At 31.8% G+C, this 63536-nt stretch overlaps 4 protein-coding genes across 4 annotated transcripts; 2 read left to right on the top strand and 2 right to left on the bottom strand.

Annotated features, from left to right (window-relative positions):
* Positions 1-7666: 7666 nt before the first annotated feature.
* On the bottom strand, positions 7667-16498 carry LOC124355048. The gene is made up of 7 exons (XM_046805958.1): positions 16409-16498; positions 15792-15815; positions 13891-14087; positions 12874-13015; positions 11529-11690; positions 8504-8676; positions 7667-7853 (listed from the first exon to the last, which is right to left on the bottom strand). The coding sequence occupies exons 1-7, from the start codon at positions 16455-16457 to the stop codon at positions 7716-7718; spliced, it is 885 nt and encodes a 294-aa protein (XP_046661914.1). The 5' UTR covers positions 16458-16498; the 3' UTR covers positions 7667-7715.
* A 10306-nt stretch (positions 16499-26804) lies between these two features.
* Positions 26805-29077, bottom strand: LOC124355046. Its single transcript, XM_046805956.1, has one exon. The coding sequence runs from the start codon at positions 28988-28990 to the stop codon at positions 27089-27091; it is 1902 nt and encodes a 633-aa protein (XP_046661912.1). The 5' UTR covers positions 28991-29077; the 3' UTR covers positions 26805-27088.
* A 1433-nt stretch (positions 29078-30510) lies between these two features.
* Positions 30511-37627, top strand: LOC124355047. Its single transcript, XM_046805957.1, has 4 exons — positions 30511-30870; positions 33390-33482; positions 35633-35674; positions 37368-37627. Exons 1-4 carry the CDS (start codon positions 30798-30800, stop codon positions 37610-37612), a joined length of 453 nt encoding a protein of 150 aa, XP_046661913.1. The 5' UTR covers positions 30511-30797; the 3' UTR covers positions 37613-37627.
* Positions 37628-41970: 4343 nt separating this feature from the next.
* Positions 41971-61330, top strand: LOC124355045 (probable leucine--tRNA ligase, mitochondrial). Its single transcript, XM_046805955.1, has 8 exons — positions 41971-42627; positions 46389-46555; positions 50556-50729; positions 51463-51645; positions 53546-53778; positions 55077-55304; positions 59794-59892; positions 61117-61330. The coding sequence occupies exons 1-8, from the start codon at positions 42023-42025 to the stop codon at positions 61282-61284; spliced, it is 1857 nt and encodes a 618-aa protein (XP_046661911.1). The 5' UTR covers positions 41971-42022; the 3' UTR covers positions 61285-61330.
* Positions 61331-63536: the final 2206 nt, after the last annotated feature.

The raw sequence follows: 63536 nt of genomic DNA, 5'->3' as shown, positions 1-63536 counted from the left end.
CAGATCGCAGTTGTATGTCGAAGTTGAAAAATCATTCATATGAGATTACTCTCTGCTTTTTAGCGCTTCTGATTGGTTGTTTTCATCAGCTGTTATTACAATAGTAACTAGTATCGGATTTTATGGTATAATTTGCATGTCATATGAGCTGATCGAAATGGAAAACTTAAGATCGTCTGAACTTGATGGATATTTATTAGATATTTTTACAATAGTTCATAAACAATATATTGTATTTAATTATTTTGTTTTTAAGAATATAGATGGAGATATTTTTATAAACCGGAATCCAGTTCAACGTAGATATGAAGTGAGTATACAATAGCGAGCAATATGACGTGGCGCACCATTACTGTTTGTGCGGTCGCTGACCGTAAATTAACCCATTGCGGATCAACGACGTGAGGGTGACGCGGAGCGAGGCGTGGACCAAAAGCACAATGACGTGACCCTCACGTGGATGATGTGGTACGGATGACTTGGTACGGATGACTCATTTGTTTTGAACGCTTATCGCTGTTATAAGCCTCGGAGATATTTATAGTCTGTTTTCCTGGACTGGCTACCTATCTTATCTCTGGTACTCGTCCACAAATACTCCCCTCGTTATCGGTCAATAACGTTATTATTTGCGACAAATAGTTTGTCTAAGGTGTACAGTCGTGGCGTTCGATTTTCCTTTGCCTCGTGTGCGTGTACGTAAATAAAATGGGTGACAATTTACGATCATCTGAATTAGATAGACTATTATTAGAAATTGGAAGTGATGAAAGTGATATCGATAGTGTTATTGAGGATGGAGACGGTTCTATCACGCGTATTTGTCCACGTTTTCATAATTACGCGGATACTAATGTTGACAGTGACGAGCGGGCTATCACACTAAAATCCACTACTAAAACAAAAGACAGTCTCAATACAGTGTAAATATTTTGTAAATATTAGATTAGTTGTTTCTTGAAGTGACAGTATTATTACAACATTTTTTTATTGTGTAAAACATTGATCCGTCCTACATCAAGCAGCTACAACACGCAAAAAACGTTAGTAAAAATGTTACGTACCTGTATTTTTACATTTTTTTTAGTATAATATACTTTGTTTAATATGATCTGTATAATGTTTATATAACATAAATAACAACATAAACAAACAAAACATGTATAATTAGCGAGCGCGCTAAGCAGGCAGGTAGGCGTGCAACCACTGCGGGTGCTGCGTTTTAATACGGATTAATTCGTACTCTAAGGCCCGCGCGCGCCGTTTTCACGATCCGCAATGGGTTAATTCGTGCCCGCTGGTGCCCGCGAGCCAAAACAATATGATCCGCAATGGTTTAATCATTCTCTTCAATATGTAATTTTTTCTTAACTTTCAAATCATTTTGCTTTCAGACTATGCTATCAATCCATCACTGTCTATTTTCTTTTATCTTTTTAATGCTCCTTGAGTATTGATGTTGAAGGTAAACCCTTGCAATGGTTAAATCCATCTCTTTAATGCACCAAGGGTATGTAATACACACAGTCCTGGTTTTAAATTTAAAGTCAAGGAAAGCCTTTTACAAGTTTTTACTATTATGGTTTCCCTGTAATTCTTGTTTTGTAGATAAATTGTAGAATACTCTCATATACAAATAAAAACTTGTTAAAAAATGTTATGTTTTGAAAAATGTTTGAACAGTTAATCTATATAGATGGCTTAAGATGATTGTTAGAGTTTATGTGTAGTAAATTATTATAAAATAACAATAAAAGTATCACAAAACAAAAGTGCCATGTTCTAATTTAATTTAATCAAAACAAATAAAACCTGTACCACCCAAATTGAAATTTCAAATCAATATTATAAAATTCTAAAATTGATAGCAAACATAATTTTGTTTCTTTTTCAAATAAATTTTTTAAAGGATGCTGTACATCTATTTTACTGGTGTTAAATCAGTCATATTGTAAAATAACAAATTAAACATAAGCCTAAGTAAATAATAGTGATTACGAAACTGTGTTATATTACAGCATTATTTACTAGAATTCTGTATTCTTGCTACAAAAACTTTGTTCGAAATAAAATAAATAACTGTAGAATGGCCATACATAGCTATGTTATGCACAACTTCCTTTTATAGAATAACTGAAAATGACCAATACCACTGGTTCTCTGTAAATAATAAAAAAAAAGATCATCACATCATCGTTTTGAAGCCATATTTAAAACTAAAAATAAATCAGGTACTGAATATAACCTAGAATTGTACTTTAAGACCTTGAACACTGGTCTTTGTTTAAGTGCCAGTGAAAAGATATGCTGCATTAAATGTATAGTCTCAAGATGGCAAGGGTGGTATATCCATGACTCTAAATGTCATAAATAGTGATCCTATGGACTGAAAACGTTAAGTACGTACTATGTGATGGAAAATGTACCAGTTTGTTCTAGGTAAGTAACTGATATGTGCATTAATTTTATTAATCAGCTCAAGGAAACCTATTGACCAATAAGAACTAACAATGCTCTTATTGTCTTGAAACGCTACTATTGCTGTGAATCATATTCATACAAGATATACAATCATTTATCAGTTTAAACCTTTATCTGTTAGACGACTAGTGACTAGTTGCTAAAATGTCTCTCCAATGTTGTACGACTAGTGACTAGACTTTGTAGTCATCTATTTAATCAAACTTTTGCTATTGAAGATAAAACTTAAGAAGGCCAAATATTATACCAAATTGATCAGGATGTTTCTCAGATTAATTTGATATATAGTTTATTGAACAATAACACGTAACAAGTAGTATGCATCGAAATTGTAAAGTTGCATTACAATGTTGGTTTGTCGTGCCTGGAAGCACACTCCGAATGCAAAAAGAGGACTTTTTTTCCTATACTTTTGCCGTGGGAAATTTTGTTTAGGAATGAGTTTGGTCACATCACTGCGTTCAGAATTTCTTTCTCAACAAGACCACATCTGCTTCAAACATCTGTTCGTTACTAGAAGTTGTGAAGAAAGTCTTTCGACACAAACATTGTTTGCGACATTTCTGTAATGTTAAAAGACGACTAGTTTTACTGGTCGGCTACTATTTTGTTGCTTCTTGTAATATTATTAGAGTTGTTTTAGTATCAAACAACATTAAACTTTTCCTTGTGAAATTTGCCATCTAGTGGTATAGATATCTTCAAGGAATAAGTTAATTGTAAGAATTTATATTGTGATCAAACTTTATAATTTCGAGAGGACTATAGCTTCCATATTGATGCATCGCCATTACTCATTGTGTATTCTAATTTTTTATTTGTGAATTCTAAGCTTTTACATATAAACTACTAGCTGTTATGTACACAACAATCTTAGAACCAAAGTCCTTATATTACTTAGTAAAAGCAATTAAGATGTAATATGATGGGAGTCCTATAAAAATTTTAAAACGTAAGTAGGCATACATCAGGTAGATATTATTTAAGTTTGTTGTAAATAGTATCAGAGTTTAACTTCATTATTATATCATGTTTGGCATGTGTAGGAGCATTTCTGATTCTAATTAATTATATATATAACGTCACAGCTGAATCTGCCTTGTCATCCCGATTAATAAAACAAATCTCAGATCACACAGGTCTTGGAAACTTACTTCGGTCAAAAAGCGTTTATTTCCAGTCCTTGTCATATATTTCAGGTCTAAGATATTTCCAGTACTATAGTAGAGTTTGCCTTGTTGTTCTAATGAAGAAAATTTATATATATATATATTTACATAGGACCGAGATGCCTACTTCGGTTAAATAGTGTCTACTTAAGCCCATTTAAATTCACTTACCTACTATGTCACAGTTAACACATTCAGCGCCAGGGCATATGACACAATTCATTTAGCACGGGCCATTAGGTTTTTCCATATATTAACAGTCAGGGCCATGTGTATCAAAAATGATACACGCCCCATGTTACCAAGTGGGCCCGCGTGTATCATTTCTGATACATACGTCAGTTTCTAGTTTGAGCCATATATATCAAAACTGAGCTCTTCTACAATGCTTTTAACACTATAGACTGAATCTCATGGCCCAGGCCTACCACAGAACCCGGCCAGTTCCGGCCCAGGACGTCAGATTACTTTTTAGATCACAGGTTTCTAATGAAGTACATACACTCTATTTCTAAACATGTTTTATTATACAAATGTCTATATACGACTGGTAAAATATAAAATGAATATAAAATGGGTACCTATAAAATAAAAGATCATTAGTTGAGCTGCTAAAATAAAAACTGTAAGTTTTCGTGAATAGTGTTTGTTGTTGAAACACGTACGGCACATGTAGGGATTTCCTTTGCAAGTGTCACATACCGTGTAAACTTGTTTCTGTTCCAAAAAATGTCAATTTATATTCATGCTCCCTTGCAGTCCTCTTCCTTTTCTTCTCTTTATTTTTTCCCTTTCCTTCTGTTTGAGACTCTTGATAATTTTCTTCTTCGTCATCTTCATCAAAATCATCATCGCCATTATTATCTTCATCTTTTTCACAATAATTCTCTTCCTCTTTATTTTCTTCCTCCCTAGTGTCACCCGTTTTGTCTATTTCATCTTTGTCTTGTTCAGTTTCGTTCTCAGTAACTTTCCTGTTATTATTTTTTTTTTTGTGGTCAACTTTATGTTTCTTCATACTTCTTGCTTGAATTTTTCTTTTTTTTCAGTTGCCCATTTTACAGCTTTCTTTCTTTTTCGGTAGTTTTTTCTTTTTTAGTAGTTTTTCATATTCACTATCTTCACTAGTCACGTCATCTCTGGCTGTAATTGAAGGTCCTGCTACATTGTCTTGATCACCTTGTCTTTCAAATCGTTTTTCAAATAGTCCACTGAATCGTGGTTTTCGAGTGTCACTATAATCACTGTCCACACTTGGATGATATTCCGGATCACGATCAGAGTCAAATACTTCGCTTTCCCCACTCAAATCAACATCACTATCGTCTTCATTTGGCTCTCGTAAAAATCTGTCAAATTTTTCTTGGAGTCAAATTGTCACCTTTGCATACATCATCATCTTTTTTTGTAGAATTATTTTCCTCCATTTTCTAACAGTAATAAATCAGCATGTCAACCAGAAAAACAGGGCTATTTGTAAAATTCAAGTATAATAATACAAAAATTATCAAGTGTATATCAATACAAAACATCATGGCCCCTACCAACAAAATTTAGTTGATTGTCACAGTCTGGGCCACGTGTATCATTTTTGCACAGACATGAAAAATTAATATACTGCCAATACTGTTCGTCTGATTTCAAAAAGAATTATAGTACTGTGTTTCTAAAAGCACTCTTGATCTTAAATCGCATTTGGCCCCTGACGGTAAAAATGAAAATTTTAACTCGGCCCCTGCCTAAACAACTTTGTGTATCATAAATGATACACATGGCCCACAACGTTACTGCTGGTGTGTATCATTTATGATACACACGGCGCTGAATGTGTTAAGCTTGCCATATTGCCTGGATCAAATTTTATATACGTTCGAATATCTAGTTCTCGGAAATCTACTTTGGTCAAAATAGTATTGACATAGTTGATTTTACCTTGTCCTGATGAAGAAAATACACACATAAGTAGGACTGAAAAGCCTATTACGACCTAGGGGAGAGTCCTACCTACTTACTATGTACTTTCGGTATAAGAGGGAAATTCTTATTAAGGTTTTGCAACTTTTCAAAATAATCGTTAAAGTTTTGCGTTACACTTGTTTTATGGACTGTAGCCAGGGAAAGAATGAATCGTTGAGGCATGTTAGTATTCATTTCTCTGTTTTTCTATTAGCCATTGTTAAAATGTAATATCATAATGTCAAGGAAGACCACCAGTTTAAAGAAACTTATGAGAAAACATTCATAACTTTGTTAATTAAGGTTAGTTTTACAACAGTATTTAATGCATTAGATGATTTTAATTCGTCACTGGCGCAATCTGGAGTAAAATTTATATATTAATGTTTTATTTACTATCTGCATTACACTACCGATCAAGCACTGTATACTTATTATTGATAAAATTCAAATGTAAACAGATGTTTCAGAAAGTTTGTCGAACTATAGCTGTCAAAATACGTTTCGTTCTTATCATAACATTCGAGTGTAAACAAACTAATTTTTTAATTTGAATTCGACTTTATTTGGTGAAATGAATGTGTTATGGGTGGTAAAAAGCACTTTAAATGTTAATTCAGACCACAAGCTATACCTGTTCCAAATTTCAGCACAATCCGTATAGCAGTTTCAGTGTGATTCGAGGACAAACCTCCAAATATCCAAACATTCAAACTTTCGCATTTATGATATTGGTGTGATACTGTGAACAATGGTTTATTTGTGATTAATTTATTTTACAATAATTTAGTGACATTCAGAGGTCTACAGTATAGTTAAATTGTGATACTAAAATAGTTATACTTGGGGCTACACCTAAATTATAAATACTTTTTATTTATTGAACACTATGAGTGACCTAGTAAATAAGTTAGGTGAACGTAGACAATTATTATTAAACAATAAGTCTTTATTATAATAAATTGACTTCGTTTTAAGCATTCTCTGGCGGCATATTGTGTTTCTTACAACTTATTTTTTTTTACACTTCTAAGGATTTGCAACAAACCTTTTTAGATACATAATTATAAAAGACAAAAAATGTATTTTTATTTTCAGAACATTTATTCTTTGAAATGTAAAAAAGGTCTCAAAATATAATAAGCATATAATACAGAAAATATCTAAAAATGTTAGAATGTGAATATGTCATGTTTGGTAAAACAGATCATTTTACTATTTACCAAAAATAATTTACAAATTTTGGGGAATGTGGCATTTTTTGATGTTTTCCATTAAAACACATTAAAAAAAATTTTTTTGTATTTTGAAAAATAATAAAAAAAAATTCTTTCTATTTGTTATAAGGCTTTACTTTTGGATTTTGTTTTTTTCACTTGTAATAAAAAACAAAAACCTAAATTGCAGTAAAAAAATGAATTCAACTACATATACTGTAAATGTTCCTCGTTTCGTACCGAAAAATAAAATATATAATAGTGTATATTTTAATTAACACGTTAACTGCCATGCCGACCCGATTGGCAGTTTATATATATATCCATCCATTTAGGTGAAATTCCACACAAAAATTAAAAAAAAAATATTTAAAGCCAAACTTAATGGTAAAAATACTAAATGCACAAACAATTTTTTGGTAAATATTGCAAATTATAGTTTAAAACAAAATCTCACTTCGACCATATAATTTCATTCACTATAATATTGTAATCCGAGGTTTTAATGAACTATGAAAAAATCTATTGCACAAAAAACTTTTTGGTAAACATTGCAAATTAAATGATCTCACATCGGATCATTTAAATTCATTCACTATAATTGTAATCTGAGGTTTTGTTTTGAACGCTCCAGGCACTCAACCATATGTCCATTATAGTGGTCATTCACGTGCAGAGGATTAACTACAAGTGGACAATATCTAATGCTAGAAACACTCAATTCTCATTTTTCTCATTTGCTTAAAAATTGAAAGTAAAAAAATTGATCACAATTACATACACAAATAGATTCTTAACTTTCGGTCAGTGTATGGAAATTTCATAATAAGTTTTTAAAACTGCTTAGTAATAAATAATTTATTTAACAGAACAGTTGAGACAAACTTAACAACTAGCAGTGAGTAGAACGCCACTCTTCTGGTGGACAGCTTATCTTCGGAGCGTTCTTTACCAGGAAAACGTGCATCATTGTCAGACCATAATTTCTGATGTACTCCTGTATACACTCGGGCGCATTGGGGATAATGCTCTGCAAAATATGATTTTATTGGTAACTTCTAATTACAATTACAAATTTCAAAGATTCTGATTAAAGTAGCCAAGATTTGTAGTATGCTCAGTGAATCGAATATTACACAATGATAATCTTCAAACGTCAGCAGGTGATTTTGAATTCCACAAGTGGATGACCAGTAATATAAGCATGGATCAAGCAGTTACTCAAAAAGTGTCATTATTTGGTAAGAAAAGCTAGTCAGCGGTCTGCAGTGCACCTGATGCTCTGCTTTTAACATGGGCTAAGGTTTAAAACTATGTTAGAAATAGGCATTCCTCTTATATTCATAAATGTTTCAATATAGAAACTTAGACTTTACTATCTCAATCAATACTAATTAATTGTAAAATATATGATTATTATGCAATCAATACTAATGGTTTATAATTATTATATTCAATTTAGAGCTTCTAATGGGAAATTCTGTACTGAATAGTAAAAAATAAACAATCAGTAGGTACTAACAAATAATTTTATTCTATTGGTAGAGTATTAACAAAAAAAGAAATATTTTATTAGTAAAACGTTTTTAAGCTAGTGCCTAAATCTTGGCATACTGTGAGTTGTATTTAGTTTTAAGATGGGTACCTACTTTAGTAATGAAACTTAAATGACTAACTCACCCTTGTTGCTTCAAGTGGGAAGTCCTCATAGTAGCTTTGGGTTTTTTGGTTTCTGGTGAAAGATCCAAATCCAGCCAGCCCAACACCTACAAGTCTTCCTTCATTGTACAAAACAAAGAATGGTTTTCTCCGCTTGCACTCAGGGTTGTTCAATTCGTAGAAGTAGTGTTTTCCTATAGATTAAAATTACAACACATCAGTGATAGAACTATGCTAAATATTATTTTAATGTTTCAGTAAACCAACGAAGTTTTAGTTGTTAAGTTCTTTTGCTACTTGAACAAGAAAAAAAATACAACAGCGAATTGATAAAATTACTTGATTAACAATTTGAACAAACAGATAGGCTTTCTTAGAGAATTTATCAAATTTTATAATTTATATAATTATAATATTATTTTATTTTAATAATATAATAACTAAAACTTAATTTTTTCAATAAACGTTGAATCACAAAAAGTACTTGCTCTGCCGGGACATAACTAAAACTTAGATATGCATTATTAATATTTATGTTGAAAATATATTACTAGGTAACGACAGCAAAAGTTGTTATTGTACTTGTATTAGTTTAAAGTTTATATAAGATGCTGAATAGATTTTATATTAACGCAAACCGCTTGTAACTATTCAGGCAGCAAAAATTTTGTCTTAGTTATGTTATATCTTAATAAATAAATATGGTATTTTTTCTCGAGCTTTTGGTTTATTTTCTTATAACTTTTATAACATGTTAACAATTTCGCATTTAACCTTCATTATTGAGTTAGAACCACATTAATCAAATGAAGTTATACATTTATAAGGTTTTAACTTGGTTGATGAATTTTGAATTAAGAGCAAACGAAAAAGGTCATATCTTTGTATTGGTTTTAATGCAATCAAAGGCCTTATTGTTTGAAAGAAATTTGTTTATGTATAATTTAATTCATTTTTGGCTGATTATAATTTCTGCCACAGGTTTGGTCTGAAAAAGTTCTGCCTGTTTGTCCTTGTATTAGGGGATAACAGCTGCAAATGGTATGATGTGCAAATTAAAATTTTGCACAAACTTATCTCTTAAGGAAATAAAATACTTACCGTTTTAGGGAACTGCAACTTAATGTAAACATTTATTTATAGCAAAAAGTGTCATTTTAAAGCACTCTGTTTTTGGTATATGCACCTGTTACAGTTTTCCTTTGTCATCATATTTTTGTTGCTGTCAAATATATTTTTCTATATTTTGGCTGGTTTTGCAAATGTGGTCATAGGTTAAATTTTGGTTATGCATCAATATAATAAATGTTACTCTTAAGGCTACTTGACCACTTGCAAATAAATTTACCTGTTACATAAAATATAATATGTTATCATTTCAGGATGATCCAGTACACTTAACTTATTTAGTAGAATACATAAATTATAATTTCAAAAGGAAAAACACTGTTACAAGCATTTTTTTTAACTTTAGCAAAGCTTTTGACATTAGATAATTTAATAATGTTCAATACAAAATCTCTTGGACTGACAAACACGGTTTTAAAGTAGTATTAAAGCACCGTGATTGGACTAAAACACATGGTTGAGATTAAGCAATATGTAAATAGAATATTACAAGTAACAGTAAGGAAGTTGAACTAGCAAAGGGGGGTTTCACAAGGCAATGTCCTTAGTCCTATTTTATTCTTGCTTTTACTAAAGATTTACCTTTAGTCTTTGTGATATCTCTTACCAAGTATGTGGATAACATTGTACTCTTATCTAGCAGTGAGAGTTCTGAGTCATTTGAAATCAATAGATTTATCTCAGTGTCCTTGGCTGAGAAGTTTTAAATTTTACTTAATGTTTTAACACCTCAAAGATGAAGAAATGTAACTTTTGGTAAGAGCGAAAATGATGTAACAGGATACCAAAATCTTGTAACGATTGAAGGTACTAAGTACCTGGTTCTAATATTGGATGACTGCTATCATGGCATTGTTACATAGATGCGTTTAGAAATCTTTGCTTTAAAGAGAATAAAACAGTATGCACTATGACAGTTACAAGAGCCGCCTACAATTCTGTGTTTGAATCACAAGAAATAATGTTTTGGAGAATAATCTTGAACGTAGCTTGATTCTTCAAAAGCAAGCTATGAGTAAAACAACTGTCTCGAGGTTGAGCTGGATAGAAGCATTGAAGACATTGTCAAGGTAACTGAGTGCCCTTGATTGTAACTTAATGAGGTATGGAGGCATTCATGACCCCAAGGTAAGACTTTAGCCTGGAGGTACATAGAACCACAGTATTTACCAAGAAGCCATTGTATATTGGAGAACAACTATTGAACTTTCTTCTATTGAATCATTCTATCTAGGATGGGACTATTTGATCTTTATCATTCAAACAAAGGAGGAAACAAAATTACCTATAAAAAAGGCTGACAAAGGAAGTTATTCTGAGGACCATATACTCCAATGAAGAATTGGAAAATTTCATCCAAGAACAACCTTAAACATTTGTTTGTCAATGTTTATAATTTTTTAACTTATAATTTAATTTTTTGATCTGTATGTATTGATAAATCTATCAAATTCATGACTTAATAAGAATAATTTATTTACACAATAGAACTCCATGGTTTTCTGTGCAAGTCAAAACAGTATCAAAAGTAATTATACAAAAGCAAGAGAACAACTGTTTACAATAGAGCATGCAATTTAAGGGTAAAACACAATAAATATTTGTAACAATTTTAAGTTATTCCTACTACAAAACAATTTGTCCAATCAAGATATGGGTATCACGAGAGCCTCGTGGAGACTAGAAAACCTTCCCGATCAAGTAAGTCTTTAAATAGTTTTTGAAACTGTTTACATTTGTTTGAATTTTGATTACATTTGGAAGTAAATTGTACAGTTTAGGACCAAAATAAAAAAATTGTTTTTGAAAAGGGTGAGTCTGACACTGACTGAAATTTTTTTTAATGATGTTGAATAAAGATTTATTATTCTGGATACTGTAGTGCTAGAGATGAATATAATTATTGTTCATTACTTACCCATTCCTGGAAAACAGTTTGCTTCTACAAAGTGTTCAGACTGAACACACTCCTCCCTGCTCAGCTGCACCCATTCCCCTTCAGGCTTGAAATATAGGGCCTCTGCTACACTGTCTTTGCTCTTATCCAGCTGACCACTGCGGCCTCCTGCAGCTAGCTGGTCTGCAGAACAGAGTATTGTAACATTAGCAGCTCTTGAAGCTGAGATTTAAAACATCAAGAGAAATGAGTGTGGGTGGTTAGTAGACAAAATGAATGACTTTAATTAGAAAAAGTCAAAAGTAAATGAAGATACTAATTAATAAAATAATATTGCTGTTAATATCAGACAGTGAGAAACGTGAATTTGGAGTACAGTTATTACCTAATTTAGTATCTATTAAATCTGAATCAGATTACTCAATGCATTAAAGTATCTTTACTCTCTATATGGGCACATTATATGCCATCTCTCTCTTTTTAGTTAACCGAAAGGTATTTAAAATGTAACTAGCCACTTTTCCTCTTTGTGTTTTACTTCATTGGTGATACATAGGTAAATTAGAACTCTATTTTGCTCTCTTTTCATTAAAAAGTAAAAGAAAATAGCTTCATGCTATTTGCTTTTCCAGATGAAATTTCCAGATTTTTTTCCCTGACATCTCATGTTTTTCTCATCCAAAATTTGAAATCTGTCAGGTAACTACCTAACTTTGCAGTCTTTTTAACCAATAAAATTTACAGAAGTGTTTACAACATGGAACTGCCTCAGTTCTCTTTCATCCAAATCATCATATGTTCAGTTCAAAGTTAATGTTGTGTTTTTCTGAACAAATAAGATTTTCATGCAAAAATACAATATGTTTTTAATGATTGAAATAACTTTTCAACTAATATCTTGAAGGCAACAGGTTTTTTTACTTTCTGACTTAAAACTGTGTGCGTTTATTATATTTTTGTGTCGTAAAAAATCAAGGCAGTGGAACAGGAAAGAGAAGGAATCGTTCACATAATTCAGAGCCCTATCAGTTACCACCAGAGCTGTGAGACTAATAGACAAAAAATACACTATCTAAATGAGAAAACTCATTGTCGATAATAAGTAAAATAAATTCTTATAAGGCCTCCTGTGTGTAAACATGCTGATTCTTGACATCTGAATGGTTCCCAGAGAGTACAATTTTTGTAACCTATTTATTACGTTACCAAATTTATTAACTTTTTGTATTAAGAGTAGGATTATCTAATTTTAAAAGCAATTTTTAAGTGAAAAACAGCATAACATAATATTAATATTTTGTAAAATAAATTTAAATTTTTAACATAGTGTTTATATTAATCATAGTAAAATAAGGAATAGACTTACTGGGAGATGCAAACAGGACTGTTGTGTACCACAGATCCTTGCCTAAGTAATTTCCCTTTTCATAAATTGAATTGTTCTCGTAATCAAACTCAAAAGGTATTCCTTCCTCCTTGGCTTTGGTATCTACGTCTTCTTTCAGGAACTGGAAAAAATAATTGAAACAAACAACTTTTACTGTTTTCCTATTACGCTTTCCTATAGATTTTTAAATTACCTATATTAAGCCCATATAAGCAAAAATATTAAAAAAATAAATGAAAATTGTTTGTTTTTAATCTTTCAAAAAGTTTTAGTTTTTTGGGGTAGTAATAAAGAGATATAGTGCAAAATGTTTAATCAATGTTTGCAATGCTATTAAAAATAAATTATTCAATTACAATAAATTAAGTTCCTTGTATCAGCTTTATTGATTGGGTTATTTTTGTCAGTATTTATTTACAATCTTCATTATTCTAATTTGAAGTTTCCACAAGGTTTTAAACATATTATTTAAATTATGGTTTTATGGACATTAAAGTTGTTTGTAGTTACAAGACTCCTTGTAAAATACGAGGACCAATTTGGTTTAAGGGGTATTACTAGTTTGTTAACTACTGTATACGTTCTCAATTAAGTTTATATTATACTATTCTTGGGGAAAATTTATTTTTCAAGTTTTTGATAGTGGCAATATCTAACTCTACTTTTTAAGCGAAATTATCATCCATTACAGTTTTAAATTTTATGGGTGTGATTACTGTAGGGAAAATGCTTAAAGTAATTTTTCTATAGCAGTTAAAGAAAAATTAAGTTATTGAAAATATTATTAAGATAGAGAGTTTAGTGAAATCAGTTTGATAAGACTTTTTAGGTGATGAAGGGTTTAGTTTATTACTATCTTTCCTCCATAACAACATAGCTTAGTTTATCCCATAATTTCTTTTGTATTTTGTAAGAATAGAATGTTTGAAATGCATTCACAATTAATTTAAACGTATTAGCATGAAAAATAAGAACACTAGTTGTACTTTTACTTACAGACATTCTAATTCCAGCGATATTGCCTTTCTTATCAAACAGTAGTACGACTCTTGGGTCATCGGGCTGTGAGTAGATGTCAACATTCAGCTTCGTGTCTTCGGCTATTTTCCCCCACCTTCCCTTAGAGGTTGCTTCAGTCACTGTCCAGGGCATGTCGTAGTAGCCCATCTTACTGCCTGGCCTTGCATACGTCACTGTTAAAACATAACCGCTGATGATGAAACAACACATGCTTTGATGGGAATAATATATGTTACGATGTTTTATTTATCCAAACTTTGATTTTAAGTTGTTATATTTATAACAATCTAAGAGTGGGTAGACTAGAGATAAGGCTAACTAACAGAGAGGTTGCGTGTTCAATTGCTGAGAAAGTAAATATAAATTTGCAAATGGGTTTTACACTGTTTTCCTTTGAAAATGATTGGTGTAATTTATTAAAATGTCACAGGTGTAGAAAGAACCCCTCTAAAAAAGCAATAGGTACTGCTTTCAATATGTTATACAGGGTTTGTAAGAACCACAATCCCCTTTATACATCCCACAGTTGTTCGTATACAGACCAAATTGGGTTCTGCATTACTAAAAACCTAGAAACTTCCATTTAGGTACCAATTGTGTGTATGGTGTAGCTATCCATAGCAGACTGTTTTGGAAAAAAATTTATATTTAAACAAAAGGACTTTTGTTCTCTAAAACATGCACTAGAAGTTCTTAAATGGATTCATAAACACCCTGTGTCAAGCTTTTTGAGAATGTGTAATTTAGTGGAATACTGAATGTTTTCCATTATTTTGTTGCAAGATCTAAACTGTAATATTCAGTCTTCGAAAAAATAAAACTAACATACTAAACAAATTTTTTTATTCTTTCATCGAAATTGTCAGAACAAAATTTGTTACAAACACAAATAAAATGTTCATTGTTCTATTGTGGAAAATATGAAATAGTAGTAAAAGAGGTAGTTAAAAGCAAGGTCAGGGTAATTAATTCTTATCACATGTGCTTCAAGCCTCACTGAAATGTTTCAAAACAATGTTATATGAGTACATTACCTGCATATGCATAACTGTTTATGTACCATCAGTGAATGTTTACCTACTTAAGACACATCCCATGGCAACTCTGTGGAAAATCTATGTAAACAATTCAAGATGGATATAATTTAAAGATCTTGATGATAAAAGAGTAATAAATAAAAGATGATCTGACAAAAGTTCTAGCCATCACAATTTTTGAATTTGATACTAAACAAACCATATTATATTTAGTACAAAGGAAAGTAATAATAGATACCAAAATTTGTCCAGGATACTGAAAATAAAAAATATTATGTCTTTAATTTATTAGACAAATAAGACACATGTCTTACATAAATATTTTACAGATTTGTAAAAGAAAAAGTAATCAATTAGAAATAACCTTTCCAGGAAAGCCCACTTCATTCTTACCTCATAAAGATAATTTTATTTATACTCTTAAAGTTGCATAACACATTTTGTAAACAGAATGTAAAAATAATTTGGCTTATTTACATACACAACATACAAGTAATTTTAATGCATAACATTTTTGTCAGATTAGCTTAATTTCAGTTTTAAATATCTTTAATCTTGTCTTATCAACACCTTTAATATAATACCAACTCAATGAATGCTTAAGAATTTCCACTTACTGACTGATTACTCTAAAATAACAAATATAAATAAATTTAATTTAATATTCACACAATCTTATAACATAGTAACACATTTCAAATAACTTTTTGATCTGTATTTTAAAATTTGATGTAATAATTACTGAATGTGTAATTTTCAAGGAAGTGGTCATCATGTTTTATATGTTAGGCAATAGCCAAGCATAGACATTCTGTTGTTTTTATTATTGTTTTTGCTCACCTTGAAATGAATCCCATTCTGCACCTGAAAATATATAGTTTATTAATATTTATTACATATAATGTAGATAAAAGCTTACTCTTAAATTATATTTCATTTCATTACTATTTTGATCCAAGTAGAGTGATTTAATATGTATATTTAAAGGCCAAAAGCACGGAAACTGAATTGACTAACGGTATAGTACAAGTACATGAGCTACAACAAAAACTGGTAGTTGGTAGTTAAAATTAAATGAAATTAAAAATGTATATTTAAATGTACATACTTATACATTAATTTGTACTTTTATTTTTATTATAAAAACTTAAAAAATGAGTAATATATGAAACAAATAATTTAAAGATCAATATAGGTGAGAAATTTTAGATTTTGCATGTATTCATTTAAACATTTTTAGCTTAGAAGTGGTTTATGTTTTGTTTGTTCTAAAATAGTAAATAAAAGAATATAAACACTAATTTTTATATAATTTTTTCTTTGAGACTAATATATTACTTACATATAACTTTTGAACAGAATATAAACAAATTGCTTTTTAGCAATAAATTAATATGGTTTATGCATTGTCCTATAATAACAAATAATGATAAAATGTTAGTAAATGAAAAACTAACCTGCACACAAAGATGCAAGTGCGCACACAACAATAAGTAGACACTTCATGTCTACAGAAGGAAAGCGTAGTGAAGAATGAGGAAAGTTTCAGAATCAGAGCTCTTATATCCTAAGGCATAGAGAGCGACTTGACCTTGACAACAGCAGGTCTTAAGATAATATCTCTGTTGGAAACTGGAAAGTTGATTAGGTCAGTGTACTCTTTCCTTGTTTGTTTCCTTGTGAACTGTTGATATGTCTAACAACTAGTTCACTGTTGCAGTGGCGCATGCAGAAATCTTCTCTGGAGGGTGTCTGGTACACCGTTGAGTCGGGGGTATGGAAACACCCCCAGATCAGTAGGGGAGCCTCCAGGAAATTTTTAATATATTTTTTTATATTAGGCCCTAAAATGGTTATTTTATAGTACCATTGAACTAATAAAAAAGGAGGGCAAAGTGGAGGGTCAGAGTGTATAAAGTTTGCAGTAGTCACTTTACTACCAATCACCGAAACTTTACTTATACCGAAAGTACCCGGTACAGGTTACTTTTACAATACAGATAGTTTACATGTTTACCATTCCTGGCAGAAAGTACTTGGACTCGTTTAGCAGTAACAGTAACGGGAACATTTTAGGAGTACTCTGTAACGTATGATTTTAAATCAGCAATCAGCATGAGTGCGTTTTGCACTTGGTTACTGAAAGTACCGAGTACAGGGAGAAGGCACAAGAAATAGTAACAACTAACCTCAATTTCATAGTTGCTCCATGACATTAAAATATTTGGCGTTTTGAACTAAATTGAATTATGTATGCAGTGTTGTGTATTTTGTAAATTAAAATAGTTATAAAGTTTAAATTTATATATTTGATTATAATTTATTTCAAAGTTTCAACATAAATATTATTTTTAGTCAAAATAAACTAATACGGAATTGATTTATGAAATAAAATGCTCTATTGGGAGGGAGGGGTGCCGGACCCGTTCGTCCCCCCCGTCGGTGCACCCCTGCACTGTTGTAATTATCTGTTTTTTGTCATTCTTGTAATTTCTACTTGTGACACAGATAGTTGCTAAATGGTAAACCCAATAGACTATTGTGAGAAATAATAGCTATTCATGAGAGCCTTGAGATTCATCCATGATTTCCTCAATGTTGCAAGGAAATTATTGGCAATCTCAGGTATTAAGTTGGGTGTGGGCTATGTGTAGTATTAGCTCTTGACAATAATGGGCTCACATTACGAGTCAAGTGTATGGTTGAGTTTTGTAACAATATATTATGTAATGCAAACTCAGAGAGATTTCAGTGAATTCACTGAGTACAGATTGAAATTTTATACAGCACAAGCTGTCTAAAGTTGACTTTCGACCACACTTTTCACGCTCTCACTATTCTAGCTAAGTTTATTGGGTCATTTTTTGATAGCTTTAATATGTCTGATAAATTGTATTTACTATATTAAGCTAAAACATTGGCGATCAGGAATATTGATGTCCTGTTCGTTTAAATTTTGTATACTATTATTTATGCCTATTAAGGCTCTAAAAATTATATGGCACACAGTTATTTTGTCCCCTTGGGCTCTAAGTTAGCACTCTGCTCTGAATTAGTTGTCATACAGTGGGTAAAATAATTTGAAATAGTAAAAAAGTCAAGGAACTATATACAAAGTAATTAAATAAATAATTATAAATCCACCATTACTAAAAATGGCAAGATTGATCCAACCATGCACAACATTAGATATATAATATACCCAGTTGACTTTCTATGTCAATGTATTGGTAAATTTTCTGAAAGAAGAACTATAATTATTTACAAAAGAACAACAGAGAAAATAAAACACAAGCACATATTTATCTGAATATTACATTAAACCTTTCTCTTTATCAGTGATCAACAAAAGAGAATATATGGAAAAACTTTGATATGTACTCTGGCAGAATTTGTTACATCAAGATATCCATTTATTACAATATGAGGTTTGGACCCCAACTTTAAGGTATGCAACATAGAGGTGAAATGTTTAGTTACAAAGGATTTTTTGTTACAAAGCCCCAAGAAAGTTAAAAAGAGAAAGCCTCAGTTCATAATTTCTTATCTGGTCATTGTAAGTCATAAATGTAATATGGAATTTACATTGACTCTTGAGTAATGTTCTGAAGACAATTTTTGGAAACTATTATACTTTTAAATTACATCAGCTCAAAGAACTTTGACAATCAATTATATCAACATAAGACAATAAAATAATATTTAAATTTTTGTGTATTTTCAAGAATTTAATGTCCAGTGTTAACAATATTTTGCTGTACTAAAAAAAATATTTTTTAAGGTTACATAATGAAAACATAAAAACATACATAGTCCAAATTATCAAAATATTTACAACAATTATTTTGTGATCAGGAAAGGTAAACTTGACTAACTCGTGAGACAGAAGCATCTGAAGTTAGCCCCAGAAGAGATAGATAACTTAACCACCAGAGCTTAACACTTTAATGACTTACCCACTTCTTGTTCTTGCTGTTGGATTTTCTATGCATTTTAATGTGTTGGTTTGCCAGTAGCCCGTCTGTTTCCTGCAATTGCTGTAGTTTACATTTTTATGGCACTTGGGAGTTTCATTAATTTGTTTTGCAATACAGAAGTTGGATCTTTTTGGTGTTTGAAATGTCTATAAATTTAAAGTTACAATAGTAACGAGTCCAACAGAAATTGGAATATATTCTTGATAGAATGTAAAATGAAAATTTAAATAAAATCTTGGAAGTACCTTTATATTTTTTGTCATCATATCAAGACATATTTACTTCACATCTGATGAAATAAAATCCTGATTAAGGATTATTTATTGGTTCTGTATCTCATAAAATTAAGTTATGAATAACTGGTACATTTAAAAGGAGAACAAAGGGAATGCATGTCCTAATAATATGGTATGTCCTAAAAATCCATATAATATGTAACAGGATGTATAAAATATATATGTTTTCGAACAAAATTAATAAAATAGATTTGTTCATAATGTACTGTACATTAAATTAACCAGGAAGAAACGTTTTACAAAGCTATAATAATAATAATAATAATAGACAATAGATTTTTATTTCTTAGTCAATACATTGTGTACATAGAGAATTGTCATAGATTTCAATATAAAGCCATATGGTTTTCATCAGTCTAGCTCCACAATTTGTTAATATCACTAAAAACTTTTTTTAAATAACACAAAGTTAACCAGTTCTTAAAATAAAGATTCAGTATGAAGTTTGAAACATTGTTGACTATAAACTATCAGAATTTAAAACTATTACAGTAAAAAGATCCTATTTTATATGAAAGGGCTATTAAAAAAATCATTTACCAAATAGCATGCTTTTATTAACAAATTATTTTCTTTTTAATTCTCTTTAAAAATCTTTTGCTGGACACAAATTCTTTATTATGTTTTTAATACTTTATTTATTATTTTACAAATCATATAGTTTATGGATTTTTCAAATTTGGAAGAGCTATGTTGTTTTATCTGTATAAAATTATGTCTGATGTTATGTTAATTGGCGTTTGTATAGTGAAAAAAAAAGATTTTTATGTTGTGTGCAATATTTGCATAATTCATACAGGTATAAACTTGATAAAGTCATGATTCTTGAATCTTGAAAAAGCTTCCTGCACGGATCAGTGGGGTTTTTTTATCATTCATAATTCTTACAGCTCTTCTTTGTATTAAGAATATTCTGTTAAAACTTAATAAGTTGTTCCTCCCCAGATTTCAATTTTAAATTCACAGAGAAAAAATATTCCTCAATGTTATAAAATGTTAAATATATTATTCAAAAACACTTATTTCTGTGCAGGTTTGGTTGATTGATTGAAACTATCTATAACCTATATACACAAAGCTATGATCAAAGACTTATACATCCTGCGGTATATCTATATAAAGAATTTATTCTTTAATTTATCAAATTTTATTTTTCACGACAATCTAAAAAGATAAAGAGATAAATTCATAAAAAATAATGTATCAGTAGTTACCAAATACACTTAAGATTTAGTGGTGGTGATAGCGGGACCCTGGCGTGAGGTGGTCCACGTCTTGGGAGGGCTTGTATGGTGGCCTCTCATAATATATTTTTTAATAGAAGGACTCCATGAGAAATCTTGTGGGGGTCACTAAATCCTTCCCACTACCACTGTTAAGGGTAAATTTATAAAATTAAAATTGGTCTTTTTGTGTCAACCTGCCTAAATTCATTAAGAATCTGCTGTTGTGACACACTTCAAACAAACTTATGCCTTTATTTTGTGTTTTAGAATTATATGAGAGCTATTGCAAATTAAAGATATAATTAATATGCATCCAACAACCTTTTAGTTTGTTTATATACTTTTAAAATATGTAAACAAAAAATGTACAAAACTACTTAGAATTTGTTTCTTGACTCAAAACATCTAATACGTGTTTAGATGTGTATAAATGATATCTTATATATTAAATCTATGAAAAACATTAACTTTGTGAAAGTGTTTGAAGTTTAACACTGTTTTTATGGAATTAAAATCAAGATGGTTGCCAGTACTGTCAGATCAGATAAGCAGTGGTCTTCTATATTCCAGACACTTTTCAACCTCAGTGAGATGAGATGTAGTACTTTCCTTATAATGGAAAGTATATTAAAAGTGCAGTGACCCTGAACTGATCTGATCACTGGATCAAGAGTGTTGGAGAAAGTATGCAAATATCTGTACCACTTCTTCAAACCTCTTCATTACTACATTTTACCTCCACACTGTTTAATAAACAATTCTGCTTTAAAAAAAATCTTAAATATTTAACAAGAATGTTTATTATAATGTTAAACAATTTTGTTTGTTAAAGAGCACTATTTTTGCTTTTGGTTTATTTAATACATAATGCATTTAAAACATGATGGGGCACTGATTTACTTGATTATTTATTATATTTATGATTTTTATAGCAAGACAATCTTACATGATTGTGCAATGCTTATATCATTTAAACATTTATGTCTATGTAACTTTTATAAATTAAGTAAAAAATATTGTAAGGTTAAATCTAGATAAAATTATAAAGCATATCACTAACAATTTAATATTGTAGCATCTGAATAAAATCTGAAACAATGAAATGTAATTAAAACATTTTTTAGGTACTGTAATAATATTATTCTACTGTTAGACATTTTATCTTTTCTACTTAGTATTTCCTCAACCCTTCAAATAGTTTAAACTAATCTTAATAAACACAATATCAACGATTAGAGGTAAATATTTGAAACTGCAAAACGAAACCATTTGGTAATAAAGCCTAAATTTCACACAAAATCATAGATTAGTAAGGGCTTTGAGAGTAATAAAGATGGTTTTTACAATTTTGTGCTATTGTAAAATGATTTTGCGTACGTAATGGATTTTTATGCTACTGAACTGAATTATACTAGATCAGCCCATATGAAAATAGTCTAAAGTTGGCTGATATATCTGAATCTTCCCTCTAAACCCTGTGCCCAACACTGTTTCCAATTTTACATGTATTTAAAATTACAGGTATGCCTCAAAATCTGTTCCAATAAATAAACAGCTGTTACCATAAACAATGTATATATATTTGATTTCATTAATATTTTGCAAACAGCACCTAAATTAAGCAGGCATCATATGAACATAGCCATGACATAGTGTAACTAGCTTTTTCCAGATTAACTTAAATATTTTCGTTGCTCTAATTTTTAAACACAATCAAAATTAAATACAAAAAATTATAAATATTTTGTAACTTCTTTAACATATATGACAATTTAATTAATGTGAGACAAAATATTTTGGAAGCATTAATCTATATAATAACTAACAGTTTAGGTTCAGAAAGAACCTTAGTCCTAATTCTTTTCGTGAATAAAGTGGCTGAAACCTTAAGGGGTTACAGATTACTTCTGGCTGCGACTGTCCTTTAGCAAAATATAAATGATTGATGTTTAGATTCTGTGATGTTCTAAAAAATCTTTGACGGTTATGGAATTTGAAGAAGTACTAATGGCAGAACATAAAATTGGTTTTAAATCAATTGAAAAAGACCTAAGATGTATGTGTTATAAAAATATTTATAAAGTGTAAAAAATACTATAATAAAAAGGGAATTTTACAAAATATGCAACATACTAAATAGTTAAAAAGGCAAGTCGGTAATAGACTATATATAAAAGTTATAGACCTTATAGGTCTATAACTTTTTAGATAGAACAAAAATGTAATAGGTATGAATATAGATCCAACAAAATATTTAAAATTTTCTATGTGTTTATATTAAAATAAAAGAAAGAGAAATTGGCCTACGACAGACCCTTGTGAAACTCCTCACAGGACAGGAAGCAGTTTGGACTAATGTGTATTATTTTGTAGTTTGGAGTGTTGTTGTTATATCTCTACTAATTGGGTTTGGCTTGGCAAAATGTAGCTTATGAACCAGTAGCGTTAATTTCCTTGAGATGAGGCTATGTCCTAAAAATTCAAACACTTTGTTATAGGCAAGAAGAATTGTGTCATATTGTTTCTTTTCTTTTTTGTCAATTTTTTCAACAATTCTAGTAATACATATTTTGTTGTAAGGCATGTGTCTTGGATGAATTCATTACCTGGTAAAATCCAATTAAGATTTTTATGACTTTTATCTACAAAAATTAAGTGTTTGGATATACAGAATTTTTTCAAGTTGTTTTGTGGCTCGAATAATTATTGAGATTGACTTTTAACTGCTTCTAATGGACGCAGTCAAAATTATGAGAGTTGCTAAAAGTGTGTAAACACACATAGGTAGCTTTATGGATAATGGATTTACTAAAAAAATAAACAGTCTTGCTTGAAACTGGGAAGTAGCACACTAAAATATGTTTCATAAGTAATTTGCTTATTATTACCACAGATATTGTAAAGCTAAAAATTTAAAGTATGTCTTAAAACTTTTTCATTACATCTAGCTACTAAAATATCATAAAATACTTAACTAAATACTAATTAATTTTAAAAAGAAGTGCCTAATGTGTCAGAAATCACACATTCATATAAAGTTTGGATCTAATATTCCAGACCAAATGATGTAGTCAAGGACGTAGCCAGCAAGGGGGTCCAAGGAGTTGGACTCCCCACAAATTTTTAATTGCTTCAATTACTTTTTTAGTAAACGATTATTATTATTCAAATAATTCAGTATTACTGACATGTAATATTAAACTGTCGTTCTCAACACAGATATAGGTCAAGAACGTTTTAAGGAACAAAATGAGGCCTTAATTTCTGTCCACTTTGGGAAAATATCAGTTGTTGACCCTCCCCAATTTTTTTTCCTGGCTACGTTCTTGGGTCTACAGTTGGGTTTAAAATCATGTGGAAACGCAGAATCTATCAATGCAATTGAGTCAGTTGCTATAAGCAGCTTTTTAGAAATGTAATTAAATAATTAATTAATTACCATAAACATAATAAAATATTAGTTTTCTGATGTTCCCTCCAATATAAGATAACACATTTGGAAAAACAACATTTTCATATTAGCATTCCTGTTTGAGGTCTATTTAAGACATCTCATCAACTCTTTTATTACACTGATGTGCACGAATTCATTAAAATAATACTTGTACGATTTTTCATGTCTTACTTATTTTATGGACTGTACATTTGATGAAATTACTTAGTCAATTAAAAGGTACAGTTGGCAAAGCATATTAGGGTCCCAGACCTCTCAAAGTTTTCCAAGTGGCTTGGTTAAGTTTGCTCAAACAGACCGACTTAGCCTCTCGTAACTCGGAGCAGCTACCGACCTTACAGCTTTAATTAGTGTGCTAGCTACAGAACCACAACTGCCCATGAAAACTTATTCGCAGAGGATGATTGAAGCATTACGGTCAATTGAATAATTTCACAATCAGATTTGGAATATGCCTTGCAACAAAATAATGAGTATATAGGTGTTTAAAAATTATTGATTTCAATTATAGTGGAGAGTTTTGGAATTAATAAACGATTTCTCTTGTGACATGTTTCATTACGAAAATTAATTGTTACTATCCTACAACAATTACTTAAACTAATTTGGCGCCTTTTAGCCTCATTGGGTAAAATGATGTCATTATTCCTTTTAACTAAGCTTATGGCCTAAATTAGAAGCTTATGACTTCATTTAGAACTGTGTAAAACGTAAAGTGAATCATTAAAATACAACGTGCTTAATTAACTACTTCATTCATAAAAAACAGAATTCTGGTCACACACGCGTGCATTACAATGAGATTAGAACGAGCAGTCACACTGTTACGACACTATTATTATCACCTGGTGTCCTTGCAACTACTGCAGCAATCATTGCAATCATTGATGCACTGTGGGATATACTTGGAACGACTGTAGCAATAGTAATTTACTGAAGACGCTTTAATGGGTTTATGTGGTTAGAGTCTGTCAAACCCTGGGATGCTGGCACATTAGCATGATATTTTCTATGTTAATAATAAGAACTATTCAGAAACAACAGGGAGATCTCATCGTCGAGATTCAGCCACTACAAGCAAACTCATCATAGCGTAGAGAGGTTCCTGGCTGAGCGTGGCTCTGGGATTGAGCAAAGTTCTATTGTAAAGTTTTAACGAACAGAAATGTGAAGCACAATCTGAGTGGGTACAAGTATTGCTTGTCAATATGTTCAACCAGTAAAAACGTTGATCCTTCCTTGCACGAATGGTGCTCTGGGGAACATTCGAAGCACCCTTTATGACAGAATGCTTCTTATGACCAGTGGTATACTGTCATAAGAAAGTTCAGTAGGTCTTTATATAAGTTGATGTTAGAATTTCGTAGTTTATTCTACACTCGAAATTACCAGAACTATACTTTTTAAAGCAGTTCAGTATTTGATACTATCCCGGTACTACCCATGTCACTAAACTGGTTACCAATTGTCAATGTTTCTTTCCTCAGGAACCACAATCTTAAATTAATTTTTTGATAGCGTTTAAGTAGGTATTGTATGAATACTGCAATGCAATCTTTGTGAAAGACATCAACATTTAAAATATTAAAAATTTTAGATTTAGTACTTAAAATATAGAGGTTTTTACTGAAACAATCTTTTAATTGTAAAAAAACAAATAAAATATATTATCTTGACTAGGAAATAAGGCAAATTCAACTACTGCACACGAAACATATCAAGGCCGGAGTAAATTATAATGGCCTTAAATATAATTCACTTAAACCAGAAGTGCTCATGCAACCTATGAAATTGCGTACCGTATGTTACCTCGGTTAACTTAAATTCAAATTTAAACTCAAATTAATTTATTTTCAATCAAAATACAAACAAGAGGTTATTAATATTAATATTTCAAAAAGAAAATAGTTTCCCACGTGGACAAATAAATATCTGTGGGTGGAAAAACGAGTCAATTCAATCCATAGAGGTGATAAGATGAAGAACGAAAAATTATAAAACAAAAACTACTTACTTTATTAATATAAACAATGATAAATACAGTAAGTTAAAATAAATACATGTACCGAAAGCCAAAAAACCACCTTTCTACTAAAAATTGGCCATTTCCCATAATATTCGTCTCTTTATATTACTTACTAGATATAAAGTGTAGCCTACAAGTAAAAACTAATATGTATGGTATGTTTTTACTTAAAAAATAAAAACGAAACAAAAACATGTATTCGCGTTAAATATATGAGATAAGTAATTAATCACTAAGGGTCAACAAATCAGACAAGTACTTAATATGTAAAGGGTGAAACAGAATCAGATCCCACCAGTAGACAATTATATAAAATTTCAATATATTACAAAGACTTGTCATTCACATGTTCCCACAAACTCATGCATCCACATATACAGTACACACGTATGTATAGTTACACTTCCATGCTTTCATATGCACATGATGCAAAATTATGTAACCCTACAATTATGTATGCAACTCTCAATACAAACTCCAAGTTTTGCACCATAAAGCACGCGAGCGCGCGCGCGCGCCCACACACACACACACACACACACACACCACACACAATATAGAGACGAGCAAGATCAAACAGAACGGAGGAGGTCAGTAAATAAGGTTAAGGTTAAATAAGGTAAATAAGGTTAGGATAAACCCTGTAAGGATCGATTTGCGGTATTGTATTTTACTAAAACGACCTTTAATTTGGTAATATATATATATCGAACTATGCTATAATTTAAGATTATCTTCTGACTTCTTGCGGGTCGTCCCGCTCATAAGATTAAAACCTATATTTATTATTATATTAATTTATTATTACATTTTATTATAATATTTATATATTATAGTTAAACAAATGGTTAACAAATTCGTAACCCGTTCTGACTTTTTATGCACACTGTATATAACTGTGAGAGATTTAGAACTGTAAAATCCTGCTAGTATACAGTAAAAGTTCACATAATAAAACAATAACACAATGTTTTTATAGTAAAAATAAACCTTTATTTATTATTACAATGGCAAGACTAAGAATGATTTACCTTGTAGGCCTAGATAGAAACTGAATTTTGAATTGACAATTTTGTTGTTATTCCAAATTTATTATGATTATTTCTAGTAAAGTTATGGTTACTATTGATTATAAACGGATACTGTTTTTCTTTATACTTAATTGGCCTCACTTGATGGAGGATTTTTAGCCTTGAATAAAAATGGGACATATTTTACCATGTTTTCGTTTGTCATTAGTGCTTTATAGTAAATCCATAGGAATGTAATAAGAATGACAGTCGATCCTACCATCGTTGCCGGACTGTGAACTTGTTTCATCGATGTTTCTGCCTCTACTCTCAGACGCACTGTGCCCACTAGCTTGCGCCGTTGCCAGCACGTAAATAGTCTGCCGTCTTCAAAGAAAACATTTTTGAAGATTATTCTGTTGTAATCGTCAATTTGGATTCTTCCTTGTGTTTCTGTGGCTATTGTCTTGTTAGTGATAGCCCTCTTGTTTACGTACCAGTAAATAGGGATATCCTCCCCTCTGGTACCTGGGCATATGATCATGAAGGGTTGGTTGTAAACGGCGTACTCGACGTTCCTGCTTATCGCTGGCACCTCCCTTGGCAGCCCTTGCAACACGGAGAACACACCGGCCGAATTATTAGCACTTTCTACAATTTTACCACTCGCGTCCTTCGCGTAAAACATGACATTCGTGGAACACAACAGTTTACAGTAAGCAACCATAACTTCACTGCTGCGACCTTCTATTTCTTTCAAATAGCGAAAACCCGGTGACAACATTTTGCTTCTGCACGGAACACCCTCGACAAACATATCTAAAATCTGTAAGTCCCTTTTAGTTGAGGAGTCTCCCGGTATTATGTTAAACCAATCATTGATCTCATCTGTTTTCGGGGATTCATATAGGCGTTCGTGGTTTTCTAATACACTTTTGTGGAGAACGTTTGTACTTAAAGTAGATGTCCTAGAAAGGTCAGTGTTTTGGTCTGACAAGAAGATGCCATCTTTAAGTTGCGTCGTTGCAGAGTACGGTTCTACTTTTGGCGTTGAAGAGGTAGTAGTACGGGAACTAATATTGTGTTGTGCTAACACAGTAGTATCCTTTTGATTTGGGGATGTCGTTAAATGAGCAGATTTAGATTGATTGTACTCGTGGGGTGTTTTTACACTCCAATAGGTTTTCCTTTTATTTCTCAGTTGTTCTGCATGACGTATGTTCTTGTTGGCTATGATGGTACAAATTCCTTGCCGGGTCTTCAGTCCGACCTGATCGCAGCGACTACACTGAGTCCACGGGGCCCACAAGGTGGTCAATGTGACATTCACGTTCGGCAGGGGCAGATCGTCAGCAGCATTGTCCATTTCGGTGTTACCTGCCGGCACTACTCTTTTGACCACCTCCTTTTCGAACACGTGGACAATATAAGGCCTGGAAGTGTGGTTGCCTTTCCTACACAGGTATAATCCTGCTTGCCTATCACCGATGTTGAAGATGAAGAGGTCGATGTTCTTCATCATGATGTTTGAAGTCTCCTTAACTAACCGGACATTGTTAAAGTTATAATCCTCTGAAAAGTACCATTTGTGCTCGAGGAATATGTCTTTTGGGGAATCGCAGACCTCACATTCAAGCATGATGTTGGTGCCATAGAGAAAGGCCACAGCTTTGGGCACTATCATTGTCAGTGTAGACTCCTGCATTGCGTTCTGGCATTCATAGTACATATCCCATAGCTTCGACAACCTATTAAGCTTCATCGGGTCCAGTCCAGGATACAGCACCTCACTTCTTGGCTGGAACCCTAGCAAATCCGCTCTTTTTATTTTGACCATGATATTCTTAATCTTTATTACTTTTTGTTTCAACTTCTCTAAAAAGTTTATTATACCACCTCCACAAAATAATATTTCCATCCCAATCAAAATTAATATGAACATTCCTTTCATGTTGAAACTCAGCCGGATATAATTAAACAAAATGAACATTAACAAAATTGCATGAAGGATAATATGATCATATTGGTTATGTTTTTTGTTTGTAATCATAAGCTGCTAATTATAAAAAAGTGTGTTTCTGTTCATGTGACACAGTTGTTATATTTTGACTATGTCCTTTCAAAGTCTTATGAATGTTGTAGCAATTATGAATTTGTTTAGCCTCTCATTAATAAATACGTATTTAATGCTAAAGTCAAACGACTAAGGAGCTTCGAAAACAGTATCGTACTTGATATCACACACTGATTCAAAAAGTTCTCTTTGTGGTGTGACATTATATCTTGCTGGTAATTCACCTTGCCTACTCTAAAGCTGCCTGTTACTTCCATTTGTAAATTGTCGTTGTTGACCTCACACACTGATTCAAAAAGTTCTCTTTGTGGTGTGACATTATATCTTGCTGGTAATTCACCTTGCCTACTCTAAAGCTGCCTGTTACTTCCATTTGTAAATTGTCGTTGTTGACCTCACACACTGATTCAAAAAGTTCTCTTTGTGGTGTGACATTATATCTTGCTGGTAATTCACCTTGCCTACTCTAAAGCTGCCTGTTACTTCCATTTGTAAATTGTCGTTATTGACCTCACACAGTGATTCAAAAAGTTCTCTTTGTGGTGTGACATTATATCTTGCTGGTAATTCACCTTGCCTACTCTAAAGCTGCCTGTTACATACATTTGTAAATTGTCTTTGTTGATCTCTCACTCTAATTCAAAATTTCTTTAAATGGCGTGACATTATGTCTCCCTGGTTTTACACCTTGTCTACTTCGAAGTTTCCGGTTACTTACATTGGGTAATTGAATTCTCTAAGGAAACAGAGGTTGTAAGAATAAGGGATGTGAACATAATTAGTTTCATTAAACTCAAAATAACTTGTACACAAAACTGTTTCTGATATTGGACAGTAATGCCGTTAGTACTGTAAGTTAAGCTATTAACAGAAAATTTGATGCTGTAACTACGGTTGTTTTGACCTCTGTCTCATGAATATTCAAGGGTCTGGATGGTGACCAATAAGACGTTACCAAGGCTGTTTGCTAATCCCAGAACTACAAACTTGTTACGTTTGCTGTAGAACTAGCATAAATGAATACAGAATGAGGCATTTATAATTTAGCTAGCGTTAGCTTTGAAGTACTATCTCGAGGAAAGTTATGCTTCTATAGCAGGGTGGAAAACGCTATTGATTGCGTTTTTAATTCAATAAGATGTAATGTATTTATAATTATAACTCATATTTAATAAAATTATTTAACCAAAATGTTAATGTTAAAGTATGACATAATCTAAGAATAACATGCTAGCATTTTTTTTATTTAGTAAATTTTATTTTGAATTATTCATAATTTGAATATTTAATATTAGTCTAAATTAATCATATCGCCAACCAAAATAAAACCAGACAAATATTGTTTATATGAAAAAAACTATGGAATTAACTTTTATTGAAGTATATTATATTATAAACTAAAAGCGAACTGAATAAACACCTCTACGAGTTGATATCAGCTGGATTATATCAGATAAGGCTGTTCGTGGTATCTACAAAATCTTGCTATACAGACAGTAAGTAGAACGTAGTGGCTGTGTGGCATTAATAGTATCTTATTCGTTTTATTAAACCGTTCTATTGTCTTACATTTAAATAAATCTTACTATTTGTAACTGTCAACACAAGTTAAATACGTATAAAATATTCTTTAAACGCTACAAAGAAACAACACTCAAATCATAACATTGTACAGAATAACAATTTTATAACATTTGTTAACAAAACATAAGTGGTTAGTTTAATTAATATACAATATTGCCATAGATTTCCTTTAATTAATTTTGCTCTGTGTTCACAAATAATGATTGAAACAGTGATTGTTAATTTTCTAACAATTTCAGTTTGTTCTTCAATCAGTCCAAATCAACTAATTGGTAAGTAGTAGGCATCAAGTAATCGGTAGTTAGTAACATCCCACGTTTGAATCATAGGCTATTTGTAAAAAATACTCTACTTTCATTAGTATTAGTGAAATATAAAAGATCTATTCCATATCTAACTCAAATGTGGATTCATCAAATTTACAGTTTAAGAGTTAATAAGACAGAGCTTTGTACCATAGATGTCTTTCCTACCAATAATATTAGACAAAACTAATATATCTATGGTTCGGAATCCAGATAAAACTGTACGATCATTAATTTTCGAATACCCATTATTTATTTTACTGTTAAAATTATGAATGACGATTACTGTAAGGGAGTAGATCATAGCCAGAAACTTGGGCACGAGTACATCTCATTCTTTCATTAACAATGACCATTAGACATTCATAGCCACGTAATTGATAGTATTCATACTTTATATTGATACTTTAGTGTACCTAACTCGCTAATGATTTGACATTTAAAGTAATCTCGAACAGTAATACAAGGTCGAAGTACGCAACAATAATACAAGGTAGAAGTACGTAACATCACGCAACAATAATACAAGGTAGAAGTACGCAACATCACGCAACAATAATACAAGGTAGAAGTACGCAACAATAATACAAGGTAGAAGTACGTAACATCACGCAACAATAATACAAGGTAGAAGTACGCAACAATAATACAAGGTAGAAGTACGTAACATCACGCAACAATAATACAAGGTAGAAGTACGCAACATCACGCAACAATAATACAAGGTAGAAGTACGCAACAATAATACAAGGTAGAAGTACGTAACATCACGCAACAATAATACAAGGTAGAAGTACGCAACATCACGCAACAATAATACAAGGTAGAAGTACGCAACATCACGCAACAATAATACAAGGTAGAAGTACGCAACAATAATACAAGGTAGAAGTACGTAACATCACGCAACAATAATACAAGGTAGAAGTACGTAACATCACGCAACAATAATACAAGGTAGAAGTACGCAACATCACGCAACAATAATACAAGGTAGAAGTACGTAACATCACGCAACAATAATACAAGGTAGAAGTACGTAACATCACGCAACAATAATACAAGGTAGAAGTACGCAACATCACGCAACAATAATACAAGGTAGAAGTACGCAACATCACGCAACAATAATACAAGGTAGAAGTACGTAACATCACGCAACAATAATACAAGGTAGAAGTACGCAACAATAATACAAGGTAGAAGTACGTAACATCACGCAACAATAATACAAGGTAGAAGTACGTAACATCACGCAACAATAATACAAGGTAGAAGTACGCAACATCACGCAACAATAATACAAGGTAGAAGTACGCAACATCACGCAACAATAATACAAGGTAGAAGTACGTAACATCACGCAACAATAATACAAGGTAGAAGTACGCAACATCACGCAACAATAATACAAGGTAGAAGTACGTAACATCACGCAACAATAATACAAGGTAGAAGTACGTAACATCACGCAACAATAATACAAGGTAGAAGTACGCAACATCACGCAACAATAATACAAGGTAGAAGTACGCAACAATAATACAAGGTAGAAGTACGTAACATCACGCAACAATAATACAAGGTAGAAGTACGCAACATCACGCAACAATAATACAAGGTAGAAGTACGCAACAATAATACAAGGTAGAAGTACGCAACATCACGCAACAATAATACAAGGTAGAAGTACGCAACAATAATACAAGGTAGAAGTACGCAACATCACGCAACAATAATACAAGGTAGAAGTACGCAACATCACGCAACAATAATACAAGGTAGAAGTACGTAACATCACGCAACAATAATACAAGGTAGAAGTACGCAACATCACGCAACAATAATACAAGGTAGAAGTACGCAACATCACGCAACAATAATACAAGGTAGAAGTACGTAACATCACGCAACAATAATACAAGGTAGAAGTACGCAACATCACGCAACAATAATACAAGGTAGAAGTACGCAACATCACGCAACAGGCTTCACTGAACACATTCAAATCTGTAGCTACATGTGTTCCTATGTCACGTGTTAAATGCCATAAGATTGTACTAAATTTTCCTAAAAATTTATTTATTTTGTGACTTTCTCGTTGACATCATGGTTATTCATAAGACCAATGTAAAACTGTTCACTAACACAAATCCCATCAAGTGACATGCACCACCATCGAACTCGATGTTTCCTACATAGAGGTAGAGAGATTCATGCAGAATTTAAAGCCTATAGGTTGTTTTCGATATATCATGCGATCAGATAACCTGACAGAAATGAAATTTCCAGGAATGGCATCTCGAGTGATAGGCTTCGCTTACGCTCAGGTGTCAACATTCGTCAAACAAGTCCCTTAAGATTTACCATTAAAAATATTGTTTTGTAAACAACTTAAAATATATTGGATTGTATGTTTTATTTTACTTTAAAAATGGCAATACAATTTAAATAAATTAATTAATAAAATAAATTACTGTTGACAGCTCTTACAAAGCTTCAAATGCCAAAAGTTCCACCGTTGCCAAACATAGAAGTTCTAACCAACCTCTCTACCGAACCTCTCCAAATGTTGTACGGTAAGGCATTTTAAAATAACTTTTACATTTACTTTAATTAATTTCATTAAGTGTAATAAGTTAAAGCACGGTTTTGAACTTGTGCAGTGATAAAGATGTTTAAACTGTTCTGTAAGAACTTTTTTGCACAATTTTAAGGGGTTATAAAATAAATTATGTACTCTAGTGATTATTTGACATTTAACAGCAATAAATTCTTCACTTATCCTATTCTGGAATTTATTAAAGTTACTTATCAAATGCCCTTATAGAAAATAATCAAGAGAGGTCGGGTAACCTAGCTTGCTAGTCAACAGGGCACTTTCTTCCAGTCCATATCTGACAGAATGTTTCATCGATGTATCACTGCACATTGACCTGGTAATGAAGAGGGGCAACATCTCGTTGAAACCAGACGATATTTCTTCTACGATTTTCTCGATAGCATCATGGTTACCCATTAGACCAATGTACAAATATTTGCTAACGCTCAGCCAAACCCCATGAAGTGACGTGCACTATCATCGAACACAGTATTCTTCATGTAGAAATGAAGAAGCTTCGTGACACTTTGCAAGTCAATAGGTCAATTCGTTTTCGAGATATCGTGTAGACAGACAGAAATGAAATTTTCCAGCCTCACTTGTGATAGGCTTAGCTAACGTTCAGGCAATAATATGTGTTCTCAGAAATTTCAAATAGTAGGGATCATCATTAACATTTTATTCATACTAAATGGTCAGTTAAATTCTGTTTTCAATAGTCCTAGCTGATACCCCGAATTCTGAAGCATCCACGTGTGTATCCTTTGGGCCCGGTTAGGATTATCATGATACCACTAGAGGCAGTTTACTTCCCTTACCCTTTCATGTATTTTAATGATGATCCGTCCAAAAATAATATTCAGGTAAAAATCTCTGTTCTTTTGAAACTTCTCTATCAAATTTAACAAAATTTCACTCTACTGCCATTTCACATTATCAAACTATACTTTCTATATACGGAATTTTTTGGCTTTTACTACCTTATGAGCTGACAATTTGCAGAATTAATATTTATTCTAACGATTATTTTATCAACTAGGTGTGGGGATTTTCGTGAACGTCTTTCAAAGAACGATTTCAAAAATACATCTAGATTTTTCTCATCTGAAATGTATATTTCCAGTCGGCCTGATTTGGTTTTATCACATGCATTATTTGTTGACATTTCTACTGATAACCATAGCTAAGAGTAATCAATATTTAAATTATTCCTTTTCAGAATAAAAAAAAAATTAAAATAAATTTTAATAATTTAAAACTAACTAATCGATATCTAGTGAAGTTGACACAAATCATGGTGGTTGTGATTCCTGACTTAGGCGTGTCACAACGTTCTGGTATGATTAGTTTATTTTAGCCTAGTTTGTAATTATGTGTTATGTTAGTTATTTACCTGAAGAAGAGATCAGATTTCAGATCTCGAAACGTAGTGTTACTAATTTTTAGTTTCACTGAACGATGGCAAATGTCCTGTTTCCTTCACAATATCTAGCTTGGTATCTGTAGATTAAACAATTGCTGATCGAGTTTCTCCGTATGACAAATCAAATGTTTCTAAAGCATTAGCTTTGAAAGGTAGTTCTTCCTAATATAAAAAAAGTTATTTGCAATACAGGAAAGTGATAAGTAACATTGGTGCTATAGTACTTATCAGTGGAATTCCGACTAAATTTTAAGCAACTAAATTTTGTGAACATCATCAACTTTGGTCTCAATGATTCATGCAATAAACAAGTTAAACTTCTCTTACTTCATTTAGGCATTTACATTCTAAACCTTGAAAAGGTTAGTTTTGTTATAGAGGCAATTTGTTATAATAGTTCATTTTGAAAAATGAAAAGTTTAGATGAAAATGTAATGTTTAAAAATAACTTTTTAAAGGATTGAAAATATTAAACCATGGTCCGTAGATATTCCATTGAACATAGAATATAAACGCCATGTCAAATTATGGCCTTGAGACCCTATTATTTTTTAAAAGTATTTAACTTAAAGACTACCAAATTTGAAAACCATTTACAATGAAAGTAATGTATATATATAAACTAAATACTAAGTGGTAATTTGACGTTACTGGTATTAAGATTTGTCACATAATACATTTAACTGCTATGTATTTACTTTCAGACTATCCAACAGCTGTTCTGTACGCGTGGGAAAGGTTGAGAGGTATGATATTTAACTATTGCATTGTAATTTTCAAAACAAATTAAACATAGTTTTCAAGCAAATTACACACATGATGTAATTTTTGTATTTAAGAAAATCATTTAAATAATCACAAATATAATTATAGTACATTTTAGAGGATAGATTTGATCAGTTGAATCATTTTGACATTGAGTTGGTTACTATAATAAAATACGGTACAATACTCGGGTACTCGTGCAAAGTATCCTATCACAAGATGCATGCAATTGCTTATCTATTAAAATCAACACAAAAACCTGCATTTACCTAGTAAATTGTGTAAATACAAATGTGTCAATGTGTATGTATATTATTGTGTCTTAAATATACCATATGTATCTGTTTGTTACAATTAATGAGGATACATTTAAATACCATGTCAAAGATTCAAGATTTTACCTACTTTATGATATGTTGTAATGTTACAGTTATGGGTAGCAGATCTCAGAAAAAATCAATTTTTAGATAGCTGTGTCATTATTTAGCTTGTATCTTTCTTTGAAAATTAAAATACATGTTTTACAACAGCAGTACACGGTCATTTTTACATACTTTTGTCAATTTATGACGTGAAATTATCCTCCTTGTGTTTTTTTCACTAGAATGTCATTTCACATAATATACATATTTCTGAGTAATGCCAATATCTTGAAGGCAACCACTTTGTAGTAGATTGTTTACTTACTAAGGAGTCTATATGTACATTTACAGATGTGCACATTGAGGAACGCAAAATATTAGTGAATTGCTCGACAATGTTATCTGGAGCCTAAGAAACATTTTTAGTGGAATAAATACTCTAAAGTTAGGTGTATTTGATGCCATAACATGTTTAATGAAGCTTATGTTGTAAATACCACGCTTTCAAACTCTTAGACCTAAAGCTAGACTACAACTGTGCTATAACAATGAAATCAAAGTACAGTACAAAGCTGTACTAGAAATTGAAAAAAGTGTGAAGCAAACTAGGATGAAGAGAAAACAATTAGAGGATGAATTTGAGCATGTGAAATAAGCACAGAACCAATTTTAAGCCACAGGAAATTAGCAAAACGTACGTTGCTGTAAATGTAATGTTAATTTGTTCTTTACTTTCCCAAATTAACTGAGTTTTACGAATGAATACATTCTTAATCTTTAGATACATTATTTTCATAAAAAGTTCAAGTTACAAGGAGATTTGGGAAACAATTTTGCCAGAATTAACTTAATTTAGTCTCCAGTGGGTTTTAAAAATAAGAATTTCGTTCTAATTTTATAATAAGTTTTATACTTTACAAAAACATATTTTTGATATTTAGATAAATACATTCATGTAATACATTCTTCCTACCCAATGAAAAAAGTTTATTCTGACCGGAGATTATGTCAATAAAGTCGAATAGTATCTGTAAAATATTCAGCTCTCGGTTCCCAATGGTTACTGAGAAAAGTCTACATATATTAAGATTTAGAAAGGTAGAAAGGTCTGCTCCCCTTAAGACAGTCTGATAGATAGTCTTTCAACATGCCTTTGACTCCTCTAGACGAGTTATTCACTCCCGATGATCAGAATCCTTTTAAGTTTGAAATAATAGAGATGAAATGAGGACGATGATCTCAATGTTGATGTATACTCCCATCTCCAAGATGTAAGACTTTGCCTACTTTGTGACACGTACTTATGTTACAGTAAAGACTGCCCTGATAGACGGCTACTTCAACATGCCTTTGACTCTAGACGAGCTGCTCACTTCCGACTATCAAAGTCCTCTTGAGTTTGAGATTATAGAGAAGGACGATGATCTCAATGTGGATGTTTACTCTCATGTCCAAGATCCAAGACTTTGCCTACTTTACGATACCTTTGGCAATATTGCAGGAGTCAGATTCTCGGTAAGTGTGCGCAATTTTGAAACTAAAAGATTTCTGATTTGAAGCTGATTTTATAACTTGATTTATTTAAGTAAAAAATGTGTTTATTGAAGTAATCATCGTATTATTTACTTTATAATCTAGCCAATGTATTAGTTACCATATACGTGTAATAGTAAATGTATGCAACTTATTATAGTGAAACCTACTGTATACAAAAATTAAATTTTAGTTAGGGTCGGATTTTCTTACATATTTAACTCTCCAAAACAATCACCTCAACCCCAACTGTCTCTAAAATGCAAAATGGAAGTTTTTAAATTTTGATTTGAAAAATACACAACAGAATCTTACAAACCAGACATTTAAAGTCATAATTGTAATTTAGAATTACTATAAATTAGTAAATAAGTATACATAGTATTCATTACAAATACATTACAAAAATGAAATAAAATATAACTTTTCTGAATTTTTTTCAAAACTCGCTTATTAGCTGTAGCATATATCTGTTTCATTTGGTATGTAGCTTTCAATGTCTAAGGTTGCAAGTTCAATTAGCCTTTTGAATTTGCACTTGCTCAAAGTTGGTCATATTACGTTTTGACTGAGAAAAATGTCTCTCACTGCTGACTACTAGTATTGGCAAAATGACAAAATTCTCAATGAAACACAAAAATTAGTATTCCACGTTTGATTATAAGAAACTTGACTACAGTTGAGAAATTTCTAGGAGAGCAACGTAGGAGAAACAGTTTGTAACTCATCACACAGATCACGTTCACGTCACTGTCAAAGGAGACAGCTTTATCACCCAAACCAGTTTTATGGTTCTTTCCTCAACGCCTTCTTATTTAAAACCTCAAAGCTCGCTACGTACAGTTAGTGGAAATCAGGCAGTGTATTACCACAGAAATTCCTGCATACAATCTTGTTGATCATTCTAAGTTGAAGGAGATATTATCTTATGTGCTGTTAGTGTCATAGAATATAGAATGTAATAGCCTAATATTTTCATATAAAAACACCTTTCGTAAGCGTTAAAATTGGCATAGGTTAATTTTTACCAATTCGAGGTTCAAGTTTGGTGGTCAGCATTTGGTTGTTATTGGTTATTTCTTTCAAGATTCTTTGTTGGACACGGGATTTTCAGCCATATAGTTTGTGAAAATGGTAACATTATTAAACAATTGAAAAGATAGCCTTTTTCATACAAATCTACAGACCAATAAAAAAATAACAGGTTGGTTGGAGAAATAAGTTAAATATTCTAAGATAGTATAACGGACTTTACTGTCCATTCGTCAGGTTATAAAGTATATAACTAATAAAATAAATAAATACTAGTAGCCATATTGGCACTTTCAATGATACAAATCTGATCTAGCCGTGTTATTAAAACTCAAGGATCAAGAATGTTGTTGTTTTCTATTTTGGTTCTAATACATTGTAGTTTTTTTCTGTTGTGTTTTGTCTACCCAGTTCATGTTAGGTATATTGTGTTTTCACTGCCAGAATCACTCGTGGGGTTGGACAAATTTCATTTATGTTCGACTGCACGATATCAAGAAAGCGAATCTATAGACTGAACTTGTGCACGAAGTTCCTTTTATATATTACTAGCTGTTTCCCGCGGCTTTGCACGCTTTTCGTAAGCTTTGCCCGTGTATGTCAACTTCTGGTTTAATAGAATTATATTTACAACGCCGATGTAGAGTTTGCCTTGTTGCCACGATCAAGAAAATATGTTTATGTTGTGCTTGTGCACGTACATGTACTTTATTATAAAAGTGGTCTAACACTTAGCGCCTTCAAATAGTGTTTGGCTATGTAATATACGTAACTGTCTCGTAATTGCAGTTTATAGTGTGCAGGCGCTTTGAATCCTTTTATATTTTGCAGCACCGCTTGGTGGTGAGTTACATCAATGGGCATAGCTTAATAAACCTTCTCCGTGGAAAAATACGTATACATACAAATTTTCATAATGGTCTGTCTAATATTTTGGACAACCACACAAACATTCATTTATATATATATATATATATATATATATATATATATATATATATATATATATATATATATATATAGATGAGAAACACTGAGTTCGATGATGGTGCATGTCACTCCATGAGAATTTGGCTAAGCGTTAGCGAATATTTTTACATTGACCTTATGGGTAACCATGATGGCAGCGAGAAAATAGCAGGATAAATACATTTATGAACAAGCCGAAGGTATTCTGGTTCTGAATGGCGTACCATAAGAGACTCAAACATGTGACATATTATCACACGTAGCATAACTATCCCAACACATACAACATCACTTTGTAGTTACTTGGGGTGTAGATTTTTATTATTTAAACAGTGTCATGAAACCCAATTTAATGAAGAAAATATGAATGTATCATGTGGCAAGAAAAAATGTATATATAGATTTAATTTCGCATGAAATAGAACTTCTACAAGAATGAGTTCTAAGATGCGTAATTTTTGTCGAAGCTTATTTTTTGTACGAGTGTCTTCTTGTCCATATGATTGCAGGACATTTCGAAAATGAGCTATAGATTTCAAATGTTGCATTCTATCGCAGCGAAGTCTGTTTCGACATGTGGTTTCGACTCCTACTTTGTCAATACTAGAGCATCAGTCTAGATTCTAGTTGGATGGTCTTAGATACTCTTTGTCCTTTCTACATTCTGGAACTCTTATATAATATGTCTGTCTGTTTTGTATACGACTAACAGCTACATCTTGTGAGCATGATGATCGTCTTAGTCTTTAAGGTTATTTTATTCTGACAAATTCTATTTAAAAATTTAAACTTCTGAACTTTAGGCTGAAAATTTCAAGTGTCACAATTTGTGTGCAGTAAACCCATTGCTACAGGCACAGCTTTCAACAGGACTATGCACACACGTAAAATGTTGTCTCCCAGTTTCCTAGATTGCTATTTAAATATGCTTGGTTGTGGATGGCTCTCTGCGTTTAAGTGCGCACCGTTTTCAGCACAATGACGAACGTGGGATTAGATGACATGACCAGTAAATGTTTTGGATTAAAAAACATTTCTTATATTAGTTGACAATAAATTCAAATTTTTATTGATTTATAAAACGTACAAGTTAGATTCTGTGTGATTTCAATAACAAAAAACCCAATCGTTGGAAAGGAAAACTCCAATTCAAAGATAGTGAGGAGGAAAAGGCTCAGCCTAGTGAGAACTCTGCGTTTCTAGGAAGAGCAAATATCGCATGATCTCATTGTTAGGGTTTTATAAAGTAAATAACAATCAAATTTTAGGTCGGTTATTTTCACTGCTTGTATTCTGCACATTGTTATTCAATCAATATTTTTTTTAAGCTATGCCCTTCTGCAAAACATATATCAACAGGGTAAAAAGGTAAAAATATGGAATTTTAATATATCTTATACTCTACAGGAAATGCATAGTTTTTACAGATCTTTGACACTTATAAAAAATAAAGTGTATATGGTGAAAACCATTAAAACAAATTTAAATTATGTGCTATTTACTCTGTGTTGTATTCAAAATAAATTCAATAAAATTCGTTATACAGTCTTTTCAATTTGGCTTAGTATAAATTATTCTATATTAAGCATGCTTTGAAAGAACGGCACTTTACTCGATTATTTGATTACATTTAATGTTTTTTAAAAAATTATAATGAAACAAACATACTAACAATTTTAATCAAAATAGTAACCTTAATTTAAACCAGAATTGATGGCTGGACATAATTTCCAAATAATATTTAAAATTTATACAGATAAGGAAACTAAACTGTTTCCTGAAAAACTCAAGTGTAACTTAACCAATTTTCTCCTGACTGGTGGGGGGGGGGGGGGGTGGGGGGGGGGGGGGGTGGGGGGGGGGGGGGGTGGGGGGGGGGGGGGGTGGGGGGGGGGGGGGGTGGGGGGGGGGGGGGGTAGGTATAATTATCTCTTTTCTCTTTAACATGACTTTTATATGTTGTTTGTGTTTATTAACATTGTGACATAGGTGGATTGTTCGCTTTGCAGCGTATGCGTGCGCACATGTGTGTGTGTGTGTGTGTGTGTGCGTGCGTGTGTATTTCTATGAGTTTAATCCCAATGAGCTGCTTACTACTATCAGACTGTTATTACAACAAAGAAATTTACTCATGAAAATTTTTCAAGAAAAGTTAGTTTCAAGAGTCATAACTTTTAAATATACAAGTGTCCTTAAAGATAATGTTATGGTAATAATATTATAGCTGTATATTAAGAAAAATGATTTATTATTTATGTATTTATTGCAAAAAACAAGTATTCAAATTTAATATAATATTCTTTTTAATTATGAATGGAAGGCATTATTATTAATAGCTTTAAGTAAAAAAAAATTCAAACTATTTATATTTTTAGGGCTCTATATGATGGTTTGGACCGAAGAGATTTAGAGGATTGGAAAGATATTGTTGATATGCAAAAGGGCTGGATTGGAAGCTGTGACGGAGTCAGTTTTGAATTTCCATTGGATAACGAAGAAGGGGAAGTGACATTGTGGACTGACAAACCTGAACTAATTCCGAGAGCTAAATTCGTGGCAGTTCCTCCCGGAAGCGTTTTGGATCTTGAAAATAAAGGAGAGGGTAATCGTAAGTTGGATGTTTATGTAAGAAACACACTGACAGGTAAACTCTTGCCAGTTTATATCACTGATGAACTTCCATACCATGAAGGGTCTGAGGCTCGTATCGGTATTCCCGACGTTTATGAATGTGATGTGAGTTTTGCTCAGCGTGTCGGCATACCAGTGGATACTACAGAACAAGACAGTGAGTTTGACCGAGAACTTATCATCAAGAAAATTAAAGGAAGAGTGACCAGTTCAAAGATTAGGGACTGGCTTATCTCGAGACAACGACATTGGGGAACGCCAATTCCCATGGTGCACTGCAACAAATGTGGTGTTCAACCTGTGGCCTGTGATCAGCTCCCAGTAGAACTCCCTCCAGCCAATACAGTTCTGGAAAAAGGGTCTCAACTGTCTTCCTCTGAAGAATGGATTTCTACTTCCTGTCCCAAGTAAGTAGGTAAGTTGTGTAGTCTGATAATTCATGTTAACATATGTATCTTACAGTGTGACTCCTTGTGTAATAGGTAGTTCAATTACAATGTATAAACAAACAATATTGTTTTATTCATTGTTCAGATTTCTGGCCACTTTTTCGAAGACAACTAAAGTTTATTGTTAACTAGAATCAGAAAAGACTGTATTCAATTGTTACACATGGTGTACATGAATTGTGTCACATGATTGAGAACATAAACAGTTAAGTTTACTAAATATACTTTACATTAGTATCAAATAAAACTAATAATACAATATAATATAATTTAAACTATAGTAAAAACAATAGTGAATTGTATAACATTCAGAAAAGGAGGACAGGAGGACAATGGCAAGTCAGTCAGGCAATTTTTAAGTTTATTTTACAGTAATGTATGACTTTCTATTAATTTTATATTGCTTGGCAGCAAATTAAAAAAAATTGCCCCCATTTACAGAAAAATTGTAAGTTATGTTGAACTATTGCCATATTAATTCCGTTTCTCATATTATAATTGTGGTTCTCAACACTTTTGCCTAAGCTATGAGCATGATTTTTTATACTGACATTACAGTTTCATATATATATATATATATATATATATATATATATATATAAGCACTGTAAACTGTCATGATACCCAGTTGAGGAAAGTAATCCTTCACAGTTTCATTCCATTGAAGTTTTAAAATAACACGAATTGCTTTTTTTTGTATTACTAAAATCTAATCTAAATTTTTTTTATTGATGTGGATTCGTGTAATGAGATACCAAATACAATATGTGAAAAATATATCATTTTTAGAGTTTCTTGTGAGCATAATTTTGGAATTCTGAAATCAGAGTTAATTTTTGAATTATTTCTTCTAAATGTTTATTCCAAGTCAGCTAACTGCCTAGTGTTAAACCCAAAAACTTTACTTCTTCTTCCTTAACTATAGCCACTTCATCTGTTTCTATATGTTTCTAGGATTAATTTGATTTCTTCATTGGTTAGTAGAAAATTCCGTATAGCTTGTTTTTGTTGGATTCAAAATTAAATTGTATTCTTAGAAAAACTGGTTTATTTTAGATAGGCTGACAAAAGCAGACATCTCTATTCCTCTTTAGATGATGCACTAATTTTTAGAGTGGCATCATCAACGTATAAGCATAATTTATCTAGCTCTGGAATTCTTTCTAGGTAGCAGAGGAATAGAAGTGGCCCCAAAATGGATACTTAAGGAACTCCATAAGAAGTTTGTTTTAAAGTAGAATTATATTAACTAGTTAAATTATTCTTGTTGTTTAGATTATGTATTTCAACAAACTGCTGTCTGTTTTGTATATATGACTTTAGCCAGTTGTACTCCTTCCCATGTATACCACAATGTGACAATCTAGTTAACAACTTAGTATGACTAACACTTGCAAATCCTTTATGGAGGTCCATATAAATACTCCTATTACCTTATCCCTTTATCCACAGAATCAATCACTGACTCAGTGAAATCAGTGGCAGCTGGAACTACAGATTTAATTTTTCTAAACCCATGTTGAATGCTATCAAATAAATTATTTCTTTCTACATAGTCAACCAGCTGGTTAGACATTGCAAGCTTTAATATTTTGGATATAACTGGGAGCAATGCAAGTGGCAGATAATTTGCTGCATCGAACTGATCGCCTTTTTTTAAATATAGGTTTTATTTTTGTAATTTTTTGTTTTTCAGGGAAAAGTACAGAGAGGAAAGATGAGTTAACTATATGAAGCAGTGGCTCAGTTAAAAATTCCATTGTATACTTTAATATTGCCACTGGTATATCATCATATCCAGTGCTATAACTACTTTTTGGACTACTAATAATTTTAATAATATTGTCTCTATTCAATGTGAGTACAGTCCAGAAACTTTCTGATACCACCTTGTATAATATATATTGAAAGTTTTGTTTTTTTAGAAACACTTTTATTATTCAAAATAATGTAGATAACAATATTTATGTTTTTTTTACTGCTACTGCTATGCAAACATGATATTTTACACTACATTGATAACAGCTGTTTCAAGATTCAAGATTCATTGTGGTCATTATGATCATCAAAACAACAACAAACTTCAGCTAAGTAATATTTTGTGCAGATATGCCAACCAGAAACATTAATTATACTAATAGTGGAACTTTTCCTGATATATTTAAGATTAGTAAGGTTATTCCTGTTCATAAGTAAGGTGCTATGGACAAGCATTGCAACTATAGACCTATTTCTATTATTCCAGCTGTGTTGAAGGTCTTTGAGCGGTTGGTACATAAGCAGATTGTAGATTATTTAGAGTCAAATAAGTTGTTCAGTGACTGTCAGTTTGGTTTCTATTCTAATTGCAGTACCATAAAAGCAGTACAGGCTCTTGTAAGTACTTGTTTTGATGGCCTTGAACAAAAAAAAAATGTCGTTAATTTTAGAAGTTACGACCATTCAAAGGCCTTTGATACTGTTGAACATAGTATTCTAGTCAATAAACTGAAATTTTATGGTTTTAATCAATTAGCTTTAGATCTTTTGAACTCTTATCTGACAAATAGGTCACAATGTATATTACTAAATGGCTCATATTCAGTAACTAAACCTGTTAACTTTGGAGTGCCGCCTCAATACTGGGGCCAACATTATTTATTCTTTATATAAATGACCTCCCAGGAAATCTAAATGACAGCTGTGTAAATACTTACCTCTTTGCAGATGACTTGGGGCTATTGGTTAGTGCTGAATCAGCCTTGGACAGTGTAAATAAACTTATCGATAAGAATTCTACTGTCTTGGACTGGTGTTCTGCAAATAAACTTTGCATAAACATTGGAAAAGTTCAAGACCTACCTCCCAATTTGTACAGTAAAAGTAGCAATTATAGTATTGTTTCTTGAAATACATGTTCAGTTGAATCTCAAGTGGCATGATCATATTAACTATATAGCCTCTCGAGTTGCTAAAGGTGTTTTCTTAATTAGGGCACTAAAGGGTACAATTTCAACTGATTACTTATTGTTTGTATACTATGCTTATGTTCATAGCTTTATCACTTATGGAATCACCTTATGGGGCAATACACAGTATGTAACAAAACTTTTTATTCTGCAAAAAAGGGCTGTCAGAGTGATTGCTGGTGTACCTAACAGAGATCACTGTAAAGCTTGGTTTGCAAAGTTTAATATTCTAACCCTACCATCTGTTTATGTATTAAGTGTTTTGATTTATGTTAAAGATAACTTGAATGACCTTGTTAGCATTTGTGATAACCATAACATTTTACGAAAAATAGGAATGATCTGTTGCTGATGAAGTGTAAACACACAGGCACGCAAAATAGCTTCAGGAATCTGGGAATCAAATTGTACAATGCTTTACCTGAACATATAAAAAAAATATTTAGGCCTAGGTTTGAAACCTCCATAAGAAACATGTTGCTTAAGAAGTGTATATATAGTGGAAATGAATTTTACAATGCTAGTAATAGTATGCTTCTTTAACTTGTTTCACATGTTATAACTTGTTGATGTTGTTATACACTATTGTAGTGTCCTGACAATAAATGATTTGATTATGGATAAAATTAGTATGTGTTGACAGCTTGCTCAGTGCTGCTACCTAGCAGACAACAGTACCGAATAAGAATTTTCAAATAATCATTAAATCCTTCTTAAGTTGATCAAAACTGAACTAATAAGTACTACTGATGCACTCTGCTATGTTGGCAGCTGTGGAGGGCCTGCGAGACGTGACCAAGATACGATGGATACATTCGTTGACTCATCGTGGTACTATCTGCGCTATCTGGATCCTCACAATCAGCATGAACCTTTCAACAAAACAACGGCATCTAAACTGATGCCAGTCGATATTTACATTGGTGGCAAAGAACATGGTATGTATAATATAATATTGTAGTTTAAAACTGAATGAAATATGTAAAAATCCTTCTCTATTTTTCTTGAGATGTGTAGATGATGCTAGCTTTGTACATTGAGAATGAATTTGAAGTAGAGTGAAATTTACTTTGGGGTTGATGGAAAGAAACAACACAAGTAGACTCAAAAAGTAAAATTTATTAATCATTTTCCTATCAGCCCATTTCCATTAAGAACTTTTAGTGCCACAGCGTCGCTAATTTTGACGGTACGAAAAGTGCATAAAGTGCCAGCGTCGCCAATTTTGACGTTTCGTATTTCGATAATACTTTATATAGTACAAGATTATTTTGGCCAAATAATCAGACGGCTGTATTCAATAGGTTCCAAACTATCGATAAATACGAGTTTTATGTTGTTTCTCTACTATTTTATCTGTGAAACTAATGTTGTTTGGGTACTTATCAAGAAGCCACTATTTTTGGACGAGTTTTCCTTATCGGGGACAAAATAAATTACAGTATTAAAAACAACTGACTTTATTTAACCTATTTTGGAATTTACAAGTTATTACGACAATCAATTAAATCAAAAACTATAAGAACAACATTTCATTATTCGAAAATGTCAGGCCATTCCTGTGTCTATTTGGAGACGATTTGGAGATAGGAAGTATGACTCATCAAGTATTTTTCGATTCATTATGGAAGAAGGAACATATAATGAAGTTTATTTTGATCTCTGATAAGGAAAACTCGTCCAAAAATAGTGGGCTGTGATAAGTACCTGTACGATGATTCTGTCTTCCAGTCACGCGACGTAGCGGACGAGTACTGTGTTGCGTAACGGCCTTTCTTGTTGTTTATGTGCCGATAACCAAGCATTTGAGAAAATACAAAATAAAATAGTAACTTATACAGTATTTTACTGTATTTCTTTACACAAGTAATGTATGTTTTGAGTTGTGTTCAAGCGAAAAACGTGAATTTTCAGTGTAAACATTTTTAGGGTTATTATTTAGTAAATGTAAACTTTTATGTAAATATGTTAGCAAGTATTTGTTTCTAAATTTACTAATCATATTTATTTGTGTTGTATTAATGTTTTATTAGATTTATTGGGAAAACTACATCATTACTAAGTAATTTCTAAACTCTGACAAATGAAGTACAGTTTATAAAATGTCGGTACCGGGCAGCATTTTGTTAATACATATAATGCCATGTTTTTAAAAATTCTAGAATAAGATGTTATCCATGGGTTTTATTTAGAATCATATGGCCTTTATCATGGTGTAAATAAAAAAATCTTAAAAATAACGTATGCACACAAATTAGGTTGAAACTTAACTTTTTATACAAAAGTAAAACACTTTTTTTATAAATACTGAAATTTTTATATTTTTATAAATCAAATTTTATTTGTAACGATATGTATCATATTCTGCATTTAATAAGAAAAAAAACAACAACAAAATGATGGAAATCTGTTTGGTAGTTATTTTACAACAGCTTTTTCCTCAAAAGCTTATAAATATGCGAAAAACAGCGTGGCACTTTATGCATATGCCTTCGGAAAATACCCGTGGCACTCAAAGAGTTAAAAAGTGCGAAGATAATTTTCAAGTCCGTTGTACAATTGCATAATTTACCCTACATTTTCTGTTTTTAACATAATCTAGATTTTTTTATTATTGTTTATTGTTGTGTGTGTCTATATATATTAAATTTTTAATACCAAAATTCAGAAAATAATATGAGACACTAAATTCTTCACATAAAAAGTTTTCTATTTTCTGTTAACTTTATATATATTTCTGTAATATTGGATAGTATAATGAAATGAATCTACTTTTATAAAACAGAATATTACAGCAGTTGAAAACTACAGGTGAGTCTTACACACCTAATAAAAAGTGTGTTTTACTATATAAACAGTGAATATCACCATATGACACAAACAATGTGGTGCTAAATATTGTTCTAATTTGACAAACACACATAATCTTCATAAATGACAATAATCATCTGATCTTATTCATTATTATACAATAATATAGAACCATAAACATAAAAAATGCAAACAAAAAACAGATCTACGACACATGGTGACCAATAAGTGAGGCTGAATAAATTAACACAGAATTTACACTGATCAACCACGTATGACACAACAACGAGGGGCAACAAAGAATTATAAAACAGATCTTCTTCATATTTTACCATATATTTTCGTCTCTTTGCAACAATTGTTTGGCGTTGGAAGTTTGTTTTTAGGGTGTTAAAGTCAACATAGCTACTAATAGTAGAGTATGAATCGATTTTGTACATTTTTTTCAGGCTTTTAAATTTGAGCTTAAGTAACCTAACCTGAAAAATTCCATAACCAAGGAAAGTCTGCAGAAGCAGCTCAGAAATGGTCCAGAAAATGTGATATTTTAGACACATTCACATCAATAAATAATATGAATAAACTGATCAAACAGTTAAACAAATCATTGTAAAACACAACTAGATTAGAGAAGCGTTTCGTTATTTTCTTTGCCATGTATAATGTTGTATGTTATTGTAGTCTATATTTCCCTTTTAATCTCTCTTAACAGAATTTTCATTAACATCAACTTTTGTCAGTTCAGATCAGTTGTTTATATAAGGTTTGTTTACATTTCAGTAAAGCAGTCATTCTACTACTTTGAATGCATGTGGAAAACATAAATCTGTGTGATGTTCTGTGATGCGAAACCAAAGTTTTTTCTCTGTGCAAAACATATATCCATAGTCCAACAGAAGTAGTCACTTCAACAAGGAGTGACAATAACCTCCCATTAGCACGGCTAGATATCCACTGAACAGAGAAACGTACTTACATCAAAATGGATAGTTCCTAGCAGCTACAGAGTGAACAAGCGTGATGCGTGACGTTCCATGACACAAAATGAAAGTTGTTCCCCCATGCAAAACATACATTCATAGCCCGCCAAAAGAAGTATTTTAATGGGAAAATACCAAGTTCAAATAACATACCTAAAACAATTTAGTCTATTATAATCAACAAAGTCAAAAATAAACCTCACCTGAAGTTAAAACATAGTATTAGTAGAGGATAAAATGACACACCCAAATCTACAAGCAGTGTGTTATCTTTACAACAACCTTAGTTAAAAAGGAAACAATAAATATTTACAATTAAACATAAATAAACAGGAAGCAAAATCCACAACAAATGTACAATTTAAACCTGGATTCCAATTAAAACCGGATGAAATAGGATTATAGGTTCATTAAAAACAAAAAAAATCAGCCGGTTACGATGATTTTTTGATTCAGTATTGAAGGAAGTAAAACATGAATTAAAAGATGTTCTGGCACAATTAATAAATTCTTCTTTTATAACAGGTTCTTTCCCAAAACCTTTAAAAATTGCTAAGGTCATAAGAAAGTTTGTTAAAGTGACTAATCTAACTACCATCCAGTATTGCTGTTACCTACAACCTCAAAAGTCTTTGGGAAAGCTGTTTATAACAGATTGGTCAAATATCTGAAGAATAACTACTTTTTTATTGACTCTTAACACGGATTTTGTCCATGGAAATCAATCGCAATTATAGCAGTGAGCCTCATAGAGGCTATTGTAGAAGCTATAGACAAAGGAAAAAGTATAATTAGCATATTATGGACCAAATTAAAGCTTTTGAATGAGTTCATCCAAAAATATTTTGAAAGAGTATGAGTATTATTATTAAGAGTATGAGAATATGAGTATTATTTTGAAAGTCACAGCTGTGTTACATGTTTTATTTCCTGCACTTCCTGGGTTTTTACTGAATATTTTTACCCATTTTACATTAGTATTAAACTTGTACTACGCCTGGTTCATGTCTTACTTCCTGCATTCACTGGGTTTTTAATGAGAATTGTTACCAATGTTACAGCTGTATTTAACTTGTACTTCACCTGGTTCATGTCTTACTTCCTGTATTCACTGGAATTTTAATGAGTATTGTTACCAATGTTACAGCTGTATTACACTTGTACTACGCCCGGTTCATGTCTTACTTCTTGCATTCGCTGGGTTGGCTTCCTGACTCGGAACCCTTCAGGAGACTTGTAGTTCAAGGTATGGTCATGGGCAAGACCTACAGGGTGCAGACCACTGGCAAATACATCCCTGCCTCCGATGTGGACCGATCAGGTAAAGTGGAATCCAATAATCATCTCTCCGCTACAAGTTTACTTCTTTTAGAAATACATTAATAATAATGCTATTATGTATAATATTGTGTAATTATGTGTTAGCGTTCTCAATATTGAAAAAATACTTTATACTTTACTTTAAGGTATATATTATAGTTTTTATCATTTTTACTCTGCACTCTTAGATGTATATACAACATTTTTTATGCATGTTATAAAGTGAAAATAAAGATTTACTTATTTTATTTTACAAATTATTAGTTCTTCTTCTTGTTATTATTATAAAATGTACCAACAAAAATACCATATATAAGTTTCCATTTTATTTAGTTTCACAGGGTTATTGAAAAAGTATGGAGCCAAAATTTGCAAATTTAGAGTTACAAAATATAGAAACTACATAAAACAATTTGTTATATTGACAGTTTATAATATAGATTACATAAATTTTAATATGCACTATAAATGCTCAATATGAAAGTTAATTACTCTGAAAATATCCAGTTGAATTTGAAGATTGATGTATAACTAAACAGTTGGTATTTCTGTTTGCACAAATTAAAAAAACTTATTGTTGCAACAATGCAAAGGCTATGTTTATAAGTTTATTTTGGTAAAGTTATATTTTGTCTTGGTTGTTTGGTTGACTAATGTTCAACCATTTATCAAATGGCACAACGTAATTAATAAAACACTATCCAGTATGAACAAATGAATGAATTATGTTGCAGGTAAAAAGGCGGTGGAGAGGTCAACAGGGCAAGTAGTGGTGGAGTCATGGGAGAAGATGAGCAAGTCCAAGCACAACGGAGTGGATCCTGGCCAGATGTTCAAGGAGTATGGCATCGACTCCACACGACTACTCATGTTGGGAAGTGTGGCACCCACCTCGCAGCGTAACTGGGATGATGCGAGTTAGTAATACTATATAGTTTTAAATTTAAAAAAATGCATATTACGGTATAATAAGATTCCACTCCTTGTTTAGTTTATTTACCATCCAGAAATGAATAGATGTATCACTTTATAAATTTTGTAGGAAATGTATCTGAATTGCACATATATTTAGATAATCGATTCTATAAACTTTGACATTTTCTATATTCATTGTACTGAATTTAAGAAATTTTAATAACAAGTCTGATAGATACCACAGGCCAATTGCTTCCCAATGTTATATAACAATATTAATTTCCAGTAGTACAGTAAATACTTAATTTGGTGAAATTCAAGGGATGAAGGCCTAAAACCTCTATTTGAACTTTATTTTTGACGATGGAGGGATTGTGAAGGAAATAGGATTTTTCCGGACATTTGCCATCATTCAGTGAAACAAAAATCAGTAACACTACGTTTCGAGATCTGCAATCTGATATCTTCTTCAGGTAAATAACTAACCTAACACATTATTACAAACTAGGTTAAAATAAACAAATCATACTAGAGCGTTGTGACACGCCCAAGTCAGGAATCACAACCACCATCAACAACTAGTGTCAACTTCACTAACTCTAAAACATGCACTTAATAAAAAACTAAACATAACACTAATTATTAAACCAACTACAGAATACAGGTCACAATACGTCTGCATTCGTTGATCAACCACCTATGACCAGAATATACTTTATTACCACATTACATCTTTTTACACAGTATGAGTGTAATACTATGCGAAAAGTGGCATTATAAGATAAAATAAAAATAATATTATAATGTTAATATATAATATTATTGGTAGGAATGGGTCATTCTGACACTTGATTCTCAACATCGTGGCTCTTTCCCCTCGATTGTAATATGAATATTTTCAAAGTAATTTATTATAAATAAAGAATCAAATCAACAAAAATGCTTAAAACATGTTTGGAAAATTACGATTAAACAATATTATGATTAGTGAGTGATATGTCAAAACTGAATCGCGCCTGAACCAGGTTCTTTTTTGTTTTAGTTCCAATTCCTTCTATCTCAGTTTCTCATTTCTAATATCCATCTTGTTCTGAATGTATTTATCCTAAGGATTTGATAAGTAAATATATTTATACAGAAATCAGTAAAAGGTTTATAAAAATATGGTAACAAATTGTTTGATTACATCCTGATAGACAAACATAATATATGTGTAGAATACATTTTGTAACAAATGATTTCTTGCTGAAATGTCTGGTGTTTAACAATTATGTTATTTGAAGGGAAGAGAGTTGACAATGTCTTTTTCATTGCCATTACAGTTTAAAATGTTTACAAAAGCCTGATCTTCATTTTCTATTTGAGTACAGTTCTCACATTCCAATAATGATTCTAGAGATTTTTAACATTTACCTAGTAACCATAGCTAACCTGCAAAACAGTTTGCAGTAGTCAAGAATGTAGTGTATTCTTTTTGAAGATTAATAAACAATGAAATTTGTCAGCAACAAAAAATAATTTTCTTGTAACTTTTATTTTGTTGTAAGTTTTATTTAAAATTGTATATTGTCAATAAAAAAGCATAAAAGTAATAGAACGGGGTCCAAGATAGAATCTTGAGGAAGCTTCAAACATTTAAAAACATTATTTTGTCATGTTTTATATATGATATCTGATTTGTTTTAGAGCTTTGAAACATAATGTATTGTATATGTATAAATGTCTTGATCCCATAGCAAAGCACTGTTATTCTGCTAGTCCTCAATGTAACTACTGAAATGTAACCAATATTAGGTATTTTATTGTTAATGTCTACTGTTCATATTTATTTTCAATGATTCAGGCACAAATACATTTTTTTGGGTTTGCATTAGTGATTTCAAATTTTTTATGATTGTGCAGCATTTCCTGGGGTCCTCAACTGGCAGCATAAACTGTGGCTAACGGTGCAGGAGTTCCGTAAGGCTCGATCAGAAGCGGAAACTCTACAGATCCCAGCAGACATAGCAGCCGCTGAAGCATCTCTAAGGGACTCTCGCAACTACTACCTGCGTGGCATCACCATGAGTTACCAGGTCACCCACCAGTTCAACCGTGTCATCTCCAAGATGCAGGGGCTAACTGGAGATATCAGGGTAATTTGATTTTCTCGTTTAGAAGTATATGGTTTACTTCTTATTGTATAAATTCAGTTTTAAACACCTCAATTTAGTCTGGGACTCATCTTACATTGCACACAAGTCTCTAATTATCTCTGTCTCTACTTTTATCTCAAGAGTTCTACAAGAATTAGGAGCTGAGACCTCAGCTACAGGACTCATGACCAAGACTTTTGGAATAAAATGTCTGTGCTGGGTCAGATATCTTCATCTCCCCCAGATGTGGAAGTTGATTGAATCAAATCATTTATGAGTTAGCGCTATGTAAGGAAAAAACTCTCATTACAACTAGTTTGCTGTTTTCTTATCAAATATCAACTGTTCACAGTTTTAACTGTTTTTCTGTGGAATAAAAGGAGAAAGTAATTTGTTAATAATATTACAATATTGGGATTAAAAAATTAAATAAACAAATTATCGGTTTATTTACACCTGAGTTAAATAAACGAATGAAATGGAGCAAGTGAAATGTTGTGATGCAAGACATTACAATTAGTACAATTGATGTCATAGCAGTAAGATATCTTTTGACAATGGAGGATGTGATTGCAGTAATGTCCACACACAGTATGGTGAATTTAGGCAATGTTAAGGCTAAGACTTGAGTTACTGATATCATGATAACAATCAGCTAGGCAATGCCATCATTAGATTCACACTTGACCCTTTGAGTCCCAGACATTTTACTAGAAGAACCAGACATGCGAGAAGAACCAGTCTTTAGACCGGTAGTGCTAGAAAAGTCAGACCAAAATTAGCTGTTTTGACATTGTTTGGAAAACTTTAATGATTTGTTCACGGAAATAAAAACTTTTTTTATTTTATTGGCTGAGCGTTAGCAAGCAAACCAAATTTTTCATTACCTATTATGCCAAAACATACTGTAGATTTTCACTGTATAACTTCAAGAGTGTTGTAAATTAAAGCAAAGTAAAAAAGGCAAGCGGGATTATATTTTTGCCTGACACTTCTCTTACAGATTGCAAATAGCAATATATTACTGCCTGGCACTTTCCACCTACATTCTAGGGCAGCAATATATATGTATGTGTGTGTGTGTGTGTCTGTGTGTTTGACAGCTGGTCCATAAAAGATGAGAAGGTAAAAAATGCAGAAAACTTCCTTAATACTCTTGCTCTTGCATTTGCAATATTTATTGCACAGCTTGTTAAGGAATATGTAGACTTTAAGTGGAAATGTTACTTTATGCATGTAAATTTTAATCATAACTTCATTTCTAATTTGTTTATTCAAATCAAGGTTGTAATTTGCAGAGATTTGGAGCGGAGTACAAGGCCCATTGTGTGGAGTTTGAGAGGGCTCTAGCGATGCAAGTAGTAGCTCTTGCTCCTATTGCTCCCCACTTCTCTGCAGAGTTGTGGGCAGGACTTGCAACCTCAGCAGGGCTCAAGACTACATCAGAGTTCAACTGGTCCAGACCTGCTCACCTGCAGGCGTGGCCTTGTCTGGACAGTGATTACAAACGAGAGCTCACTTGTTCGGTAAGCCCACATGAAATAAGAAAAACCCCTTTCTTCTTGAGGTGAACCGACGTCTCGCCACTGCCTTATGAGATAGATGAGCAGTGTCAAGAGACTGGCAGTGGCAGTACGGTATGGGGTTGTGATGAACCGGGATGAACTCCCTCAACCTTGACCGTGTTCTGCCGAGTTGTTGTGATAGACGCACTAACGTTGTAAATAGATTGTTTGAAAAATAATAGTTCTTATAGATCCACATATAACGAGGACAACTTAAAGATTATTTTTGAATAATAAAAATGTGTTTTATGTGATTCTTTGTTTATTTATTATGTCAATATTATTTCTTTTTATATATATATATATATATATATATATATATATATATATATATATATATATATATATATATATATATATATATATATATGAAAGGAAATGAAATGAATGAATGAAATGAAATGAAATGAAATATGTTTATTGTCCTTAATCAACAGTAGTTGCAATAGACATAGTCAAATGTACACAGCCTTAGTGTAATCTTAGATATTAAAGGTTACATGTCAAATTATATAGGTCAAATAGAATAGATTTGTAGTCAACAAAAGTGAATAAGATATGGTAAATCTACATTTAAAATGTATAACAATACTTGTAATAAGTTAAAAACATATAAATGAATAAAACCTATAAATAAATTAAACACACAAATAAATACAAAGATTCAAGTAAAAAACACATATTTACATAATATCTTGGATTACAATTTTATAGAATAGAAATTCCCATTTTCAAATTCAGCTACACTATAAAATGCTTGACTAATCAGCCAATTTTTAATTTTTGTTTTAAAAGCGTTAATTGGAAGATTTCTAATGTTCAAGGGCAATTTATTAAAAAGTTTTATACAAATAAAGCTAAAAGACTTTTGGGTTTTACTCAGTCTAGCATATCTTACATCCAATAGATCTTGACCTCTGGTATTGTAATAGTGGATTGAACCTCTTGAAACAAAACTATTTAAGTTTTCCTTGACATGGGTGAGACTGTAGAAGATAAATAGACTAGGTAATGTGAGTATTTTAAGCTCAGGAAATATAGTTCGACATGAATCTCTATCCCCCAGACCTTTTATACACCTGACCACTTTTTTTTGCCACATGAAAACTTCTTGAGCTCCACTGGAATTACCCCAAAGAGTAATACCATAAAGTAAACGTGAATGAAAAAATGCATAATAAGCTTGGGTCACTAAATCTAAATGAGTACACATTTTTAATTTACGGATCAGAAATAAAACTCTAGAAAGGCAAGTACATAAATGCTTTGTATGAATGTCCCACATCAATTTAGAATCCAAATTAATTCCAAGAAGTTTAACTGTCTTATGATGAGTAGATTTACTTAAACTAAAGATGATTTCTTCAGTTTTATCATTATTTAAGATAAGCTTATTGGATGAAAACCAAAGATCACAACGCTCCTTCATGTAATCAATGACCAATTCATTACGTTCTCGATCAGGACTAGATGTATAAAGTGTGGTGTCATCAGCATAAAGAAGGCACTTTTCTGGAAGAAAATTAGGTAAGTCATTTACAAAAATTATGAAAAGAAAGGGACCAAGGACAGAGCCCTGTGGAACCCCCCTCGTCACCATCCTCAGGTCCGATCTTTGGTCTCCAAGTTTTACAAATTGTGACCTGTATACCAAATAAGATTTCATAAAAGATAATTCAACATTCTCCAAGCCATAGAAATTAAGCTTTTCTAGAAGTTCTTTATGTGGAACAAGGTCAAAAGCTTTACTAAGGTCTAAAAGTAATGTTCTAGTTTCTTCGTTGTGTTCAAAACCCTCCATAACATTGAAAACCAGATTTTCTACCGCCTTAATGGTAGATAATCCTCTTCTAAATCCAAACTGAGCAGAAGTAAGAAAATGGTTTGTTTCAAAGTAGGTTTCTAACTGATCCTTAACAATGGACTCTATCAGCTTGGATATTACTGGAACAAGAGCAATCGGACGGTAATTATTTACACTGAGCCTATCACCTTTTTTGAAAATGGGACTTACAGCTGTTACCTTTAAACAGTTGGGGAAAACTCCCTCTGAAAAACTCCAGTTGATTAGAATCGTTAAAGGAATGAGCAAAACTAAACCTAACTTCTTGAGAACATAATTTGAAAGCCCATAAACATCTTCTGCCTTTGAATTACTTAGACTACTTATACATTTATTCACAGTAACACAATCTACAAAGTTAAATTTAAAATACAGTTTAGGATCCTTTACAGGTTTAACAGACTGTAAAATTTCAAGTGGGGTTGCAATTTTATCAATAGGAAAACCTTGTTGGTTGTTATTACCAACATTAACAAAATAATTGTTAAACTCAGTAGCACTAATGGGTAAATTTGGAGTGCTTTGTTTAATTAAACGACCAGTTTCCTTATTGATTATCTTCCAGGCTGCTTTACATTTATTTTGAGATTTCAGAATGAAATCTGCATTAGATTGTTTCTTGGCTTTTACTATTTCTGATCTGTACAATTTTTTTAGCCTAGAATAATATTCCTTATATTTAGAACATGGTCTAGCTTTGTGTTTTTCATGACATATTACAAGAAAAGATTTAATTTTTCCTAAGTACGGAGTGTACCAGTTTTTTTGGGCTACTGAGGGTTTTTCCTTATTTTTACAATTTTTTTTCCTTAAAGGACAACAGTTATTAAACCTAACCACTAAATCGTTAATAAAAAGTTCAAATGCTTCATTTGTATTCTTACAGTATGAGAAAAATGTTTCCCAATCAGAACTACCCAGACCATTAAATAGGGCAGATACAGCTTTTTCATTGAGCACCCTATAAGTATAGCTAATATCTGATGTGGTAGCATCAGTAAAATTTGGAAGGTCAGTAATTAAAGACAATTTGTTTAAGTCAACATTTAAAATAAGACCAGAGTGGTCAGACAAATGGTGGTGATCAACCTGACAAACTACTGCATTATTTCCAATATTAGAGATAAAATTATCTATACAAGAGCTAAATCTAGTTGGCTCTAAATTTAAACAGTAACAGTCATATGACCTAAGCATGTTTAAAAAATTGACAGTCTTACGGTCAGAGTGTCTAGGATCAAGATTCAGATCACTAGAAATTATTATCTTGCAATTCACCATTTTAGACAAACTAGAGATACTATCCAACACCTGAGACATTTTATCAGTGAAAACATCTATTGAAGAGTCAGGGGTCCGGTAAATTGATAGTAAAACTAAATTTAACTTAGAAAATTTGATTGCAGACACCTCAAATTGTTTTTCTTCACAAAATCTACTAATATCAATTATTTCAAAATTGAACTTAGCATTTTTATTTATGTAAATAGACACACCACCATGAGAAAACAATTTCCTACAATAACCAATTGCTAATAAGAAACCACTTGGCACATAAAGGTCGAGTTCCTCGTGAGCACACCAGTGTTCATTAAGACACAGTATATCAAAGTATTTACTATTCAAATAGGCTTCCAAAGCATATAATTTATTTTTTACAGATTGAATATTTATATGACAAAGTGATAGTTTATTACAATTGACAGAGTAATGACTAGGTAGAGGCTTACTGGCTATGGATGGTGGGTAGAGGCAGTTCCTATATATATACACGTTAAATTTGTATAAATGGCAATAGCCTTATTTAATTTCAATAAACACTGCTTCACAAAAAGTACTTGCTCCGCCGGGAGTCGAACCTGGATCTCTCACTTGCCGGGTGAATGTGCTACCATTACACCACAGAGCCCTTACTTTTTCCGATTCAGTTATTTTGTATTTGGCTGTATCTGTCACATATGCGTTTAAATAACCAAACTGTCATATGATCGGAAGACCAAATACCTGTAAAACGACTTTTATTTACATTAATTAAATTTGTATAAATGGCAATAGCCGAATTTAATTTCAATAAACATTGAACCAACACTAGAAGTACTTTCTCTGCATATATATATATATATATATATATATATATATAATCTTTGATAATCTGGCATATTTCATAATTCAGCATGCCTCAAGTCCTGACAGTGCCAGATTAAGGGAAGTTTACTGTATGTTGAAAAATATGTTAAATTTTATTTATTAAAGCAACTTACTTTCCGAGCAACTTACTTTACTTGTATAGTGGACATAGGGAGTGAGATTTGATAAAGGAGACATACATTTCATCTGCTGAAGAATTTCAAACATTTTATTGTGTTTAAGCTAACAAAAATATAATAATAGTATATTGCGTTTTGATAAATAAAATATAATTTCCATAATTGCCTATCCATAACTTCTAAAATCCTTACTATATACCATAGTATACGAATACTATGTAAAACAGGTGTAGGGTTAGTTGAACTGTATTAAACAATTTATTAAATTTAAGTTATTTTACTGTAGATAGTATTCATTCATAAAATGAAAATGCTAGTAAATGAATGTCTTACCTGACAGGTTAATATGGCAGTCAAGGACACGTTGAAGATAAGCCAGGAACAGCTGGAACAGATGACAGAGTCATCTGCTACTAAGTTGGCGCTCTCCAGTTCAGAGGTAAATGACTTTAAAAATATGACTATTATTCAAAATTTATTTATTATTATTTAATTTATTAAGGTAATAGCTAGAACTAATAATAAGTGGAATAAAACTTTTGTATTTCAAAAAATGTATGTTTTAATTTTGGAAGTTGTTTAGAATCACTGTGGTAATATCATTAGTGATCCCAAACAATTAATTGTGTCCCTCTAAAATAAATACTTTTAATTTTTCTAAACATGTGCTATACAATTACGTTGTACATGCCACACTTACTTTTTTGGGGGCAGGTTCAATCATGTAGAATTATTTCAAAGATTGAGACAGCAAGATCAGTATGATAAGTCAGCATATTGTAGTTGGAGTTCACAGATTGTCACAATAACTAAAGGTTGTTCGTAATTAAAGTCGTTCTTTTCCCACAATCATCAATAGTAGGCCTATCATTGAGTTATTCTCTCCATATGCAACAGTTATTCTTGTTTTGTAAAATTATTGTGATTGTATCCTGTTGGATATAATTTTATTTGTGCTGCTAAAGTTCTGGCCGAGTTGCAAAGTACCATATTCTGTGTAGCATACTTGAATTGAAACAATAAATTTGCACTAAAACAAGAATTGAAAATTAGGATTTATTTTGAATCAATTTATTTAAATATTCATATTTGTTTGAATAAATTGATCAAAAATAAATCCTAATTTGCAATTCTTGTGTTAGTGTTATATATATATATATATATATATATATATATATATATATTATATATTATGATATATATATAATATAATGTATGCTTATTTTTATCAACCTCAAGAAACAAATACTAATAAATATTTCTGAATATCTTAAAGACAAATATGAAACTTGGTGTAAAAATGGTCTTTGTTGGAGAATGAGAAATCATTAAATCAGGTATTACCAAGTTGACTGTATGTTCAAAATTAGCTTTTCATTTAATTTTTTTTGTATCTTGATTTTACAATTACCATTTATCAAATAAAAATGTATTAACAGTGAAATTGCATTTTATATTTCAACCACCTCCTGATCACTAGTTGATACACATAATATTTTCATTTTCTAAAGTGATATACCATTAGAAAAGGTAAGAAATGTGATGCAGTATAGGACATTAATGCAAAATATCTTTATACCATAATCAGAATATATTGAACTCACATCTGATGCCATTACCTACTAGGTGTTATTTTAAATATCATGTTCTGTAAATATTGCAGGTGAGACTATACACGGATCAATCTCCTGTGTTACAAACTCGTCTCAAGATATACCCTGGTCTCTGTGCTGTTGTGGATCTCAGTGTGGACCACACCAAACTGCAGTTCGACAAGGAACACCACAAAAAGAAGCGGAAACAAGCCAGGAAAAAGGGTGTCAATAAATAGCATTAATTTTTATATGTTGGTTGATTAGTAAAATTTATTAAGTTAATAATTGTCAGGTTATTTAACCCTGTTTGAATATTTGGTTCAATAAAAACGCTGCACATTAATAAACTATGAACAGAAATTGAGAGTACAGGGAAACCACTTAAACCAGAAGAAAACCTTATATGATAAAAATTAACTGAGTTTGAAATACATTGAAGTATGAGGATTGTTTGAAAAATAAATTGCCAAGGCACCTGATCGCAGAATGGGTGGTCGTAACAGTGCAATCTGGGTGGCACTGCATACCTATGTCCAGTGTGCATCTGACTGTCACAGTGCAGGTTGCTACACCATTCTAAGCACTAAATTAGCATTCAGATAGCCACTTTAATCAACTCTCCCACTGACTGTGAAGTACGTAGTTTTGTTTGATTTCTTTTGGCAAAGAAAATGGAACCAGTGGAAATTCATCATATATTGTGTTCAATGTATAAAGAAGACATTGGCTATACTGCAGTTTAAAAATGGTGCCAGTTATTTCTTTAAAGACGAACTTCTGTTAACAATGATAAGTGAAGAGGCTAGCCGTCTGCCGTTACCGTTGACCTTGTCAAATAAATCGATGAGGGAAAATCAAAGGTTCACAACTACAGATATTTCACAGCATTTTTATCAGGTATCAAGAACTTGATTACAATTTGTGACTGAAAATTCTGTATTTTAAATTTTGTGACCAATGGTTACCCAAACTGTGAACTGATGAATTCAAAACTAAGAGAGTTGAACCACCCATAAAGATTTTTTACCTGGTACTGTGGAGGAGGTGGCAAATTTTTAACCACATTGTCACTGTTGATGAAACACAATGTCCGATTAAATAAACTAAGGACATTATTTTATGTTCACCACAATGGAACTATCAACAGTCTAGATATATTAAAACTACAAAATATCATCAATGAGAGTTTTTTTCTTTCTTTTTGTTAAGTAGAAAAAAGAAAGTAGTTTGTCTTGAAAGTAGTTTTTTTTCAGATTTACTTTTCTTTAACATTTAATTATGATTCCCATTATTATTTGGAGTAATTTCCATATTTTCAAACTTTGCAACAAAATAATTCATCCATTCTATATTAATTTAAACATTAAATTCTTAAAATTGATTGTTATCACTTGATGCCTTCATTCATAATTCTTCCCTGTTCAGTCTTGATGTCATTAAAAAAATTCAGGACAAGGTTTTGAAATTGTATTATGTCTTACTATAAAAAATAAATTACATATTTTTATTTGAAAAAAGTTAATTATTTCAGTTGCCAAATTATATATATCTACATTTCTAGCATAAGTATTGCATTTATTTTATTGTTCAGTATTTAAAAACGATCTTGGTTTGATGGTTAGATAGTCAACTTCTCAGCTAGTATAAAACTCCTAGTACAGTAGATTCCCTCTCGTTCGGCTTCGTTTTGGTTCGGCCGGCCACCTGAGTATGACCTCACGTGCGCATCTGCTGTGTTCGCCGACGCCGCGACGACTAGCGACAGGTCGTGACAAGTTTATCTAGCTCATTCGCTCATTCCTTTGTTTAAAAATAGGTCAGTTGTCTTCTGTATTTAATCGAGTTGAGATGTAATAGTACATGTAGAGTTGTATTCTTTCCTTGAGTGAACGTTTGTGTGTGTAGTGTATTGTTGCGTGTGTGCTGCTGTTTTGGATTTATTTTCGTGATGAGTGTTAAACGTAAGCGTACTTTTGTGACAATAGAACAACGGTTGAAAGCATTAGAGCGTTTAGACAAAGGTGAATCGGTTCAAAATATTTGTAGGAAACTTGGAGTAGGTAAAAGCACGGTAAACGATTGGCGTCGAAACAGAAAATCAATTGAGAACGTTTTGTACCCAGATTGAAACAGATAAAGTTCTTGCATCTCGTTTGCACTTTAAAGAAACCTAACAATGAGTTAGTTGATGATGCTCTTTGGTTGTGGTTTTTTTGCAAGAACGTAGAACGAGGAACGCCAATGTGTGGCCCCCATTTTTACAAGAAAAAGCTGTTATCCTACACAATAAACTTCAAGAGAAAGGAACATTTGTGGCAAGCGATGGTTGGCTTTCACGCTGGAAACATAGGCACGGCGTTCATTTTTTGGAGTGTACGGTGAAAAGCTATCAGCAGACCCGGCAGCCGCAAGTGAGTTTACAAAAAAAAACTAGAAAAAGTTATTGCGACAATAAACTTAAGCCCAGAACACAAGTATACAATATGGA

Source organism: Homalodisca vitripennis, chromosome 2 (genome assembly GCF_021130785.1).
Source record: "Homalodisca vitripennis isolate AUS2020 chromosome 2, UT_GWSS_2.1, whole genome shotgun sequence".
Classification (NCBI taxonomy): domain Eukaryota; kingdom Metazoa; phylum Arthropoda; class Insecta; order Hemiptera; family Cicadellidae; genus Homalodisca; species Homalodisca vitripennis.
Note: the sequence above shows the minus strand (reverse complement) of the source record. Positions and strands in the feature narration are given on the sequence as shown.

Bases quoted from the DNA above. Each gene is read 5' to 3' on its own strand.
- LOC124355047 (XM_046805957.1), top strand. From the start codon at position 30,798: ATGATTGAAACAGTGATTGTTAATTTTCTAACAATTTCAGTTTGTTCT. The intron at 33,483-35,632 runs GTAAGGCATTTT...ATTTACTTTCAG, and splicing joins ACCTCTCCAAATGTTGTACG to ACTATCCAACAGCTGTTCTG. The intron at 35,675-37,367 runs GTATGATATTTA...CTTATGTTACAG, and splicing joins CGCGTGGGAAAGGTTGAGAG to TAAAGACTGCCCTGATAGAC.
- LOC124355046 (XM_046805956.1), bottom strand. From the start codon at position 28,990: ATGATTACAAACAAAAAACATAACCAATATGATCATATTATCCTTCAT.
- LOC124355045 (XM_046805955.1), top strand. From the start codon at position 42,023: ATGCAAAAGGGCTGGATTGGAAGCTGTGACGGAGTCAGTTTTGAATTT. The intron at 50,730-51,462 runs GTAAAGTGGAAT...ATTATGTTGCAG, and splicing joins CTCCGATGTGGACCGATCAG to GTAAAAAGGCGGTGGAGAGG. The intron at 53,779-55,076 runs GTAATTTGATTT...TGTAATTTGCAG, and splicing joins GGCTAACTGGAGATATCAGG to AGATTTGGAGCGGAGTACAA.
- LOC124355048 (XM_046805958.1), bottom strand. From the start codon at position 16,457: ATGAAGTGTCTACTTATTGTTGTGTGCGCACTTGCATCTTTGTGTGCA. The intron at 8,677-11,528 runs GTAAGTAATGAA...TTTAATCTATAG, and splicing joins AAACTGTTTTCCAGGAATGG to GAAAACACTACTTCTACGAA. The intron at 7,854-8,503 runs GTGAGTTAGTCA...CATATTTTGCAG, and splicing joins TCCCACTTGAAGCAACAAGG to AGCATTATCCCCAATGCGCC.